Source organism: Capricornis sumatraensis, chromosome X (assembly GCF_032405125.1).
Source record: "Capricornis sumatraensis isolate serow.1 chromosome X, serow.2, whole genome shotgun sequence".
In the NCBI taxonomy this organism is placed as follows: Eukaryota; Metazoa; Chordata; class Mammalia; order Artiodactyla; family Bovidae; genus Capricornis; species Capricornis sumatraensis.
In genome coordinates, this window is record NC_091092.1 from 63,772,615 (window position 1) to 63,842,070 (window position 69,456).

Below are 69,456 nucleotides of genomic sequence, written 5' to 3' on the forward strand. Positions count from 1 at the left end.
AGATCCGGATACGAGGAAGTGAAACCGCGCACGCTGGGCTCATCCTACCCCAGGGCCACCAAGGACCAACAGCAGCTACAGGCTTCCCTGAGGTCTCCTCTGATTGGGGTCCAGAGTCCGCTCAGTCCTCCCTCAGGGTCCTCAACTTGAAACTCTGGAGGAGCTGGGCTTCTTCCCTCTGCTCACCCGAGGCCACGCCCCCTTTCCCAGGTCCCCAGTTTCTCTGAGACCTGGATGTCAGGAAATGCAGCATGTGCTCATCCACCCTCTGTGTTCCCTGAGCCTTGATGTGAGGGTCCCGCCTCGGGTCAACACTAGGGGCATCCCTGGATCTGCCAGGGCTCAAGATGAGGTCCCTGAGGGATGATAAAAGGTAACCCCACTGATCTCTGCCCCTGCTGTCAGCCCTGGGCCACCCTGGTGGTGGGATGAGCACTTGGCAGCCTGTTCGGACTTCCGCATCTGCATCTCAGAGACATTAGGCAACTGTTAGAAGGGGCAGGGCCTCAGATGGCAAGAGGGGGAGATCTTAGTTCTTTTGAGGGTCAAGGTGAAGACACTAAGGGAAGACTGAAGAGGACGCTGGACCCCAGAGCAGAGTGGGGTCTGGGAGGACATAGGGCAGATGAACCATGCTGCATTTCCTGACATCCGGGTGTCAGAGAGACTGGGGACCTGACATAACGGATGGGGCACGAGTGGGGAGAGGAGAGAATCGAAAGCCCTTACACAGAGACAAGTTGAGGTCCCTGAGGGATGACTGAAGGGACCCCAAGTGAAGACTCTAGGGACCCCAAGGTAAGACTGATGGAACCCCACAGATCTCAGCCCCTGTTATCGGCCCTGGGAGCCCTTGGGGCGAGAAGAGCACACTAGGTCTGTCCTCTCTTCCTGAGTTCCGGGTCTGTGAGTGTGGGGACCAGGTGCGAGGAGCAGGGACCTCTTCCCACCTTTCCTAGTGGGGAGACGACAGAGCCTAGGTCCTACCGGAAGTCAAGGTGAACACCCTGAGTGAGGACTGAGGGTAGTCAGATCTCAGACCAGAGGGAACCTTGGTAGTCCCCAGGCAGGACAACTTCATGCCGCATTGCCTGACATCCCTGTCAGAGAGACGGGCGAAAGCAGCAGAGCCTCCCGATTGCAGACAGGACACTTGCAGCTCTTGCCTGGAGTAGAGGCTCCATGCGAGGAGGGACCGAGACAGTTAAGACCCCAACAGGGAGGGACTTGGCCCTTGCAGGAGGGTCTTGGAGGGCCCAGAGCAGGGTGGTGAGCAGGGTGAGCAGCTTCTTGACACCTGGCCTAGGGACTTCGTGAGGTGAGGTTTTTCGGGTGGAGTGCGGATGTCTTCGGGTTAGCAGAGGCTGGACACACCAATCCCGATGGAGGACTAAGCAGACCCCTGCCTCTGTGGTCAGTGCTGGGAGGCCAGGCAGGACGTGAGGAGGAGTTGAGGACCGAGCATCTCCCCAGCCTAGGACCCGTGGGATTCCCTGGGCAGGTGCGGCCTCTTGTGGGGCCCCTCAGCACTTTTTGTTCAGGCTAGGGTCTTGTTCTGAGTTTCCTTGCAGGTCCCCAGAGGGTAGGGATCAGGTTGTACCAGGGGAAAGGTGAGCACTGCAAGGGAGCCCTGAGGGGACCTCCCGCCACACAAAACTGAGGGGACCTCACAGAGTCCACCCCTCATACTGTCACAGAAGGCTGAAGGCTGTGCCACAGGATACCCCCGAGCTGCGTCCTCCCATTCTCTCACAGGAGCTGCAGGAACCAGGAGGCGAAAGCAGAGGTCTGAGGCCCATGTCCTGAGGTCAGAGAGCAGAGGTGGTCCAGGCAGTACCCGGAGTCAAGGTGAGGAGGGTGCCCTGAGTGTACACCAGGGGCTCCCCATCCCAGAACAGAGGGGACCCCACATGGGCCTAGTCCCACCACCTTGTCAGCCGCGGAAGTCTTGGACTGTGCTGACTGCACCCTGGGGAGACACCTCACTTCCTTCTTCAGGTAGCCAGGGGACTGGATGCCCCGGAGGCTTGCGCCTGTGAAGTCTGAGAACACCTTTCAAGAGGAGATGCATAAGTGGCCTGTGGCCGCCCAGGGTGTGGTTTTCAGCTGAGGCTGTTCACATCCCCTCTCTCCACCATCCAGGCCTGTGGTCCCCATATGTCCCCATCTGCCCCCCGCCCCCCTCCGCCGCCTCCCTCCTGCCTCAGGCTGTGGTTTGATCCCAGGCATCGCGCTCATGGTCGACATGAGTGAGCTGAGCAAGCTCGAGGAAGAACTTAGGACCCAGGCCCAGGGCCCATTGCAGGTGCAGCTCTTGGGGCCTGAGGCAGGGGAGACTGCAATTGCCCCCCACCCCAGTCTCTGGCCTTGCCCCCGGTAGCTCTGAATGAGATGCTGGCTAACCTGATTAAGTTCCTGCTGCTCATGCATCCGGCCAAGGAGCTGACCTCCCAGGTGGAAATGCTAAAGAAGGTCCTCAGGGATAACCAGGAGCACTTTCCGGTGGTCTTCAGCCAAGCCTCACAGTGCCTGCAGCTGGTCTGTGGTGTGGAGGTGAAGGAGGCGGAACCCAGGGAGCACATCTACATCATGGTCCCCACCGTGGGCCTCACTTATGATATGATGCGGAACAGTGGGCAGGGCCTGCCCAAGGCCGGCCTCCCGGTACTGGTCCTCAGCCTAATCATGTGGAATGGAGACCGTGCCCCCGAGGAGAAGGTCAGGGGAGCACTCAGCAGGATGGGGGGGCTGTCGAGAGTGAGCACTGCAACTTTGGGGAGCCCAGGGAGCTGCTTACCCACATGTGGGTACAGGAGGGGTACCTGGCATACCGGCAAGTGCCTGAAAGCCACCCTGCCCGCTCTGAGTTCCTGTGGGGTCCCCAGGCCTATGCGGAGACCAGCAAGTGGGACGTCGTGGCATTTCTGCTCAGGGTCAAACAAAGGGCTTTGAGGGCCTTGCCACCCCTGTCTACGTAGCCTGCAAGGGAGGAGGATGAGGCGGGCTGAGCCAGAGCAGCATCCAGGTGATCCTTCCCTCTGTGATTGAAGAGGGAGAGGTCAGCCTTCTCAGACGTGCTGGCCCAGGCCAGTTGGGGAAACTGGTGTATAGCATCTTTGGATTCCTGTTCTCTGTGATGACATGGAGATTCATCTGTTTTCCATACAGAACTTTCAAAATTTGATTTTTTCTTTTTTCTTTTTTTTGTTCCATGATTGTTTTCATAGAAGGCTAAATAAACTTCAGTGTCTTAACTTAGTGAATGATGTTGATCACAGTGTGTTTGAACTTACCCAGTTGGAGAACAAGAGCTTCGCTGTTTTGTAAAAGAGATTGGAGACTCTTCCATTGTGTTTTGTGGTCCCGAACAGGATGCAATGGAATTGGAATTAGAACTGTTTTGGAAAAGTGAGCTTACTTGGCAGTAATATTGATGGGGGAAGAATTAGATGATAAAAGTAATTGTAGTGAATTCATGGTTCTGTCCTTCTTGTGTGTCATTTTCAAAAACTAAATAATCTCTGTTTATTTGGATTTGCCTGGGTCATTTTAGGAAGTAGCAGAATGAATTGAGCCCCCTGCTCACTGGCTCGTGTATTCCGAAGACCTTTTAGGAGCCTCTGCTCTGTGAAATGCTGTGTTAGCAGTGGGGACACTAGGAGAAGCAGGACACCCCCACACCTAGAGCGACGGTCTAGGAGCTGCAGTCACATGAGGAAGGTGGAAAGACATCCCGTAGTCGCAATGAACAGTGCAACACAGGGCGGGGTGGTGGGGTTACAGGAGGAGTGTTGGAGTGTCAGTGCCTGAGCCAGGGTGGTTTGGGGCTTGGGAAAGCTGGGTTCTTTCTGTGGGAGGTGACTGTGTTGAGGCTGGGTGGTGGCAGCCCTCAGACTTGCAGACAGTGTGTCTTGGGGGTGACGGGAAATTCTGAAGTGGATCGTTGCTGTGAGGTGTCCTTTTGCATCTTGGATAAAGCCCAGAGAGATGTCTTTCTTGGGCAGGAAGGGAGGGGCCCTGGCTCTCGTCACATTGCTCTTGATCACAGGGGCAAAGGAGGTGTTTTCACACCCCACGCTGCTGCTACTGCTGCTACTGCTGCTAAGTCGCTTCAGTCGTGTCTGACTCTGTGCGACCCCATAGACAGCAGCCCACCAGGCTCCCCCGTCCCTGGGATTCTCCAGGCAAGAACACTGGAGTGGGTTGCCATTTCCTTCTCCAGTGCATGAAAGTGAAAAGTGAAAGTGAAGTCGCTCAGTCATGTCCGACTCCTAGAGACCCCACGGACTGCAGCCTACCAGGCCCCTCCGTCCATGGGATTTTCCAGGCAAGAGTACTGGAGTGGGGTGCCATTGCCTTCTCTGACTGAACACCTGACATCTCTCCAATCCCACACTGCCTACCGGATGCTCAACAAAGAGCAGCAGGTAGAACTCATAATGACAAAATCTCCTGTTTTGGGGAAGACTGTCTGAGCAGGTCACATGGGTCTTGAAATTCTCAACCATTTCCAAGTGTCCACTGACTATGTGGCAGGTGCCATGTATGTAGCCAGAATCACATCTTCTGTTCCTGTTGTTCTCTGGCACTCAGCAGGGAGAGCTGCCCCTTCAGACCCCTGCACCCGCCCGCACACCAGACTGCAGTGACCTCACCACCTCCTGTGGCCCGGAACCCGCTCCTGTCATTTGATGCCAGGCACAGCCTTAACCTGTTGAGTCTCTGCTGCCTCCACACTTCTGAACCTGCCTGAAGCCAGGGACGCTGGTGGATGTTGCATCTTTTTCTTTTTTTTTTTAATATAACAGCAAAAGAGACACAGATGTATGGATGTTGCATCTCTTCTGGCTAGTACTTATTTCTTTTGTCATTTGGATCTCAGACTCTGAGTCTCAGATAAATAAAAAAAGCAGTCAAAATCGCTGCTCTGTGCGTTTTCCTCTTAGAGGTTATGTTATTCAACCGGGGTGTATGTGTGTGTTTGAGGGGTGCGGAGCAGTGTCTTTCCCAGCTGGGAATCAAAGGTCCCAGGATCCAGTCACCCAGCAGGATTTCTCCACTTAGCAGCTTCTCTTCACTCATTTCATCCCTCTGATATCTAGAGCATGGGCACAAGTGGCCAAAATAAAGTCCAGATGACCAAATAAATGGTCATTTCAATATACTTGGTAATCTGCTTTCCCAGGACAGAGAGTAGAGGGCCAGCCCAGGGAATACTGGGCCATACTTCAAAGCAACATTTGCTCTTCTCCAGGATTCTGAGCAGATGGTGGGGCAGTGGTAGAAAACACCTCCTTTGCCCCTGTGGTCAACAGCAATGCAACAACAGTCAGGACCCCTTCCTTCCTGCCCGAGAAAGAGATCTCTCTGTGTTTTATCCAAGATGCAAAAGGATACCTCACAGCAATGATCTGTTTCAGACTTTCCCGTCACCCCCAAGACACACTGTCTGCACGTCTGAAGGATGCCACCACGCAGCCTCATCACAATCACCTCCCACAGAAGGAACCCAGCTTCCCAAAGCCCCAGAACGCCCTGGCTCAGACACTGACATTGCAGCGTTCCTCTAGGAGCCCGAGCGCCCCGCCGTGGGTTGCCTGGTTTAGTGTGACTAGGGGACTTACCTCCACCTTCTTCGTGTGACTATGGCTCCTAGATCATGGCTCAAGGTGTGGGGGTGTCTGGCTTCTCCTAGTGTCCCCACTGCTAACCCAGCCTTTCATGGAGCAGCGGCTCCATAAAGGTCTTTGGAATACACGAGCCAGTGAGCAGGGGGCTCAATTCATCATCTGCTGACTCCTTAAATAACCCAGGCAAATCCAAATGAACAAGACATTATTTAGTTTTTGAAAATGACACACAAGAAGGACAGAACCATGAATTCACTACCATTACTTTTATCATCTCTTCCATCATCAATATTACTGCCAAGTAAGCTCACTTTTCCAAAACAGTTCTCTAATTCCAATTCCATCGCATCCTGTTCAGGACCACAAAATACAATGGAAGAGTCTCCAATCTCTTTTACAAAACAGCAAAACTCTTGCTCACCATCTGGGTAAGCGCAAATGCACTGTCATCAGCATCATTCACGAAGCTGAGACACTGAAGTTTATTTAGCATTCTATGAAAACAATCAGAGTTTGAACATTTTCTAAGGAGAACTGGTGAATCTCCATGTCATCATACAGAAAACAAATGCAATGAAGCTATACACTGGTTCCCCAAACTGCCTCAGGCCCTCACTTCTGAGAAGGCTGACCGCTCCCTCTTCAATCTCAGAGCGAAGGCTCACCTGGATGCTGCTCTGGCTCAGTCCGCCTCATCGTCCTCCCTTGCAGCCTCTGCAGACTGCAGTGCGAAGGCCCTCAAAGCCCTTTGTTTGACCCTGAGCAGAAATGCCATGATTTCCCACTTGCTGGTCTCCGCATAAGCCCGGGGACCCCACAGGAACTCATAGCGAGCAGGGTGGCTGTAAGGCACCTGCCGGTACTCCAGGTACCCCTCCTGCACCCACACGTGGGTCAGAAGCGTCCTGGGCTCCCCAAAGATGCAGTGCACACTCCCAGCATACACACCCAATCTGCTGAGCGCTCCCCAGACCTTCTGCTCAGGGGCACGGTCTCCATTCCGCCTGATCAGGTTGAGGACCAGCACCAGGAGGCCGGCCTTGGGGAGGCTCTGCCCACTGCTCAGCACTGCGTTGCAGCTGAGGCCCAGGATGGAGACCATGATGTAGATGTGCTCCCTGGGGTCCACCTCCTTCACTTCCACGCCAAAGACCAGCTGCAGGCACTGCGAGGCTTGGCTGAAGACCACCGGGAAGTACTCCTGGTTATCCCTGAGGACCTTATTCAGCATTTCCGCCTGGGAGGTCGGCTCCTTGGCTCGATACTTGAGGAGCAGGAACTTCATTAGGCTAGCTATCATCTCATTCAGCGCTTCCTGGGGCAAGGACTCCCCAGTGCCTAAGGAGGACACTGTGGGGGAGGAGGCCGAGGCAGATGCAGCCACCCCTGCCTCAGCCCCCAAGAGCTGCGCATTCACCGGGCCCTGGGCCTCGCCAGGGTCCTGAAAACCTTCCTCGGGCTTGCTCAGCTCACTCATCTCGACCACGAGCGTGATGCCTGGGATCAAACCACAGACAGGAGTCAGCCAGGGTGACAGATGGGGACCACGGGCCAGGCTGGGGGAGAGAGGGGCTGTGAATGGCCTCAGCTGAGCACCACACCCTGGGCGGACTGACACAGGCAACTTACAGGTCTCCGCTTGAGGGGTGCTCTCAGACCTCACAGGGGCAAGCCTCCGGGGCAGCCAGTCCCCTGGCTACCGGAAGGAGGAAGTGAGGTGGCTCCGCAGGGTACAGTCAGCACAGTCCAAGACTTCCGAGGCTGACAAGGTGGGGGATTAGGCCCTTGGGTGGTCCCTTCTGTTCTGGGGTGGGGAGCCCCCGGTGCACACTCAGGGTACCCTCCTCACCTTGACTCCGGGTACTGCCTGCACCTTCTCTGCCCTCTGACCTCAGGGCACGAGCCTCAGTCCTCTGCCTTCCCCTCCTGGTTCCTGCAGCTCCTGTGAGAAAAAGGGAGGGGGCAGCTCGGGGGTATCCTGTGGCACAGCCCTCAGCCTTCTGTGACAGTACGCGGGGTGGACTCTGTGAGGTCCCCCCAGTTGTGTGGTGGGAGGTCCCCTCAGGGCTCCCCTGTAGTGCTCACCTTGCCCCTGGCACCACCTGGTCCCTCCCCTCTGGGGGCCTGCATGGAAATTCAGAACAAGATCCCAGCCTCAACAGAAAGCGCTGAGGGGCTCCACATGCTGCCGAACCTGCCCAGGGCTTCCTGTGGGTCCTAGGCTGGGGACATGCTCGGTCCTCAGCTCCTCCTCACGTCCTGCCTGGCCTCCCAGCACTGACCACAGGGGCGGGGGTCTGCTTAGTCCTCCCTTGGGTCTGGGGAGTTCAGCCTCTGCCCACCTGAAGCCTCTGCCCTCCGCCCAAATAAACCTCACCTCCCGGGGTCCCTAAGCCAGAAGTCAAGAAACTGCTCACCCCACTCCAGGGCCTCCAAGAGTCCCCACAAGGGCTAGGAGCCCTGCCTCCCTGTTGGGGTCTTTCCGCTTCAGTCCATCCTCGCATGCAGCCTGGCCCCTCAGGCAGGACCGGAGATTGTCCCGTCCGCCATTTTGAGACCCCCGCCGCTTTCACAAGATCCCCAGTCTCTCTCAGACCAGCATGTAAGAAAGGCAGACACACAGAATGTGCTCCCAGGGCCGACTACAGGGGCGGGGATCTGTGGGGTTCCGTCGCTCCTCATGCAGGGTCCCCTCAGTCCTCCCTCAGGCACCTCACCTGCCTCCGGCCGGGACCTGGGATTCTCGCCTCTCCCCAGCTGAAGCCCCGCCCCTTATACCACCCCCAGGCTCTCCAAGACCCGGATGTCAGGAAGTCAGACCATGCCTGCTGCGCTCCTCCGACCCCCACAGTTGCCCTGGACTGACGGCAGAGATGAGCTTCTCTGAGGTACCCTCTGATTGGGGTTCAGGGTCCTCTAGTTCCTCCTCAGGGTCCTCAACCTGACACCCCACCGGACCTGGGAATCGGACCACCTAAGGCCCCGCCCCATATGCAAGGTCCCCAGTCTGAGATCCCGACCGACCGACCTCAGGAAGTCAGCCCCCCTACCAGGTCTCCAGTCTGAGATCCGGATACGAGGAAGTGAAACCGCGCACGCTGGGCTCATCCTACCCCAGGGCCACCAAGGACCAACAGCAGCTACAGGCTTCCCTGAGGTCTCCTCTGATTGGGGTCCAGAGTCCGCTCAGTCCTCCCTCAGGGTCCTCAACTTGAAACTCTGGAGGAGCTGGGCTTCTTCCCTCTGCTCACCCGAGGCCACGCCCCCTTTCCCAGGTCCCCAGTTTCTCTGAGACCTGGATGTCAGGAAATGCAGCATGTGCTCATCCACCCTCTGTGTTCCCTGAGCCTTGATGTGAGGGTCCCGCCTCGGGTCAACACTAGGGGCATCCCTGGATCTGCCAGGGCTCAAGATGAGGTCCCTGAGGGATGATAAAAGGTAACCCCACTGATCCCTGCCCCTGCTGCCAGCCCTGGGCCACCCTGGTGGTGGGATGAGCACTTGGCAGCCTGTTCGGACTTCCGCATCTGCATCTCAGAGACATTAGGCAACTGTTAGAAGGGGCAGGGCCTCAGACGGGAAGAGGGGGAGATCTTAGTTCTTTTGAGGGTCAAGGTGAAGACACTAAGGGAAGACTGAAGAGGACGCTGGACCCCAGAGCAGAGTGGGGTCTGGGAGGACATAGGGCAGATGAACCATGCTGCATTTCCTGACATCCGGGTGTCAGAGAGACTGGGGACCTGACATAACGGATGGGGCACGAGTGGGGAGAGGAGAGAATCGAAAGCCCTTACACAGAGACAAGTTGAGGTCCCTGAGGGATGACTGAAGGGACCCCAAGTGAAGACTCTAGGGACCCCAAGGTAAGACTGATGGAACCCCACAGATCTCAGCCCCTGTTATCGGCCCTGGGAGCCCTTGGGGCGAGAAGAGCACACTAGGTCTGTCCTCTCTTCCTGAGTTCCGGGTCTGTGAGTGTGGGGACCAGGTGCGAGGAGCAGGGACCTCTTCCCACCTTTCCTAGTGGGGAGACGACAGAGCCTAGGTCCTACCGGAAGTCAAGGTGAACACCCTGAGTGAGGACTGAGGGTAGTCAGATCTCAGACCAGAGGGAACCTTGGTAGTCCCCAGGCAGGACAACTTCATGCCGCATTGCCTGACATCCCTGTCAGAGAGACGGGCGAAAGCAGCAGAGCCTCCCGATTGCAGACAGGACACTTGCAGCTCTTGCCTGGAGTAGAGGCTCCATGCGAGGAGGGACCGAGACAGTTAAGACCCCAACAGGGAGGGACTTGGCCCTTGCAGGAGGGTCTTGGAGGGCCCAGAGCAGGGTGCTGAGCAGGGTGAGCAGCTTCTTGACATCTGGCCTAGGGACCTCGTGAGGTGAGGTTTTTCGGGTGGAGTGCGGATGTCTTCGGGTTAGCAGAGGCTGGACACACCAATCCCGATGGAGGACTAAGCAGACCCCTGCCTCTGTGGTCAGTGCTGGGAGGCCGGGCAGGACGTGAGGAGGAGTTGAGGACCGAGCATCTCCCCAGCCTAGGACCCGTGGGATTCCCTGGGCAGGTGCGGCCTCTTGTGGGGCCCCTCAGCACTTTTTGTTCAGGCTAGGGTCTTGTTCTGAGTTTCCTTGCAGGTCCCCAGAGGGTAGGGATCAGGTTGTACCAGGGGAAAGGTGAGCACTGCAAGGGAGCCCTGAGGGGACCTCCCGCCACACAAAACTGAGGGGACCTCACAGAGTCCACCCCTCGTACTGTCACAGAAGGCTGAGGGCTGTGCCACAGGATACCCCCGAGCTGCGTCCTCCCTTTCTCTCACAGGATCTGCAGGAACCAGGAGGCGAAAGCAGAGGTCTGAGGCCCATGTCCTGAGGTCAGAGAGCAGAGGTGGTCCAGGCAGTACCCGGAGTCAAGGTGAGGAGGGTGCCCTGAGTGTACACCAGGGGCTCCCCATCCCAGAACAGAGGGGACCCCACATGGGCCTAGTCCCACCACCTTGTCAGCCTCGGAAGTCTTGGACTGTGCTGACTGCACCCTGGGGAGACACCTCACTTCCTTCTTCAGGTAGCCAGGGGACTGGATGCCCCGGAGGCTTGCGCCTGTGAAGTCTGAGAACACCTTTCAAGAGGAGATGCATAAGTGGCCTGTGGCCGCCCAGGGTGTGGTTTTCAGCTGAGGCTGTTCACATCCCCTCTCTCCACCATCCAGGCCTGTGGTCCCCATATGTCCCCATCTGCCCCCCGCCCCCCTCCGCCGCCTCCCTCCTGCCTCAGGCTGTGGTTTGATCCCAGGCATCGCGCTCATGGTCGACATGAGTGAGCTGAGCAAGCTCGAGGAAGAACTTAGGACCCAGGCCCAGGGCCCATTGGAGGCGCAGCTCTCGGGGCCTGAGGCAGGGGAGACTGCAATTGCCCCCCACCCCAGTCTCTGGCCTTGCCCCCGGTAGCTCTGAATGAGATGCTGGCTAACCTGATTAAGTTCCTGCTGCTCATGCATCCGGCCAAGGAGCTGACCTCCCAGGTGGAAATGCTAAAGAAGGTCCTCAGGGATAACCAGGAGCACTTTCCGGTGGTCTTCAGCCAAGCCTCACAGTGCCTGCAGCTGGTCTGTGGTGTGGAGGTGAAGGAGGCGGAACCCAGGGAGCACATCTACATCATGGTCCCCACCGTGGGCCTCACCTATGATATGATGCTGAACAGTGGGCAGGGCCTGCCCAAGGCCGGCCTCCCGGTACTGGTCCTCAGCCTAATCATGTGGAATGGAGACCGTGCCCCCGAGGAGAAGGTCAGGGGAGCACTCAGCAGGATGGGGGGGCTGTCGAGAGTGAGCACTGCAACTTTGGGGAGCCCAGGGAGCTGCTTACCCACATGTGGGTACAGGAGGGGTACCTGGCATACCGGCAAATGCCTGAAAGCCACCCTGCCCGCTCTGAGTTCCTGTGGGGTCCCCAGGCCTATGCGGAGACCAGCAAGTGGGACGTCGTGGCATTTCTGCTCAGGGTCAAACAAAGGGCTTTGAGGGCCTTGCCACCCCTGTCTACGTAGCCTGCAAGGGAGGAGGATGAGGCGGGCTGAGCCAGAGCAGCATCCAGGTGATCCTTCCCTCTGTGATTGAAGAGGGAGAGGTCAGCCTTCTCAGACGTGCTGGCCCAGGCCAGTTGGGGAAACTGGTGTATAGCATCTTTGGATTCCTGTTCTCTGTGATGACATGGAGATTCATCTGTTTTCCATACAGAACTTTCAAAATTTGATTTTTTCTTTTTTCTTTTTTTTGTTCCATGATTGTTTTCATAGAAGGCTAAATAAACTTCAGTGTCTTAACTTAGTGAATGATGTTGATCACAGTGTGTTTGAACTTACCCAGTTGGAGAACAAGAGCTTCGCTGTTTTGTAAAAGAGATTGGAGACTCTTCCATTGTGTTTTGTGGTCCCGAACAGGATGCAATGGAATTGGAATTAGAACTGTTTTGGAAAAGTGAGCTTACTTGGCAGTAATATTGATGGGGGAAGAATTAGATGATAAAAGTAATTGTAGTGAATTCATGGTTCTGTCCTTCTTGTGTGTCATTTTCAAAAACTAAATAATCTCTGTTTATTTGGATTTGCCTGGGTCATTTTAGGAAGTAGCAGAATGAATTGAGCCCCCTGCTCACTGGCTCGTGTATTCCGAAGACCTTTTAGGAGCCTCTGCTCTGTGAAATGCTGTGTTAGCAGTGGGGACACTAGGAGAAGCAGGACACCCCCACACCTAGAGCGATGGTCTAGGAGCTGCAGTCACATGAGGAAGGTGGAAAGACATCCCGTAGTCGCAATGAACAGTGCAACACAGGGCGGGGTGGTGGGGTTACAGGAGGAGTGTTGGAGTGTCAGTGCCTGAGCCAGGGTGGTTTGGGGCTTGGGAAAGCTGGGTTCTTTCTGTGGGAGGTGACTGTGTTGAGGCTGGGTGGTGGCAGCCCTCAGACTTGCAGACAGTGTGTCTTGGGGGTGACGGGAAATTCTGAAGTGGATCGTTGCTGTGAGGTGTCCTTTTGCATCTTGGATAAAGCCCAGAGAGATGTCTTTCTTGGGCAGGAAGGGAGGGGCCCTGGCTCTCGTCACATTGCTCTTGATCACAGGGGCAAAGGAGGTGTTTTCACACCCCACGCTGCTGCTACTGCTGCTACTGCTGCTAAGTCGCTTCAGTCGTGTCTGACTCTGTGCGACCCCATAGACAGCAGCCCACCAGGCTCCCCCGTCCCTGGGATTCTCCAGGCAAGAACACTGGAGTGGGTTGCCATTTCCTTCTCCAGTGCATGAAAGTGAAAAGTGAAAGTGAAGTCGCTCAGTCATGTCCGACTCCTAGAGACCCCACGGACTGCAGCCTACCAGGCCCCTCCGTCCATGGGATTTTCCAGGCAAGAGTACTGGAGTGGGGTGCCATTGCCTTCTCTGACTGAACACCTGACATCTCTCCAATCCCACACTGCCTACCGGATGCTCAACAAAGAGCAGCAGTTAGAACTCATAATGACAAAATCTCCTGTTTTGGGGAAGACTGTCTGAGCAGGTCACATGGGTCTTGAAATTCTCAACCATTTCCAAGTGTCCACTGACTATGTGGCAGGTGCCATGTATGTAGCCAGAATCACATCTTCTGTTCCTGTTGTTCTCTGGCACTCAGCAGGGAGAGCTGCCCCTTCAGCCCCCTGCACCCGCCCGCACACCAGACTGCAGTGACCTCACCACCTCCTGAGGCCCGGAACTCGCTCCTGTCATTTGATGCCAGGCACAGCCTTAACCTGTTGAGTCTCTGCTGCCTCCACACTTCTGAACCTGCCTGAAGCCAGGGACGCTGGTGGATGTTGCATCTTTTTTTTTTTTTTTTTTTTATATAACAGCAAAAGAGACACAGATGTATGGATGTTGCATCTCTTCTGGCTAGTACTTATTTCTTTTGTCATCTGGATCTCAGACTCTGAGTCTCAGATAAATAAAAAAAGCAGTCAAAATCGCTGCTCTGTGCGTTTTCCTCTTAGAGGTTATGTTATTCAACCGGGGTGTATGTGTGTGTTTGAGGGGTGCGGAGCAGTGTCTTTCCCAGCTGGGAATGAAAGTTCCCAGGATCCAGTCACCCAGCAGGATTTCTCCACTTAGCAGCTTCTCTTCACTCATTTCATCCCTCTGATATCTAGAGCATGGGCACAAGTGGCCAAAATAAAGTCCAGATGACCAAATAAATGGTCATTTCAATATACTTGGTAATCTGCTTTCCCAGGACAGAGAGTAGAGGACCAGCCCAGGGAATACTGGGCCATACTTCAAAGCAACATTTGCTCTTCTCCAGGATTCTGAGCAGATGGTGGGGCAGTGGTAGAAAACACCTCCTTTGCCCCTGTGGTCAACAGCAATGCAACAACAGTCAGGACCCCTTCCTTCCTGCCCGAGAAAGAGATCTCTCTGTGTTTTATCCAAGATGCAAAAGGATACCTCACAGCAATGATCTGTTTCAGACTTTCCCGTCACCCCCAAGACACACTGTCTGCACGTCTGAAGGATGCCACCACGCAGCCTCATCACAATCACCTCCCACAGAAGGAACCCAGCTTCCCAAAGCCCCAGAACGCCCTGGCTCAGACACTGACGTTGCAGCGTTCCTCTAGGAGCCCGAGCGCCCCGCCCTGGGTTGCCTGGTTTAGTGTGACTAGGGGACTTATCTCCACCTTCCTCGTGTGACTACGGCTCCTAGATCATCGCTCAAGGTGTGGGGGGTGTCCGGCTTCTCCTAGTGTCCCCACTGCTAACCCAGCCTTTCATGGAGCAGCGGCTCCATAAAGGTCTTTGGAATACACGAGCCAGTGAGCAGGGGGCTCAATTCATGATCCGCTGACTCCTTAAATAACCCAGGCAAATCCAAATGAACAAGACATTATTTAGTTTTTGAAAATGACACACAAGAACCATGAATTCACTACCATTACTTTTATCATCTCTTCCATCATCAATATTACTGCCAAGTAAGCTCACTTTTCCAAAACAGTTCTAATTCCAATTCCATCGCATCCTGTTCAGGACCACAAAATACAATGGAAGAGTCTCCAATCTCTTTTACAAAACAGCAAAACTCTTGCTCACAATCTGGGTAAGCGCAAATGCACTGTCATCAGCATCATTCACGAAGCTGAGACACTGAAGTTTATTTAGCATTCTATGAAAACAATCAGAGTTTGAACATTTTCTAAGGAGAACTGGTGAATCTCCATGTCATCATACAGAAAACAAATGCAATGAAGCTATACACTGGTTCCCCAAACTGCCCCAGGCCCTCACTTCTGAGAAGGCTGACCGCTCCCTCTTCAATCTCAGAGCGAAGGCTCACCTGGATGCTGCTCTGGCTCAGTTCGCCTCATCCTACTCCCCTGCAGCCTCTGCAGACCGCAGTGGGAAGGCCCTCAAAGCCCTTTGTTTGACCCTGAGCAGAAATGCCATGATTTCCCTCTTGCTGGTCTCCGCATAAGCCCGGGGACCCCACAGGAACTCATAGCGAGCAGGGTGGCTGTAAGGCACCTGCCGGTACTCCAGGTACCCCTCCTGCACCCACACGTGGGTCAGAAGCGTCCTGGGCTCCCCAAAGATGCAGTGCACACTCCCAGCATACACACCCAATCTGCTGAGCGCTCCCCAGACCTTCTGCTCAGGGGCACGGTCTCCATTCCGCATGATCAGGTTGAGGACCAGCACCAGGAGGCCGGCCTTGGGGAGGCTCTGCCCACTGCTCAGCATTGCGTTGCAGCTGAGGCCCAGGATGGAGACCATGATGTAGATGTGCTCCCTGGGGTCCACCTCCTTCACTTCCACGCCAAAGACCAGCTGCAGGCACTGCGAGGCTTGGCTGAAGACCACCGGGAAGTACTCCTGGTTATCCCTGAGGACCTTATTCAGCATTTCCGCCTGGGAGGTCGGCTCCTTGGCTCGATACTTGAGGAGCAGGAACTTCATTAGGCTAGCTATCATCTCATTCAGCGCTTCCTGGGGCAAGGACTCCCCAGTGCCTAAGGAGGACACTGTGGGGGAGGAGGCCGAGGCAGATGCAGCCACCCCTGCCTCAGCCCCCAAGAGCTGCGCATTCACCGGGCCCTGGGCCTCGCCAGGGTCCTGAAAACCTTCCTCGGGCTTGCTCAGCTCACTCATCTCGACCACGAGCGTGATGCCTGGGATCAAACCACAGACAGGAGTCAGCCAGGGTGACAGATGGGGACCACGGGCCAGGCTGGGGGAGAGAGGGGCTGTGAATGGCCTCAGCTGAGCACCACACCCTGGGCGGACTGACACAGGCAACTTACAGGTCTCCGCTTGAGGGGTGCTCTCAGACCTCACAGGGGCAAGCCTCCGGGGCAGCCAGTCCCCTGGCTACCGGAAGGAGGAAGTGAGGTGGCTCCGCAGGGTACAGTCAGCACAGTCCAAGACTTCCGAGGCTGACAAGGTGGGGGATTAGGCCCTTGGGTGGTCCCTTCTGTTCTGGGGTGGGGAGCCCCCGGTGCACACTCAGGGTACCCTCCTCACCTTGACTCCGGGTACTGCCTGCACCTTCTCTGCCCTCTGACCTCAGGGCACGAGCCTCAGTCCTCTGCCTTCCCCTCCTGGTTCCTGCAGCTCCTGTGAGAAAAAGGGAGGGGGCAGCTCGGGGGTATCCTGTGGCACAGCCCTCAGCCTTCTGTGACAGTACGCGGGGTGGACTCTGTGAGGTCCCCCCAGTTGTGTGGTGGGAGGTCCCCTCAGGGCTCCCTTGTAGTGCTCACCTTGCCCCTGGCACCACCTGGTCCCTCCCCTCTGGGGGCCTGCATGGAAATTCGGAACAAGATCCCAGCCTCAACAGAAAGCGCTGAGGGGCTCCACATGCTGCCGAACCTGCCCAGGGCTTCCTGTGGGTCCTAGGCTGGGGACATGCTCGGTCCTCAGCTCCTCCTCACGTCCTGCCTGGCCTCCCAGCACTGACCACAGGGGCGGGGGTCTGCTTAGTCCTCCCTCGGGTTTGCGGAGTTCAGCCTCTGCCGACCTGAAGCCTCTGCCCTCCGCCCAAACAAACCTCACCTCCCGGGGTCCCTAAGCCAGAAGTCAAGAAACTGCTCACCCCACTCCAGGGCCTCCAAGAGTCCCCACAAGGGCTAGGATCCCTGCCTCCCTGTTGGGGTCTTTCCGCTTCAGTCCATCCTCGCATGCAGCCTGGCCCTCAGGCAGGACCGGAGATTGTCCCGTCCGCCATTTTGAGACCCCCGCCGCTTTCACAAGATCCCCAGTCTCTCTCAGACCAGCATGTAAGAAAGGCAGACACACAGAATGTGCTCCCAGGGCCGACTACAGGGGCGGGGATCTGTGGGGTTCCGTCGCTCCTCATGCAGGGTCCCCTCAGTCCTCCCTCAGGCACCTCACCTGCCTCCGGCCGGGACCTGGGATTCTCGCCTCTCCCCAGCTGAAGCCCCGCCCCTTATACCACCCCCAGGCTCTCCAAGACCCGGATGTCAGGAAGTCAGACCATGCCTGCTGCGCTCCTCCGACCCCCACAGTTGCCCTGGACTGACGGCAGAGATGAGCTTCTCTGAGGTACCCTCTGATTGGGGTTCAGGGTCCTCTAGTTCCTCCTCAGGGTCCTCAACCTGACACCCCACCGGACCTGGGAATCCGACCACCTAAGGCCCCGCCCCATATGCAAGGTCCCCAGTCTGAGATCCCGACCGACCGACCTCAGGAAGTCAGCCCCCCTACCAGGTCTCCAGTCTGAGATCCGGATATGAGGAAGTGAAACCGCGCACGCTGGGCTCATCCTACCCCAGGGCCACCAAGGGCCAACAGCAGCTACAGGCTTCCCTGAGGTCTCCTCTGATTGGGGTCCAGAGTCCGCTCAGTCCTCCCTCAGGGTCCTCAACTTGAAACTCTGGAGGAGCTGGGCTTCTTCCCTCTGCTCACCCGAGGCCACGCCCCCTTTCCCAGGTCCCCAGTTTCTCTGAGACCTGGATGTCAGGAAATGCAGCATGTGCTCATCCACCCTCTGTGTTCCCTGAGCCTTGATGTGAGGGTCCCGCCTCGGGTCAACACTAGGGGCATCCCTGGATCTGCCAGGGCTCAAGACGAGGTCCCTGAGGGATGATAAAAGGTAACCCCACTGATCCCTGCCCCTGCTGCCAGCCCTGGGCCACCCTGGTGGTGGGATGAGCACTTGGCAGCCTGTTCGGACTTCCGCATCTGCATCTCAGAGACATTAGGCAACTGTTAGAAGGGGCAGGGCCTCAGACGGGAAGAGGGGGAGATCTTAGTTCTTTTGAGGGTCAAGGTGAAGACACTAAGGGAAGACTGAAGAGGACGCTGGACCCCAGAGCAGAGTGGGGTCTGGGAGGACATAGGGCAGATGAACCATGCTGCATTTCCTGACATCCGGGTGTCAGAGAGACTGGGGACCTGACATAACGGATGGGGCACGAGTGGGGAGAGGAGAGAATCGAAAGCCCTTACACAGAGACAAGTTGAGGTCCCTGAGGGATGACTGAAGGGACCCCAAGTGAAGACTCTAGGGACCCCAAGGTAAGACTGATGGAACCCCACAGATCTCAGCCCCTGTTATCGGCCCTGGGAGCCCTTGGGGCGAGAAGAGCACACGAGGTCTGTCCTCTCTTCCTGAGTTCCGGGTCTGTGAGTGTGGGGACCAGGTGCGAGGAGCAGGGACCTCTTCCCACCTTTCCTAGTGGGGAGACGACAGAGCCTAGGTCCTACCGGAAGTCAAGGTGAACACCCTGAGTGAGGACTGAGGGTAGTCAGATCTCAGACCAGAGGGAACCTTGGTAGTCCCCAGGCAGGACAACTTCATGCCGCAGTGCCTGACATCCCTGTCAGAGAGACGGGCGAAAGCAGCAGAGCCTCCCGATTGCAGACAGGACACTTGCAGATCTTGCCTGGAGTACAGGCTCCATGCGAGGAGGGACCGAGACAGTTAAGACCCCAACAGGGAGGGACTTGGCCCTTGCAGGAGGGTCTTGGAGGGCCCAGAGCAGGGTGGTGAGCAGGGTGAGCAGCTTCTTGACACCTGGCCTAGGGACCTCGTGAGGTGAGGTTTTTCGGGTGGAGTGCGGATGTCTTCGGGTTAGCAGAGGCTGGACACACCAGTCCCGATGGAGGACTAAGCAGACCCCTCCCTCTGTGGTCAGTGCTGGGAGGCCGGGCAGGACGTGAGGAGGAGTTGAGGACCGAGCATCTCCCCAGCCTAGGACCCGTGGGATTCCCTGGGCAGGTGCGGCCTCTCGTGGGGCCCCTCAGCACTTTTTGTTCAGGCTAGGGTCTTGTTCTGAGTTTCCTTGCAGGTCCCCAGAGGGTAGGGATCAGGTTGTACCAGGGGAAAGGTGAGCACTGCAAGGGAGCCCTGAGGGGACCTCCCGCCACACAAAACTGAGGGGACCTCACAGAGTCCACCCCTCGTACTGTCACAGAAGGCTGAGGGCTGTGCCACAGGATACCCCCGAGCTGCGTCCTCCCATTCTCTCACAGGAGCTGCAGGAACCAGGAGGCGAAAGCAGAGGTCTGAGGCCCATGTCCTGAGGTCAGAGAGCAGAGGTGGTCCAGGCAGTACCCGGAGTCAAGGTGAGGAGGGTGCCCTGAGTGTACACCAGGGGCTCCCCATCCCAGAACAGAGGGGACCCCACATGGGCCTAGTCCCACCACCTTGTCAGCCTCGGAAGTCTTGGACTGTGCTGACTGCACCCTGGGGAGACACCTCACTTCCTTCTTCAGGTAGCCAGGGGACTGGATGCCCCGGAGGCTTGCGCCTGTGAAGTCTGAGAACACCTTTCAAGAGGAGATGCATAAGTGGCCTGTGGCCGCCCAGGGTGTGGTTTTCAGCTGAGGCTGTTCACATCCCCTCTCTCCACCATCCAGGCCTGTGGTCCCCATATGTCCCCATCTGCCCCCCGCCCCCCTCCGCCGCCTCCCTCCTGCCTCAGGCTGTGGTTTGATCCCAGGCATCGCGCTCATGGTCGACATGAGTGAGCTGAGCAAGCTCGAGGAAGAACTTAGGACCCAGGCCCAGGGCCCATTGGAGGCGCAGCTCTCGGGGCCTGAGGCAGGGGAGACTGCAATTGCCCCCCACCCCAGTCTCTGGCCTTGCCCCCGGTAGCTCTGAATGAGATGCTGGCTAACCTGATTAAGTTCCTGCTGCTCATGCATCCGGCCAAGGAGCTGACCTCCCAGGTGGAAATGCTAAAGAAGGTCCTCAGGGATGACCAGGAGCACTTTCCGGTGGTCTTCGGCCAAGCCTCATAGTGCCTGCAGCTGGTCTGTGGTGTGGAGGTGAAGGAGGTGGAACCCAGGGAGCACATCTACATCATGGTCCCCACCGTGGGCCTCACCTATGATATGATGCTGAACAGTGGGCAGGGCCTGCCCAAGGCCGGCCTCCCGGTACTGGTCCTCAGCCTAATCATGTGGAATGGAGACCGTGCCCCCGAGGAGAAGGTCAGGGGAGCACTCAGCAGGATGGGGGGGCTGTCGAGAGTGAGCACTGCAACTTTGGGGAGCCCAGGGAGCTGCTTACCCACATGTGGGTACAGGAGGGGTACCTGGCATACCGGCAAGTGCCTGAAAGCCACCCTGCCCGCTCTGAGCTCCTGTGGGGTCCCCAGGCCTATGCGGAGACCAGCAAGTGGGACGTCGTGGCATTTCTGCTCAGGGTCAAACAAAGGGCTTTGAGGGCCTTCCCACCCCTGTCTACGTAGCCTGCAAGGGAGGAGGATGAGGCGGGCTGAGCCAGAGCAGCATCCAGGTGATCCTTCCCTCTGTGATTGAAGAGGGAGAGGTCAGCCTTCTCAGACGTGCTGGCCCAGGCCAGTTGGGGAAACGGGTGTATAGCATCTTTGGATTCCTGTTCTCTATGATGACATGGAGATTCATCTGCTTTCCTTAGAGAACTTTCAAAATTTGATTTTTTCTTTTTTTTTTTTTTTTGTTCCATGATTGTTTTCATAGAAGGCTAAATAAACTTCAGTGTCTTAACTTAGTGAATGATGTTGATCACAGTGTGTTTGAACTTACCCAGTTGGAGAACAAGAGCTTCGCTGTTTTGTAAAAGAGATTGGAGACTCTTCCATTGTGTTTTGTGGTCCCGAACAGGATGCAATGGAATTGGAATTAGAACTGTTTTGGAAAAGTGAGCTTACTTGGCAGTAATATTGATGGGGGAAGAATTAGATGATAAAAGTAATTGTAGTGAATTCATGGTTCTGTCCTTCTTGTGTGTCATTTTCAAAAACTAAATAATCTCTGTTTATTTGGATTTGCCTGGGTCATTTTAGGAAGTAGCAGAATGAATTGAGCCCCCTGCTCACTGGCTCGTGTATTCCGAAGACCTTTTAGGAGCCTCTGCTCTGTGAAATGCTGTGTTAGCAGTGGGGACACTAGGAGAAGCAGGACACCCCCACACCTAGAGCGACGGTCTAGGAGCTGCAGTCACATGAGGAAGGTGGAAAGACATCCCATAGTCGCAATGAACAGTGCAACACAGGGCGGGGTGGTGGGGTTACAGGAGGAGTGTTGGAGTGTCAGTGCCTGAGCCAGGGTGGTTTGGGGCTTGGGAAAGCTGGGTTCTTTCTGTGGGAGGTGACTGTGTTGAGGCTGGGTGGTGGCAGCCCTCAGACTTGCAGACAGTGTGTCTTGGGGGTGACGGGAAATTCTGAAGTGGATCGTTGCTGTGAGGTGTCCTTTTGCATCTTGGATAAAGCCCAGAGAGATCTCTTTCTTGGGCAGGAAGGGAGGGGCCCTGGCTCTCGTCACATTGCTCTTGATCACAGGGGCAAATGAGGTGTTTTCACACCCCACGCTGCTGCTACTGTTGCTAAGTCGCTTCAGTCGTGTCTGACTCTGTGCGACCCCATAGACAGCAGCCCACCAGGCTCCCCCGTCCCTGGGATTCTCCAGGCAAGAACACTGGAGTGGGTTGCCATTTCCTTCTCCAGTGCGTGAAAGTGAAAAGTGAAAGTGAAGTCGCTCAGTCATGTCCGACTCCTAGAGACCCCACGGACTGCAGCCTACCAGGCTCCTCCGTCCATGGGATTTTCCAGGCAAGAGTACTGGAGTGGGGTGCCATTGCCTTCTCTGACTGAACACCTGACATCTCTCCAATCCCACACTGCCTACCGGATGCTCAACAAAGAGCAGCAGGTAGAACTCATAATGACAAAATCTCCTGTTTTGGGGAAGACAGTCTGAGCAGGTCACATGGGTCTTGAAATTCTCAACCATTTCCAAGTGTCCACTGACTATGTGGCAGGTGCCATGTATGTAGCCAGAATCACATCTTCTGTTCCTGTTGTTCTCTGGCACTCAGCAGGGAGAGCTGCCCCTTCAGCCCCCTGCACCCGCCCGCACACCAGACTGCAGTGACCTCACCACCTCCTGAGGCCCGGAACTCGCTCCTGTCATTTGATGCCAGGCACAGCCTTAACCTGTTGAGTCTCTGCTGCCTCCACACTTCTGAACCTGCCTGAAGCCAGGGACGCTGGTGGATGTTGCATCTTTTTTTTTTTTTTTTTTAATATAACAGCAAAAGAGACACAGATGTATGGATGTTGCATCTCTTCTGGCTAGTACTTATTTCTTTTGTCATCTGGATCTCAGACTCTGAGTCTCAGATAAATAAAAAAAGCAGTCAAAATCGCTGCTCTGTGCGTTTTCCTCTTAGAGGTTATGTTATTCAACCGGGGTGTATGTGTGTGTTTGAGGGGTGCGGAGCAGTGTCTTTCCCAGCTGGGAATCAAAGTTCCCAGGATCCAGTCACCCAGCAGGATTTCTCCACTTAGCAGCTTCTCTTCACTCATTTCATCCCTCTGATATCTAGAGCATGGGCACAAGTGGCCAAAATAAAGTCCAGATGACCAAATAAATGGTCATTTCAATATACTTGGTAATCTGCTTTCCCAGGACAGAGAGTAGAGGACCAGCCCAGGGAATACTGGGCCATACTTCAAAGCAACATTTGCTCTTCTCCAGGATTCTGAGCAGATGGTGGGGCAGTGGTAGAAAACACCTCCTTTGCCCCTGTGGTCAACAGCAATGCAACAACAGTCAGGACCCCTTCCTTCCTGCCCGAGAAAGAGATCTCTCTGTGTTTTATCCAAGATGCAAAAGGATACCTCACAGCAATGATCTGTTTCAGACTTTCCCGTCACCCCCAAGACACACTGTCTGCACGTCTGAAGGATGCCACCACGCAGCCTCATCACAATCACCTCCCACAGAAGGAACCCAGCTTCCCAAAGCCCCAGAACGCCCTGGCTCAGACACTGACGTTGCAGCGTTCCTCTAGGAGCCCGAGCGCCCCGCCCTGGGTTGCCTGGTTTAGTGTGACTAGGGGACTTATCTCCACCTTCCTCGTGTGACTACGGCTCCTAGATCATCGCTCAAGGTGTGGGGGGTGTCCGGCTTCTCCTAGTGTCCCCACTGCTAACCCAGCCTTTCATGGAGCAGCGGCTCCATAAAGGTCTTTGGAATACACGAGCCAGTGAGCAGGGGGCTCAATTCATGATCCGCTGACTCCTTAAATAACCCAGGCAAATCCAAATGAACAAGACATTATTTAGTTTTTGAAAATGACACACAAGAACCATGAATTCACTACCATTACTTTTATCATCTCTTCCATCATCAATATTACTGCCAAGTAAGCTCACTTTTCCAAAACAGTTCTAATTCCAATTCCATCGCATCCTGTTCAGGACCACAAAATACAATGGAAGAGTCTCCAATCTCTTTTACAAAACAGCAAAACTCTTGCTCACAATCTGGGTAAGCGCAAATGCACTGTCATCAGCATCATTCACGAAGCTGAGACACTGAAGTTTATTTAGCATTCTATGAAAACAATCAGAGTTTGAACATTTTCTAAGGAGAACTGGTGAATCTCCATGTCATCATACAGAAAACAAATGCAATGAAGCTATACACTGGTTCCCCAAACTGCCCCAGGCCCTCACTTCTGAGAAGGCTGACCGCTCCCTCTTCAATCTCAGAGCGAAGGCTCACCTGGATGCTGCTCTGGCTCAGTCCGCCTCATCCTACTCCCCTGCAGCCTCTGCAGACCGCAGTGGGAAGGCCCTCAAAGCCCTTTGTTTGACCCTGAGCAGAAATGCCATGATTTCCCTCTTGCTGGTCTCCGCATAAGCCCGGGGACCCCACAGGAACTCATAGCGAGCAGGGTGGCTGTAAGGCACCTGCCGGTACTCCAGGTACCCCTCCTGCACCCACACGTGGGTCAGAAGCGTCCTGGGCTCCCCAAAGATGCAGTGCACACTCCCAGCATACACACCCAATCTGCTGAGCGCTCCCCAGACCTTCTGCTCAGGGGCACGGTCTCCATTCCGCATGATCAGGTTGAGGACCAGCACCAGGAGGCCGGCCTTGGGGAGGCTCTGCCCACTGCTCAGCATTGCGTTGCAGCTGAGGCCCAGGATGGAGACCATGATGTAGATGTGCTCCCTGGGGTCCACCTCCTTCACTTCCACGCCAAAGACCAGCTGCAGGCACTGCGAGGCTTGGCTGAAGACCACCGGGAAGTACTCCTGGTTATCCCTGAGGACCTTATTCAGCATTTCCGCCTGGGAGGTCGGCTCCTTGGCTCGATACTTGAGGAGCAGGAACTTCATTAGGCTAGCTATCATCTCATTCAGCGCTTCCTGGGGCAAGGACTCCCCAGTGCCTAAGGAGGACACTGTGGGGGAGGAGGCCGAGGCAGATGCAGCCACCCCTGCCTCAGCCCCCAAGAGCTGCGCATTCACCGGGCCCTGGGCCTCGCCAGGGTCCTGAAAACCTTCCTCGGGCTTGCTCAGCTCACTCATCTCGACCACGAGCGTGATGCCTGGGATCAAACCACAGACAGGAGTCAGCCAGGGTGACAGATGGGGACCACGGGCCAGGCTGGGGGAGAGAGGGGCTGTGAATGGCCTCAGCTGAGCACCACACCCTGGGCGGACTGACACAGGCAACTTACAGGTCTCCGCTTGAGGGGTGCTCTCAGACCTCACAGGGGCAAGCCTCCGGGGCAGCCAGTCCCCTGGCTACCGGAAGGAGGAAGTGAGGTGGCTCCGCAGGGTACAGTCAGCACAGTCCAAGACTTCCGAGGCTGACAAGGTGGGGGATTAGGCCCTTGGGTGGTCCCTTCTGTTCTGGGGTGGGGAGCCCCCGGTGCACACTCAGGGTACCCTCCTCACCTTGACTCCGGGTACTGCCTGCACCTTCTCTGCCCTCTGACCTCAGGGCACGAGCCTCAGTCCTCTGCCTTCCCCTCCTGGTTCCTGCAGCTCCTGTGAGAAAAAGGGAGGGGGCAGCTCGGGGGTATCCTGTGGCACAGCCCTCAGCCTTCTGTGACAGTACGCGGGGTGGACTCTGTGAGGTCCCCCCAGTTGTGTGGTGGGAGGTCCCCTCAGGGCTCCCTTGTAGTGCTCACCTTGCCCCTGGCACCACCTGGTCCCTCCCCTCTGGGGGCCTGCATGGAAATTCGGAACAAGATCCCAGCCTCAACAGAAAGCGCTGAGGGGCTCCACATGCTGCCGAACCTGCCCAGGGCTTCCTGTGGGTCCTAGGCTGGGGACATGCTCGGTCCTCAGCTCCTCCTCACGTCCTGCCTGGCCTCCCAGCACTGACCACAGGGGCGGGGGTCTGCTTAGTCCTCCCTCGGGTTTGCGGAGTTCAGCCTCTGCCGACCTGAAGCCTCTGCCCTCCGCCCAAACAAACCTCACCTCCCGGGGTCCCTAAGCCAGAAGTCAAGAAACTGCTCACCCCACTCCAGGGCCTCCAAGAGTCCCCACAAGGGCTAGGATCCCTGCCTCCCTGTTGGGGTCTTTCCGCTTCAGTCCATCCTCGCATGCAGCCTGGCCCTCAGGCAGGACCGGAGATTGTCCCGTCCGCCATTTTGAGACCCCCGCCGCTTTCACAAGATCCCCAGTCTCTCTCAGACCAGCATGTAAGAAAGGCAGACACACAGAATGTGCTCCCAGGGCCGACTACAGGGGCGGGGATCTGTGGGGTTCCGTCGCTCCTCATGCAGGGTCCCCTCAGTCCTCCCTCAGGCACCTCACCTGCCTCCGGCCGGGACCTGGGATTCTCGCCTCTCCCCAGCTGAAGCCCCGCCCCTTATACCACCCCCAGGCTCTCCAAGACCCGGATGTCAGGAAGTCAGACCATGCCTGCTGCGCTCCTCCGACCCCCACAGTTGCCCTGGACTGACGGCAGAGATGAGCTTCTCTGAGGTACCCTCTGATTGGGGTTCAGGGTCCTCTAGTTCCTCCTCAGGGTCCTCAACCTGACACCCCACCGGACCTGGGAATCCGACCACCTAAGGCCCCGCCCCATATGCAAGGTCCCCAGTCTGAGATCCCGACCGACCGACCTCAGGAAGTCAGCCCCCCTACCAGGTCTCCAGTCTGAGATCCGGATATGAGGAAGTGAAACCGCGCACGCTGGGCTCATCCTACCCCAGGGCCACCAAGGGCCAACAGCAGCTACAGGCTTCCCTGAGGTCTCCTCTGATTGGGGTCCAGAGTCCGCTCAGTCCTCCCTCAGGGTCCTCAACTTGAAACTCTGGAGGAGCTGGGCTTCTTCCCTCTGCTCACCCGAGGCCACGCCCCCTTTCCCAGGTCCCCAGTTTCTCTGAGACCTGGATGTCAGGAAATGCAGCATGTGCTCATCCACCCTCTGTGTTCCCTGAGCCTTGATGTGAGGGTCCCGCCTCGGGTCAACACTAGGGGCATCCCTGGATCTGCCAGGGCTCAAGACGAGGTCCCTGAGGGATGATAAAAGGTAACCCCACTGATCCCTGCCCCTGCTGCCAGCCCTGGGCCACCCTGGTGGTGGGATGAGCACTTGGCAGCCGGTTCGGACTTCCGCATCTGCATCTCAGAGACATTGGGAAACTGTTAGAAGGGGCAGGGCCTCAGACGGGAAGAGGGGGAGATCTTAGTTCTTTTGAGGGTCAAGGTGAAGACACTAAGGGAAGACTGAAGAGGACGCTGGACCCCAGAGCAGAGTGGGGTCTGGGAGGACATAGGGCAGATGAACCATGCTGCATTTCCTGACATCCGGGTGTCAGAGAGACTGGGGACCTGACATAACGGATGGGGCACGAGTGGGGAGAGGAGAGAATCGAAAGCCCTTACACAGAGACAAGTTGAGGTCCCTGAGGGATGACTGAAGGGACCCCAAGTGAAGACTCTAGGGACCCCAAGGTAAGACTGATGGAACCCCACAGATCTCAGCCCCTGTTATCGGCCCTGGGAGCCCTTGGGGCGAGAAGAGCACACTAGGTCTGTCCTCTCTTCCTGAGTTCCGGGTCTGTGAGTGTGGGGACCAGGTGCGAGGAGCAGGGACCTCTTCCCACCTTTCCTAGTGGGGAGACGACAGAGCCTAGGTCCTACCGGAAGTCAAGGTGAACACCCTGAGTGAGGACTGAGGGTAGTCAGATCTCAGACCAGAGGGAACCTTGGTAGTCCCCAGGCAGGACAACTTCATGCCGCAGTGCCTGACATCCCTGTCAGAGAGACGGGCGAAAGCAGCAGAGCCTCCCGATTGCAGACAGGACACTTGCAGATCTTGCCTGGAGTACAGGCTCCATGCGAGGAGGGACCGAGACAGTTAAGACCCCAACAGGGAGGGACTTGGCCCTTGCAGGAGGGTCTTGGAGGGCCCAGAGCAGGGTGGTGAGCAGGGTGAGCAGCTTCTTGACATCTGGCCTAGGGACCTCGTGAGGTGAGGTTTTTCGGGTGGAGTGCGGATGTCTTCGGGTTAGCAGAGGCTGGACACACCAGTCCCGATGGAGGACTAAGCAGACCCCTGCCTCTGTGGTCAGTGCTGGGAGGCCGGGCAGGACGTGAGGAGGAGTTGAGGACCGAGCATCTCCCCAGCCTAGGACCCGTGGGATTCCCTGGGCAGGTGCGGCCTCTCGTGGGGCCCCTCAGCACTTTTTGTTCAGGCTAGGGTCTTGTTCTGAGTTTCCTTGCAGGTCCCCAGAGGGTAGGGATCAGGTTGTACCAGGGGAAAGGTGAGCACTGCAAGGGAGCCCTGAGGGGACCTCCCGCCACACAAAACTGAGGGGACCTCACAGAGTCCACCCCTCGTACTGTCACAGAAGGCTGAGGGCTGTGCCACAGGATACCACCCGAGCTGCGTCCTCCCTTTCTCTCACAGGAGCTGCAGGAACCAGGAGGCGAAAGCAGAGGTCTGAGGCCCATGTCCTGAGGTCAGAGAGCAGAGGTGGTCCAGGCAGTACCCGGAGTCAAGGTGAGGAGGGTGCCCTGAGTGTACACCAGGGGCTCCCCATCCCAGAACAGAGGGGACCCCACATGGGCCTAGTCCCACCACCTTGTCAGCCTCGGAAGTCTTGGACTGTGCTGACTGCACCCTGGGGAGACACCTCACTTCCTTCTTCAGGTAGCCAGGGGACTGGATGCCCCGGAGGCTTGCGCCTGTGAAGTCTGAGAACACCTTTCAAGAGGAGATGCATAAGTGGCCTGTGGCCGCCCAGGGTGTGGTTTTCAGCTGAGGCTGTTCACATCCCCTCTCTCCACCATCCAGGCCTGTGGTCCCCATATGTCCCCATCTGCCCCCCGCCCCCCTCCGCCGCCTCCCTCCTGCCTCAGGCTGTGGTTTGATCCCAGGCATCGCGCTCATGGTCGACATGAGTGAGCTGAGCAAGCTCGAGGAAGAACTTAGGACCCAGGCCCAGGGCCCATTGGAGGCGCAGCTCTCGGGGCCTGAGGCAGGGGAGACTGCAATTGCCCCCCACCCCAGTCTCTGGCCTTGCCCCCGGTAGCTCTGAATGAGATGCTGGCTAACCTGATTAAGTTCCTGCTGCTCATGCATCCGGCCAAGGAGCTGACCTCCCAGGTGGAAATGCTAAAGAAGGTCCTCAGGGATGACCAGGAGCACTTTCCGGTGGTCTTCGGCCAAGCCTCATAGTGCCTGCAGCTGGTCTGTGGTGTGGAGGTGAAGGAGGTGGAACCCAGGGAGCACATCTACATCATGGTCCCCACCGTGGGCCTCACCTATGATATGATGCTGAACAGTGGGCAGGGCCTGCCCAAGGCCGGCCTCCCGGTACTGGTCCTCAGCCTAATCATGTGGAATGGAGACCGTGCCCCCGAGGAGAAGGTCAGGGGAGCACTCAGCAGGATGGGGGGGCTGTCGAGAGTGAGCACTGCAACTTTGGGGAGCCCAGGGAGCTGCTTACCCACATGTGGGTACAGGAGGGGTACCTGGCATACCGGCAAGTGCCTGAAAGCCACCCTGCCCGCTCTGAGCTCCTGTGGGGTCCCCAGGCCTATGCGGAGACCAGCAAGTGGGACGTCGTGGCATTTCTGCTCAGGGTCAAACAAAGGGCTTTGAGGGCCTTCCCACCCCTGTCTACGTAGCCTGCAAGGGAGGAGGATGAGGCGGGCTGAGCCAGAGCAGCATCCAGGTGATCCTTCCCTCTGTGATTGAAGAGGGAGAGGTCAGCCTTCTCAGACGTGCTGGCCCAGGCCAGTTGGGGAAACGGGTGTATAGCATCTTTGGATTCCTGTTCTCTATGATGACATGGAGATTCATCTGCTTTCCTTAGAGAACTTTCAAAATTTGATTTTTTCTTTTTTTTTTTTTTTTGTTCCATGATTGTTTTCATAGAAGGCTAAATAAACTTCAGTGTCTTAACTTAGTGAATGATGTTGATCACAGTGTGTTTGAACTTACCCAGTTGGAGAACAAGAGCTTCGCTGTTTTGTAAAAGAGATTGGAGACTCTTCCATTGTGTTTTGTGGTCCCGAACAGGATGCAATGGAATTGGAATTAGAACTGTTTTGGAAAAGTGAGCTTACTTGGCAGTAATATTGATGGGGGAAGAATTAGATGATAAAAGTAATTGTAGTGAATTCATGGTTCTGTCCTTCTTGTGTGTCATTTTCAAAAACTAAATAATCTCTGTTTATTTGGATTTGCCTGGGTCATTTTAGGAAGTAGCAGAATGAATTGAGCCCCCTGCTCACTGGCTCGTGTATTCCGAAGACCTTTTAGGAGCCTCTGCTCTGTGAAATGCTGTGTTAGCAGTGGGGACACTAGGAGAAGCAGGACACCCCCACACCTAGAGCGACGGTCTAGGAGCTGCAGTCACATGAGGAAGGTGGAAAGACATCCCGTAGTCGCAATGAACAGTGCAACACAGGGCGGGGTGGTGGGGTTACAGGAGGAGTGTTGGAGTGTCAGTGCCTGAGCCAGGGTGGTTTGGGGCTTGGGAAAGCTGGGTTCTTTCTGTGGGAGGTGACTGTGTTGAGGCTGGGTGGTGGCAGCCCTCAGACTTGCAGACAGTGTGTCTTGGGGGTGACGGGAAATTCTGAAGTGGATCGTTGCTGTGAGGTGTCCTTTTGCATCTTGGATAAAGCCCAGAGAGATGTCTTTCTTGGGCAGGAAGGGAGGGGCCCTGGCTCTCGTCACATTGCTCTTGATCACAGGGGCAAAGGAGGTGTTTTCACACCCCACGCTGCTGCTACTGCTGCTACTGCTGCTAAGTCGCTTCAGTCGTGTCTGACTCTGTGCGACCCCATAGACAGCAGCCCACCAGGCTCCCCCGTCCCTGGGATTCTCCAGGCAAGAACACTGGAGTGGGTTGCCATTTCCTTCTCCAGTGCATGAAAGTGAAAAGTGAAAGTGAAGTCGCTCAGTCATGTCCGACTCCTAGAGACCCCACGGACTGCAGCCTACCAGGCCCCTCCGTCCATGGGATTTTCCAGGCAAGAGTACTGGAGTGGGGTGCCATTGCCTTCTCTGACTGAACACCTGACATCTCTCCAATCCCACACTGCCTACCGGATGCTCAACAAAGAGCAGCAGTTAGAACTCATAATGACAAAATCTCCTGTTTTGGGGAAGACAGTCTGAGCAGGTCACATGGGTCTTGAAATTCTCAACCATTTCCAAGTGTCCACTGACTATGTGGCAGGTGCCATGTATGTAGCCAGAATCACATCTTCTGTTCCTGTTGTTCTCTGGCACTCAGCAGGGAGAGCTGCCCCTTCAGCCCCCTGCACCCGCCCGCACACCAGACTGCAGTGACCTCACCACCTCCTGTGGCCCGGAACCCGCTCCTGTCATTTGATGCCAGGCACAGCCTTAACCTGTTGAGTCTCTGCTGCCTCCACACTTCTGAACCTGCCTGAAGCCAGGGACGCTGGTGGATGTTGCATCTTTTTCTTTTTTTTTTTAATATAACAGCAAAAGAGACACAGATGTATGGATGTTGCATCTCTTCTGGCTAGTACTTATTTCTTTTGTCATTTGGATCTCAGACTCTGAGTCTCAGATAAATAAAAAAAGCAGTCAAAATCGCTGCTCTGTGCGTTTTCCTCTTAGAGGTTATGTTATTCAACCGGGGTGTATGTGTGTGTTTGAGGGGTGCGGAGCAGTGTCTTTCCCAGCTGGGAATCAAAGGTCCCAGGATCCAGTCACCCAGCAGGATTTCTCCACTTAGCAGCTTCTCTTCACTCATTTCATCCCTCTGATATCTAGAGCATGGGCACAAGTGGCCAAAATAAAGTCCAGATGACCAAATAAATGGTCATTTCAATATACTTGGTAATCTGCTTTCCCAGGACAGAGAGTAGAGGGCCAGCCCAGGGAATACTGGGCCATACTTCAAAGCAACATTTGCTCTTCTCCAGGATTCTGAGCAGATGGTGGGGCAGTGGTAGAAAACACCTCCTTTGCCCCTGTGGTCAACAGCAATGCAACAACAGTCAGGACCCCTTCCTTCCTGCCCGAGAAAGAGATCTCTCTGTGTTTTATCCAAGATGCAAAAGGATACCTCACAGCAATGATCTGTTTCAGACTTTCCCGTCACCCCCAAGACACACTGTCTGCACGTCTGAAGGATGCCACCACGCAGCCTCATCACAATCACCTCCCACAGAAGGAACCCAGCTTCCCAAAGCCCCAGAACGCCCTGGCTCAGACACTGACATTGCAGCGTTCCTCTAGGAGCCCGAGCGCCCCGCCGTGGGTTGCCTGGTTTAGTGTGACTAGGGGACTTACCTCCACCTTCTTCGTGTGACTATGGCTCCTAGATCATGGCTCAAGGTGTGGGGGTGTCCGGCTTCTCCTAGTGTCCCCACTGCTAACCCAGCCTTTCATGGAGCAGCGGCTCCATAAAGGTCTTTGGAATACACGAGCCAGTGAGCAGGGGGCTCAATTCATCATCCGCTGACTCCTTAAATAACCCAGGCAAATCCAAATGAACAAGACATTATTTAGTTTTTGAAAATGACACACAAGAAGGACAGAACCATGAATTCACTACCATTACTTTTATCATCTCTTCCATCATCAATATTACTGCCAAGTAAGCTCACTTTTCCAAAACAGTTCTCTAATTCCAATTCCATCGCATCCTGTTCAGGACCACAAAATACAATGGAAGAGTCTCCAATCTCTTTTACAAAACAGCAAAACTCTTGCTCACAATCTGGGTAAGCGCAAATGCACTGTCATCAGCATCATTCACGAAGCTGAGACACTGAAGTTTATTTAGCATTCTATGAAAACAATCAGAGTTTGAACATTTTCTAAGGAGAACTGGTGAATCTCCATGTCATCATACAGAAAACAAATGCAATGAAGCTATACACTGGTTCCCCAAACTGCCTCAGGCCCTCACTTCTGAGAAGGCTGACCGCTCCCTCTTCAATCTCAGAGCGAAGGCTCACCTGGATGCTGCTCTGGCTCAGTCCGCCTCATCGTCCTCCCTTGCAGCCTCTGCAGACTGCAGTGCGAAGGCCCTCAAAGCCCTTTGTTTGACCCTGAGCAGAAATGCCATGATTTCCCACTTGCTGGTCTCCGCATAAGCCCGGGGACCCCACAGGAACTCATAGCGAGCAGGGTGGCTGTAAGGCACCTGCCGGTACTCCAGGTACCCCTCCTGCACCCACACGTGGGTCAGAAGCGTCCTGGGCTCCCCAAAGATGCAGTGCACACTCCCAGCATACACACCCAATCTGCTGAGCGCTCCCCAGACCTTCTGCTCAGGGGCACGGTCTCCATTCCGCCTGATCAGGTTGAGGACCAGCACCAGGAGGCCGGCCTTGGGGAGGCTCTGCCCACTGCTCAGCACTGCGTTGCAGCTGAGGCCCAGGATGGAGACCATGATGTAGATGTGCTCCCTGGGGTCCACCTCCTTCACTTCCACGCCAAAGACCAGCTGCAGGCACTGCGAGGCTTGGCTGAAGACCACCGGGAAGTACTCCTGGTTATCCCTGAGGACCTTATTCAGCATTTCCGCCTGGGAGGTCGGCTCCTTGGCTCGATACTTGAGGAGCAGGAACTTCATTAGGCTAGCTATCATCTCATTCAGCGCTTCCTGGGGCAAGGACTCCCCAGTGCCTAAGGAGGACACTGTGGGGGAGGAGGCCGAGGCAGATGCAGCCACCCCTGCCTCAGCCCCCAAGAGCTGCGCATTCACCGGGCCCTGGGCCTCGCCAGGGTCCTGAAAACCTTCCTCGGGCTTGCTCAGCTCACTCATCTCGACCACGAGCGTGATGCCTGGGATCAAACCACAGACAGGAGTCAGCCAGGGTGACAGATGGGGACCACGGGCCAGGCTGGGGGAGAGAGGGGCTGTGAATGGCCTCAGCTGAGCACCACACCCTGGGCGGACTGACACAGGCAACTTACAGGTCTCCGCTTGAGGGGTGCTCTCAGACCTCACAGGGGCAAGCCTCCGGGGCAGCCAGTCCCCTGGCTACCGGAAGGAGGAAGTGAGGTGGCTCCGCAGGGTACAGTCAGCACAGTCCAAGACTTCCGAGGCTGACAAGGTGGGGGATTAGGCCCTTGGGTGGTCCCTTCTGTTCTGGGGTGGGGAGCCCCCGGTGCACACTCAGGGTACCCTCCTCACCTTGACTCCGGGTACTGCCTGCACCTTCTCTGCCCTCTGACCTCAGGGCACGAGCCTCAGTCCTCTGCCTTCCCCTCCTGGTTCCTGCAGCTCCTGTGAGAAAAAGGGAGGGGGCAGCTCGGGGGTATCCTGTGGCACAGCCCTCAGCCTTCTGTGACAGTACGCGGGGTGGACTCTGTGAGGTCCCCCCAGTTGTGTGGTGGGAGGTCCCCTCAGGGCTCCCCTGTAGTGCTCACCTTGCCCCTGGCACCACCTGGTCCCTCCCCTCTGGGGGCCTGCATGGAAATTCAGAACAAGATCCCAGCCTCAACAGAAAGCGCTGAGGGGCTCCACATGCTGCCGAACCTGCCCAGGGCTTCCTGTGGGTCCTAGGCTGGGGACATGCTCGGTCCTCAGCTCCTCCTCACGTCCTGCCTGGCCTCCCAGCACTGACCACAGGGGCGGGGGTCTGCTTAGTCCTCCCTTGGGTCTGGGGAGTTCAGCCTCTGCCCACCTGAAGCCTCTGCCCTCCGCCCAAATAAACCTCACCTCCCGGGGTCCCTAAGCCAGAAGTCAAGAAACTGCTCACCCCACTCCAGGGCCTCCAAGAGTCCCCACAAGGGCTAGGAGCCCTGCCTCCCTGTTGGGGTCTTTCCGCTTCAGTCCATCCTCGCATGCAGCCTGGCCCCTCAGGCAGGACCGGAGATTGTCCCGTCCGCCATTTTGAGACCCCCGCCGCTTTCACAAGATCCCCAGTCTCTCTCAGACCAGCATGTAAGAAAGGCAGACACACAGAATGTGCTCCCAGGGCCGACTACAGGGGCGGGGATCTGTGGGGTTCCGTCGCTCCTCATGCAGGGTCCCCTCAGTCCTCCCTCAGGCACCTCACCTGCCTCCGGCCGGGACCTGGGATTCTCGCCTCTCCCCAGCTGAAGCCCCGCCCCTTATACCACCCCCAGGCTCTCCAAGACCCGGATGTCAGGAAGTCAGACCATGCCTGCTGCGCTCCTCCGACCCCCACAGTTGCCCTGGACTGACGGCAGAGATGAGCTTCTCTGAGGTACCCTCTGATTGGGGTTCAGGGTCCTCTAGTTCCTCCTCAGGGTCCTCAACCTGACACCCCACCGGACCTGGGAATCGGACCACCTAAGGCCCCGCCCCATATGCAAGGTCCCCAGTCTGAGATCCCGACCGACCGACCTCAGGAAGTCAGCCCCCCTACCAGGTCTCCAGTCTGAGATCCGGATACGAGGAAGTGAAACCGCGCACGCTGGGCTCATCCTACCCCAGGGCCACCAAGGACCAACAGCAGCTACAGGCTTCCCTGAGGTCTCCTCTGATTGGGGTCCAGAGTCCGCTCAGTCCTCCCTCAGGGTCCTCAACTTGAAACTCTGGAGGAGCTGGGCTTCTTCCCTCTGCTCCCCCGAGGCCACGCCCCCTTTCCCAGGTCCCCAGTTTCTCTGAGACCTGGATGTCAGGAAATGCAGCATGTGCTCATCCACCCTCTGTGTTCCCTGAGCCTTGATGTGAGGGTCCCGCCTCGGGTCAACACTAGGGGCATCCCTGGATCTGCCAGGGCTCAAGATGAGGTCCCTGAGGGATGATAAAAGGTAACCCCACTGATCCCTGCCCCTGCTGCCAGCCCTGGGCCACCCTGGTGGTGGGATGAGCACTTGGCAGCCTGTTCGGACTTCCGCATCTGCATCTCAGAGACATTAGGCAACTGTTAGAAGGGGCAGGGCCTCAGACGGGAAGAGGGGGAGATCTTAGTTCTTTTGAGGGTCAAGGTGAAGACACTAAGGGAAGACTGAAGAGGACGCTGGACCCCAGAGCAGAGTGGGGTCTGGGAGGACATAGGGCAGATGAACCATGCTGCATTTCCTGACATCCGGGTGTCAGAGAGACTGGGGACCTGACATAACGGATGGGGCACGAGTGGGGAGAGGAGAGAATCGAAAGCCCTTACACAGAGACAAGTTGAGGTCCCTGAGGGATGACTGAAGGGACCCCAAGTGAAGACTCTAGGGACCCCAAGGTAAGACTGATGGAACCCCACAGATCTCAGCCCCTGTTATCGGCCCTGGGAGCCCTTGGGGCGAGAAGAGCACACTAGGTCTGTCCTCTCTTCCTGAGTTCCGGGTCTGTGAGTGTGGGGACCAGGTGCGAGGAGCAGGGACCTCTTCCCACCTTTCCTAGTGGGGAGACGACAGAGCCTAGGTCCTACCGGAAGTCAAGGTGAACACCCTGAGTGAGGACTGAGGGTAGTCAGATCTCAGACCAGAGGGAACCTTGGTAGTCCCCAGGCAGGACAACTTCATGCCGCATTGCCTGACATCCCTGTCAGAGAGACGGGCGAAAGCAGCAGAGCCTCCCGATTGCAGACAGGACACTTGCAGCTCTTGCCTGGAGTAGAGGCTCCATGCGAGGAGGGACCGAGACAGTTAAGACCCCAACAGGGAGGGACTTGGCCCTTGCAGGAGGGTCTTGGAGGGCCCAGAGCAGGGTGGTGAGCAGGGTGAGCAGCTTCTTGACATCTGGCCTAGGGACCTCGTGAGGTGAGGTTTTTCGGGTGGAGTGCGGATGTCTTCGGGTTAGCAGAGGCTGGACACACCAATCCCGATGGAGGACTAAGCAGACCCCTGCCTCTGTGGTCAGTGCTGGGAGGCCGGGCAGGACGTGAGGAGGAGTTGAGGACCGAGCATCTCCCCAGCCTAGGACCCGTGGGATTCCCTGGGCAGGTGCGGCCTCTTGTGGGGCCCCTCAGCACTTTTTGTTCAGGCTAGGGTCTTGTTCTGAGTTTCCTTGCAGGTCCCCAGAGGGTAGGGATCAGGTTGTACCAGGGGAAAGGTGAGCACTGCAAGGGAGCCCTGAGGGGACCTCCCGCCACACAAAACTGAGGGGACCTCACAGAGTCCACCCCTCGTACTGTCACAGAAGGCTGAGGGCTGTGCCACAGGATACCCCCGAGCTGCGTCCTCCCTTTCTCTCACAGGATCTGCAGGAACCAGGAGGCGAAAGCAGAGGTCTGAGGCCCATGTCCTGAGGTCAGAGAGCAGAGGTGGTCCAGGCAGTACCCGGAGTCAAGGTGAGGAGGGTGCCCTGAGTGTACACCAGGGGCTCCCCATCCCAGAACAGAGGGGACCCCACATGGGCCTAGTCCCACCACCTTGTCAGCCTCGGAAGTCTTGGACTGTGCTGACTGCACCCTGGGGAGACACCTCACTTCCTTCTTCAGGTAGCCAGGGGACTGGATGCCCCGGAGGCTTGCGCCTGTGAAGTCTGAGAACACCTTTCAAGAGGAGATGCATAAGTGGCCTGTGGCCGCCCAGGGTGTGGTTTTCAGCTGAGGCTGTTCACATCCCCTCTCTCCACCATCCAGGCCTGTGGTCCCCATATGTCCCCATCTGCCCCCCGCCCCCCTCCGCCGCCTCCCTCCTGCCTCAGGCTGTGGTTTGATCCCAGGCATCGCGCTCATGGTCGACATGAGTGAGCTGAGCAAGCTCGAGGAAGAACTTAGGACCCAGGCCCAGGGCCCATTGGAGGCGCAGCTCTCGGGGCCTGAGGCAGGGGAGACTGCAATTGCCCCCCACCCCAGTCTCTGGCCTTGCCCCCGGTAGCTCTGAATGAGATGCTGGCTAACCTGATTAAGTTCCTGCTGCTCATGCATCCGGCCAAGGAGCTGACCTCCCAGGTGGAAATGCTAAAGAAGGTCCTCAGGGATAACCAGGAGCACTTTCCGGTGGTCTTCAGCCAAGCCTCACAGTGCCTGCAGCTGGTCTGTGGTGTGGAGGTGAAGGAGGCGGAACCCAGGGAGCACATCTACATCATGGTCCCCACCGTGGGCCTCACCTATGATATGATGCTGAACAGTGGGCAGGGCCTGCCCAAGGCCGGCCTCCCGGTACTGGTCCTCAGCCTAATCATGTGGAATGGAGACCGTGCCCCCGAGGAGAAGGTCAGGGGAGCACTCAGCAGGATGGGGGGCTGTCGAGAGTGAGCACTGCAACTTTGGGGAGCCCAGGGAGCTGCTTACCCACATGTGGGTACAGGAGGGGTACCTGGCATACCGGCAAATGCCTGAAAGCCACCCTGCCCGCTCTGAGTTCCTGTGGGGTCCCCAGGCCTATGCGGAGACCAGCAAGTGGGACGTCGTGGCATTTCTGCTCAGGGTCAAACAAAGGGCTTTGAGGGCCTTGCCACCCCTGTCTACGTAGCCTGCAAGGGAGGAGGATGAGGCGGGCTGAGCCAGAGCAGCATCCAGGTGATCCTTCCCTCTGTGATTGAAGAGGGAGAGGTCAGCCTTCTCAGACGTGCTGGCCCAGGCCAGTTGGGGAAACTGGTGTATAGCATCTTTGGATTCCTGTTCTCTGTGATGACATGGAGATTCATCTGTTTTCCATACAGAACTTTCAAAATTTGATTTTTTCTTTTTTCTTTTTTTTGTTCCATGATTGTTTTCATAGAAGGCTAAATAAACTTCAGTGTCTTAACTTAGTGAATGATGTTGATCACAGTGTGTTTGAACTTACCCAGTTGGAGAACAAGAGCTTCGCTGTTTTGTAAAAGAGATTGGAGACTCTTCCATTGTGTTTTGTGGTCCCGAACAGGATGCAATGGAATTGGAATTAGAACTGTTTTGGAAAAGTGAGCTTACTTGGCAGTAATATTGATGGGGGAAGAATTAGATGATAAAAGTAATTGTAGTGAATTCATGGTTCTGTCCTTCTTGTGTGTCATTTTCAAAAACTAAATAATCTCTGTTTATTTGGATTTGCCTGGGTCATTTTAGGAAGTAGCAGAATGAATTGAGCCCCCTGCTCACTGGCTCGTGTATTCCGAAGACCTTTTAGGAGCCTCTGCTCTGTGAAATGCTGTGTTAGCAGTGGGGACACTAGGAGAAGCAGGACACCCCCACACCTAGAGCGACGGTCTAGGAGCTGCAGTCACATGAGGAAGGTGGAAAGACATCCCGTAGTCGCAATGAACAGTGCAACACAGGGCGGGGTGGTGGGGTTACAGGAGGAGTGTTGGAGTGTCAGTGCCTGAGCCAGGGTGGTTTGGGGCTTGGGAAAGCTGGGTTCTTTCTGTGGGAGGTGACTGTGTTGAGGCTGGGTGGTGGCAGCCCTCAGACTTGCAGACAGTGTGTCTTGGGGGTGACGGGAAATTCTGAAGTGGATCGTTGCTGTGAGGTGTCCTTTTGCATCTTGGATAAAGCCCAGAGAGATGTCTTTCTTGGGCAGGAAGGGAGGGGCCCTGGCTCTCGTCACATTGCTCTTGATCACAGGGGCAAAGGAGGTGTTTTCACACCCCACGCTGCTGCTACTGCTGCTACTGCTGCTAAGTCGCTTCAGTCGTGTCTGACTCTGTGCGACCCCATAGACAGCAGCCCACCAGGCTCCCCCGTCCCTGGGATTCTCCAGGCAAGAACACTGGAGTGGGTTGCCATTTCCTTCTCCAGTGCATGAAAGTGAAAAGTGAAAGTGAAGTCGCTCAGTCATGTCCGACTCCTAGAGACCCCACGGACTGCAGCCTACCAGGCCCCTCCGTCCATGGGATTTTCCAGGCAAGAGTACTGGAGTGGGGTGCCATTGCCTTCTCTGACTGAACACCTGACATCTCTCCAATCCCACACTGCCTACCGGATGCTCAACAAAGAGCAGCAGTTAGAACTCATAATGACAAAATCTCCTGTTTTGGGGAAGACAGTCTGAGCAGGTCACATGGGTCTTGAAATTCTCAACCATTTCCAAGTGTCCACTGACTATGTGGCAGGTGCCATGTATGTAGCCAGAATCACATCTTCTGTTCCTGTTGTTCTCTGGCACTCAGCAGGGAGAGCTGCCCCTTCAGCCCCCTGCACCCGCCCGCACACCAGACTGCAGTGACCTCACCACCTCCTGTGGCCCGGAACCCGCTCCTGTCATTTGATGCCAGGCACAGCCTTAACCTGTTGAGTCTCTGCTGCCTCCACACTTCTGAACCTGCCTGAAGCCAGGGACGCTGGTGGATGTTGCATCTTTTTCTTTTTTTTTTTAATATAACAGCAAAAGAGACACAGATGTATGGATGTTGCATCTCTTCTGGCTAGTACTTATTTCTTTTGTCATTTGGATCTCAGACTCTGAGTCTCAGATAAATAAAAAAAGCAGTCAAAATCGCTGCTCTGTGCGTTTTCCTCTTAGAGGTTATGTTATTCAACCGGGGTGTATGTGTGTGTTTGAGGGGTGCGGAGCAGTGTCTTTCCCAGCTGGGAATCAAAGGTCCCAGGATCCAGTCACCCAGCAGGATTTCTCCACTTAGCAGCTTCTCTTCACTCATTTCATCCCTCTGATATCTAGAGCATGGGCACAAGTGGCCAAAATAAAGTCCAGATGACCAAATAAATGGTCATTTCAATATACTTGGTAATCTGCTTTCCCAGGACAGAGAGTAGAGGGCCAGCCCAGGGAATACTGGGCCATACTTCAAAGCAACATTTGCTCTTCTCCAGGATTCTGAGCAGATGGTGGGGCAGTGGTAGAAAACACCTCCTTTGCCCCTGTGGTCAACAGCAATGCAACAACAGTCAGGACCCCTTCCTTCCTGCCCGAGAAAGAGATCTCTCTGTGTTTTATCCAAGATGCAAAAGGATACCTCACAGCAATGATCTGTTTCAGACTTTCCCGTCACCCCCAAGACACACTGTCTGCACGTCTGAAGGATGCCACCACGCAGCCTCATCACAATCACCTCCCACAGAAGGAACCCAGCTTCCCAAAGCCCCAGAACGCCCTGGCTCAGACACTGACATTGCAGCGTTCCTCTAGGAGCCCGAGCGCCCCGCCGTGGGTTGCCTGGTTTAGTGTGACTAGGGGACTTACCTCCACCTTCTTCGTGTGACTATGGCTCCTAGATCATGGCTCAAGGTGTGGGGGTGTCCGGCTTCTCCTAGTGTCCCCACTGCTAACCCAGCCTTTCATGGAGCAGCGGCTCCATAAAGGTCTTTGGAATACACGAGCCAGTGAGCAGGGGGCTCAATTCATCATCCGCTGACTCCTTAAATAACCCAGGCAAATCCAAATGAACAAGACATTATTTAGTTTTTGAAAATGACACACAAGAAGGACAGAACCATGAATTCACTACCATTACTTTTATCATCTCTTCCATCATCAATATTACTGCCAAGTAAGCTCACTTTTCCAAAACAGTTCTCTAATTCCAATTCCATCGCATCCTGTTCAGGACCACAAAATACAATGGAAGAGTCTCCAATCTCTTTTACAAAACAGCAAAACTCTTGCTCACAATCTGGGTAAGCGCAAATGCACTGTCATCAGCATCATTCACGAAGCTGAGACACTGAAGTTTATTTAGCATTCTATGAAAACAATCAGAGTTTGAACATTTTCTAAGGAGAACTGGTGAATCTCCATGTCATCATACAGAAAACAAATGCAATGAAGCTATACACTGGTTCCCCAAACTGCCTCAGGCCCTCACTTCTGAGAAGGCTGACCGCTCCCTCTTCAATCTCAGAGCGAAGGCTCACCTGGATGCTGCTCTGGCTCAGTCCGCCTCATCGTCCTCCCTTGCAGCCTCTGCAGACTGCAGTGCGAAGGCCCTCAAAGCCCTTTGTTTGACCCTGAGCAGAAATGCCATGATTTCCCACTTGCTGGTCTCCGCATAAGCCCGGGGACCCCACAGGAACTCATAGCGAGCAGGGTGGCTGTAAGGCACCTGCCGGTACTCCAGGTACCCCTCCTGCACCCACACGTGGGTCAGAAGCGTCCTGGGCTCCCCAAAGATGCAGTGCACACTCCCAGCATACACACCCAATCTGCTGAGCGCTCCCCAGACCTTCTGCTCAGGGGCACGGTCTCCATTCCGCCTGATCAGGTTGAGGACCAGCACCAGGAGGCCGGCCTTGGGGAGGCTCTGCCCACTGCTCAGCACTGCGTTGCAGCTGAGGCCCAGGATGGAGACCATGATGTAGATGTGCTCCCTGGGGTCCACCTCCTTCACTTCCACGCCAAAGACCAGCTGCAGGCACTGCGAGGCTTGGCTGAAGACCACCGGGAAGTACTCCTGGTTATCCCTGAGGACCTTATTCAGCATTTCCGCCTGGGAGGTCGGCTCCTTGGCTCGATACTTGAGGAGCAGGAACTTCATTAGGCTAGCTATCATCTCATTCAGCGCTTCCTGGGGCAAGGACTCCCCAGTGCCTAAGGAGGACACGGTGGGGGAGGAGGCCGAGGCAGATGCAGCCACCCCTGCCTCAGCCCCCAAGAGCTGCGCATTCACCGGGCCCTGGGCCTCGCCAGGGTCCTGAAAACCTTCCTCGGGCTTGCTCAGCTCACTCATCTCGACCACGAGCGTGATGCCTGGGATCAAACCACAGACAGGAGTCAGCCAGGGTGACAGATGGGGACCACGGGCCAGGCTGGGGGAGAGAGGGGCTGTGAATGGCCTCAGCTGAGCACCACACCCTGGGCGGACTGACACAGGCAACTTACAGGTCTCCGCTTGAGGGGTGCTCTCAGACCTCACAGGGGCAAGCCTCCGGGGCAGCCAGTCCCCTGGCTACCGGAAGGAGGAAGTGAGGTGGCTCCGCAGGGTACAGTCAGCACAGTCCAAGACTTCCGAGGCTGACAAGGTGGGGGATTAGGCCCTTGGGTGGTCCCTTCTGTTCTGGGGTGGGGAGCCCCCGGTGCACACTCAGGGTACCCTCCTCACCTTGACTCCGGGTACTGCCTGCACCTTCTCTGCCCTCTGACCTCAGGGCACGAGCCTCAGTCCTCTGCCTTCCCCTCCTGGTTCCTGCAGCTCCTGTGAGAAAAAGGGAGGGGGCAGCTCGGGGGTATCCTGTGGCACAGCCCTCAGCCTTCTGTGACAGTACGCGGGGTGGACTCTGTGAGGTCCCCCCAGTTGTGTGGTGGGAGGTCCCCTCAGGGCTCCCCTGTAGTGCTCACCTTGCCCCTGGCACCACCTGGTCCCTCCCCTCTGGGGGCCTGCATGGAAATTCAGAACAAGATCCCAGCCTCAACAGAAAGCGCTGAGGGGCTCCACATGCTGCCGAACCTGCCCAGGGCTTCCTGTGGGTCCTAGGCTGGGGACATGCTCGGTCCTCAGCTCCTCCTCACGTCCTGCCTGGCCTCCCAGCACTGACCACAGGGGCGGGGGTCTGCTTAGTCCTCCCTTGGGTCTGGGGAGTTCAGCCTCTGCCCACCTGAAGCCTCTGCCCTCCGCCCAAATAAACCTCACCTCCCGGGGTCCCTAAGCCAGAAGTCAAGAAACTGCTCACCCCACTCCAGGGCCTCCAAGAGTCCCCACAAGGGCTAGGAGCCCTGCCTCCCTGTTGGGGTCTTTCCGCTTCAGTCCATCCTCGCATGCAGCCTGGCCCCTCAGGCAGGACCGGAGATTGTCCCGTCCGCCATTTTGAGACCCCCGCCGCTTTCACAAGATCCCCAGTCTCTCTCAGACCAGCATGTAAGAAAGGCAGACACACAGAATGTGCTCCCAGGGCCGACTACAGGGGCGGGGATCTGTGGGGTTCCGTCGCTCCTCATGCAGGGTCCCCTCAGTCCTCCCTCAGGCACCTCACCTGCCTCCGGCCGGGACCTGGGATTCTCGCCTCTCCCCAGCTGAAGCCCCGCCCCTTATACCACCCCCAGGCTCTCCAAGACCCGGATGTCAGGAAGTCAGACCATGCCTGCTGCGCTCCTCCGACCCCCACAGTTGCCCTGGACTGACGGCAGAGATGAGCTTCTCTGAGGTACCCTCTGATTGGGGTTCAGGGTCCTCTAGTTCCTCCTCAGGGTCCTCAACCTGACACCCCACCGGACCTGGGAATCGGACCACCTAAGGCCCCGCCCCATATGCAAGGTCCCCAGTCTGAGATCCCGACCGACCGACCTCAGGAAGTCAGCCCCCCTACCAGGTCTCCAGTCTGAGATCCGGATACGAGGAAGTGAAACCGCGCACGCTGGGCTCATCCTACCCCAGGGCCACCAAGGACCAACAGCAGCTACAGGCTTCCCTGAGGTCTCCTCTGATTGGGGTCCAGAGTCCGCTCAGTCCTCCCTCAGGGTCCTCAACTTGAAACTCTGGAGGAGCTGGGCTTCTTCCCTCTGCTCCCCCGAGGCCACGCCCCCTTTCCCAGGTCCCCAGTTTCTCTGAGACCTGGATGTCAGGAAATGCAGCATGTGCTCATCCACCCTCTGTGTTCCCTGAGCCTTGATGTGAGGGTCCCGCCTCGGGTCAACACTAGGGGCATCCCTGGATCTGCCAGGGCTCAAGATGAGGTCCCTGAGGGATGATAAAAGGTAACCCCACTGATCCCTGCCCCTGCTGCCAGCCCTGGGCCACCCTGGTGGTGGGATGAGCACTTGGCAGCCTGTTCGGACTTCCGCATCTGCATCTCAGAGACATTAGGCAACTGTTAGAAGGGGCAGGGCCTCAGACGGGAAGAGGGGGAGATCTTAGTTCTTTTGAGGGTCAAGGTGAAGACACTAAGGGAAGACTGAAGAGGACGCTGGACCCCAGAGCAGAGTGGGGTCTGGGAGGACATAGGGCAGATGAACCATGCTGCATTTCCTGACATCCGGGTGTCAGAGAGACTGGGGACCTGACATAACGGATGGGGCACGAGTGGGGAGAGGAGAGAATCGAAAGCCCTTACACAGAGACAAGTTGAGGTCCCTGAGGGATGACTGAAGGGACCCCAAGTGAAGACTCTAGGGACCCCAAGGTAAGACTGATGGAACCCCACAGATCTCAGCCCCTGTTATCGGCCCTGGGAGCCCTTGGGGCGAGAAGAGCACACTAGGTCTGTCCTCTCTTCCTGAGTTCCGGGTCTGTGAGTGTGGGGACCAGGTGCGAGGAGCAGGGACCTCTTCCCACCTTTCCTAGTGGGGAGACGACAGAGCCTAGGTCCTACCGGAAGTCAAGGTGAACACCCTGAGTGAGGACTGAGGGTAGTCAGATCTCAGACCAGAGGGAACCTTGGTAGTCCCCAGGCAGGACAACTTCATGCCGCATTGCCTGACATCCCTGTCAGAGAGACGGGCGAAAGCAGCAGAGCCTCCCGATTGCAGACAGGACACTTGCAGCTCTTGCCTGGAGTAGAGGCTCCATGCGAGGAGGGACCGAGACAGTTAAGACCCCAACAGGGAGGGACTTGGCCCTTGCAGGAGGGTCTTGGAGGGCCCAGAGCAGGGTGGTGAGCAGGGTGAGCAGCTTCTTGACATCTGGCCTAGGGACCTCGTGAGGTGAGGTTTTTCGGGTGGAGTGCGGATGTCTTCGGGTTAGCAGAGGCTGGACACACCAATCCCGATGGAGGACTAAGCAGACCCCTGCCTCTGTGGTCAGTGCTGGGAGGCCGGGCAGGACGTGAGGAGGAGTTGAGGACCGAGCATCTCCCCAGCCTAGGACCCGTGGGATTCCCTGGGCAGGTGCGGCCTCTTGTGGGGCCCCTCAGCACTTTTTGTTCAGGCTAGGGTCTTGTTCTGAGTTTCCTTGCAGGTCCCCAGAGGGTAGGGATCAGGTTGTACCAGGGGAAAGGTGAGCACTGCAAGGGAGCCCTGAGGGGACCTCCCGCCACACAAAACTGAGGGGACCTCACAGAGTCCACCCCTCGTACTGTCACAGAAGGCTGAGGGCTGTGCCACAGGATACCCCCGAGCTGCGTCCTCCCTTTCTCTCACAGGATCTGCAGGAACCAGGAGGCGAAAGCAGAGGTCTGAGGCCCATGTCCTGAGGTCAGAGAGCAGAGGTGGTCCAGGCAGTACCCGGAGTCAAGGTGAGGAGGGTGCCCTGAGTGTACACCAGGGGCTCCCCATCCCAGAACAGAGGGGACCCCACATGGGCCTAGTCCCACCACCTTGTCAGCCTCGGAAGTCTTGGACTGTGCTGACTGCACCCTGGGGAGACACCTCACTTCCTTCTTCAGGTAGCCAGGGGACTGGATGCCCCGGAGGCTTGCGCCTGTGAAGTCTGAGAACACCTTTCAAGAGGAGATGCATAAGTGGCCTGTGGCCGCCCAGGGTGTGGTTTTCAGCTGAGGCTGTTCACATCCCCTCTCTCCACCATCCAGGCCTGTGGTCCCCATATGTCCCCATCTGCCCCCCGCCCCCCTCCGCCGCCTCCCTCCTGCCTCAGGCTGTGGTTTGATCCCAGGCATCGCGCTCATGGTCGACATGAGTGAGCTGAGCAAGCTCGAGGAAGAACTTAGGACCCAGGCCCAGGGCCCATTGGAGGCGCAGCTCTCGGGGCCTGAGGCAGGGGAGACTGCAATTGCCCCCCACCCCAGTCTCTGGCCTTGCCCCCGGTAGCTCTGAATGAGATGCTGGCTAACCTGATTAAGTTCCTGCTGCTCATGCATCCGGCCAAGGAGCTGACCTCCCAGGTGGAAATGCTAAAGAAGGTCCTCAGGGATAACCAGGAGCACTTTCCGGTGGTCTTCAGCCAAGCCTCACAGTGCCTGCAGCTGGTCTGTGGTGTGGAGGTGAAGGAGGCGGAACCCAGGGAGCACATCTACATCATGGTCCCCACCGTGGGCCTCACCTATGATATGATGCTGAACAGTGGGCAGGGCCTGCCCAAGGCCGGCCTCCCGGTACTGGTCCTCAGCCTAATCATGTGGAATGGAGACCGTGCCCCCGAGGAGAAGGTCAGGGGAGCACTCAGCAGGATGGGGGGGCTGTCGAGAGTGAGCACTGCAACTTTGGGGAGCCCAGGGAGCTGCTTACCCACATGTGGGTACAGGAGGGGTACCTGGCATACCGGCAAATGCCTGAAAGCCACCCTGCCCGCTCTGAGTTCCTGTGGGGTCCCCAGGCCTATGCGGAGACCAGCAAGTGGGACGTCGTGGCATTTCTGCTCAGGGTCAAACAAAGGGCTTTGAGGGCCTTGCCACCCCTGTCTACGTAGCCTGCAAGGGAGGAGGATGAGGCGGGCTGAGCCAGAGCAGCATCCAGGTGATCCTTCCCTCTGTGATTGAAGAGGGAGAGGTCAGCCTTCTCAGACGTGCTGGCCCAGGCCAGTTGGGGAAACTGGTGTATAGCATCTTTGGATTCCTGTTCTCTGTGATGACATGGAGATTCATCTGTTTTCCATACAGAACTTTCAAAATTTGATTTTTTCTTTTTTCTTTTTTTTGTTCCATGATTGTTTTCATAGAAGGCTAAATAAACTTCAGTGTCTTAACTTAGTGAATGATGTTGATCACAGTGTGTTTGAACTTACCCAGTTGGAGAACAAGAGCTTCGCTGTTTTGTAAAAGAGATTGGAGACTCTTCCATTGTGTTTTGTGGTCCCGAACAGGATGCAATGGAATTGGAATTAGAACTGTTTTGGAAAAGTGAGCTTACTTGGCAGTAATATTGATGGGGGAAGAATTAGATGATAAAAGTAATTGTAGTGAATTCATGGTTCTGTCCTTCTTGTGTGTCATTTTCAAAAACTAAATAATCTCTGTTTATTTGGATTTGCCTGGGTCATTTTAGGAAGTAGCAGAATGAATTGAGCCCCCTGCTCACTGGCTCGTGTATTCCGAAGACCTTTTAGGAGCCTCTGCTCTGTGAAATGCTGTGTTAGCAGTGGGGACACTAGGAGAAGCAGGACACCCCCACACCTAGAGCGACGGTCTAGGAGCTGCAGTCACATGAGGAAGGTGGAAAGACATCCCGTAGTCGCAATGAACAGTGCAACACAGGGCGGGGTGGTGGGGTTACAGGAGGAGTGTTGGAGTGTCAGTGCCTGAGCCAGGGTGGTTTGGGGCTTGGGAAAGCTGGGTTCTTTCTGTGGGAGGTGACTGTGTTGAGGCTGGGTGGTGGCAGCCCTCAGACTTGCAGACAGTGTGTCTTGGGGGTGACGGGAAATTCTGAAGTGGATCGTTGCTGTGAGGTGTCCTTTTGCATCTTGGATAAAGCCCAGAGAGATGTCTTTCTTGGGCAGGAAGGGAGGGGCCCTGGCTCTCGTCACATTGCTCTTGATCACAGGGGCAAAGGAGGTGTTTTCACACCCCACGCTGCTGCTACTGCTGCTACTGCTGCTAAGTCGCTTCAGTCGTGTCTGACTCTGTGCGACCCCATAGACAGCAGCCCACCAGGCTCCCCCGTCCCTGGGATTCTCCAGGCAAGAACACTGGAGTGGGTTGCCATTTCCTTCTCCAGTGCATGAAAGTGAAAAGTGAAAGTGAAGTCGCTCAGTCATGTCCGACTCCTAGAGACCCCACGGACTGCAGCCTACCAGGCCCCTCCGTCCATGGGATTTTCCAGGCAAGAGTACTGGAGTGGGGTGCCATTGCCTTCTCTGACTGAACACCTGACATCTCTCCAATCCCACACTGCCTACCGGATGCTCAACAAAGAGCAGCAGTTAGAACTCATAATGACAAAATCTCCTGTTTTGGGGAAGACAGTCTGAGCAGGTCACATGGGTCTTGAAATTCTCAACCATTTCCAAGTGTCCACTGACTATGTGGCAGGTGCCATGTATGTAGCCAGAATCACATCTTCTGTTCCTGTTGTTCTCTGGCACTCAGCAGGGAGAGCTGCCCCTTCAGCCCCCTGCACCCGCCCGCACACCAGACTGCAGTGACCTCACCACCTCCTGTGGCCCGGAACCCGCTCCTGTCATTTGATGCCAGGCACAGCCTTAACCTGTTGAGTCTCTGCTGCCTCCACACTTCTGAACCTGCCTGAAGCCAGGGACGCTGGTGGATGTTGCATCTTTTTCTTTTTTTTTTTAATATAACAGCAAAAGAGACACAGATGTATGGATGTTGCATCTCTTCTGGCTAGTACTTATTTCTTTTGTCATTTGGATCTCAGACTCTGAGTCTCAGATAAATAAAAAAAGCAGTCAAAATCGCTGCTCTGTGCGTTTTCCTCTTAGAGGTTATGTTATTCAACCGGGGTGTATGTGTGTGTTTGAGGGGTGCGGAGCAGTGTCTTTCCCAGCTGGGAATCAAAGGTCCCAGGATCCAGTCACCCAGCAGGATTTCTCCACTTAGCAGCTTCTCTTCACTCATTTCATCCCTCTGATATCTAGAGCATGGGCACAAGTGGCCAAAATAAAGTCCAGATGACCAAATAAATGGTCATTTCAATATACTTGGTAATCTGCTTTCCCAGGACAGAGAGTAGAGGGCCAGCCCAGGGAATACTGGGCCATACTTCAAAGCAACATTTGCTCTTCTCCAGGATTCTGAGCAGATGGTGGGGCAGTGGTAGAAAACACCTCCTTTGCCCCTGTGGTCAACAGCAATGCAACAACAGTCAGGACCCCTTCCTTCCTGCCCGAGAAAGAGATCTCTCTGTGTTTTATCCAAGATGCAAAAGGATACCTCACAGCAATGATCTTTTTCAGACTTTCCCGTCACCCCCAAGACACACTGTCTGCACGTCTGAAGGATGCCACCACGCAGCCTCATCACAATCACCTCCCACAGAAGGAACCCAGCTTCCCAAAGCCCCAGAACGCCCTGGCTCAGACACTGACATTGCAGCGTTCCTCTAGGAGCCCGAGCGCCCCGCCGTGGGTTGCCTGGTTTAGTGTGACTAGGGGACTTACCTCCACCTTCTTCGTGTGACTATGGCTCCTAGATCATGGCTCAAGGTGTGGGGGTGTCCGGCTTCTCCTAGTGTCCCCACTGCTAACCCAGCCTTTCATGGAGCAGCGGCTCCATAAAGGTCTTTGGAATACACGAGCCAGTGAGCAGGGGGCTCAATTCATCATCCGCTGACTCCTTAAATAACCCAGGCAAATCCAAATGAACAAGACATTATTTAGTTTTTGAAAATGACACACAAGAAGGACAGAACCATGAATTCACTACCATTACTTTTATCATCTCTTCCATCATCAATATTACTGCCAAGTAAGCTCACTTTTCCAAAACAGTTCTCTAATTCCAATTCCATCGCATCCTGTTCAGGACCACAAAATACAATGGAAGAGTCTCCAATCTCTTTTACAAAACAGCAAAACTCTTGCTCACAATCTGGGTAAGCGCAAATGCACTGTCATCAGCATCATTCACGAAGCTGAGACACTGAAGTTTATTTAGCATTCTATGAAAACAATCAGAGTTTGAACATTTTCTAAGGAGAACTGGTGAATCTCCATGTCATCATACAGAAAACAAATGCAATGAAGCTATACACTGGTTCCCCAAACTGCCTCAGGCCCTCACTTCTGAGAAGGCTGACCGCTCCCTCTTCAATCTCAGAGCGAAGGCTCACCTGGATGCTGCTCTGGCTCAGTCCGCCTCATCGTCCTCCCTTGCAGCCTCTGCAGACTGCAGTGCGAAGGCCCTCAAAGCCCTTTGTTTGACCCTGAGCAGAAATGCCATGATTTCCCACTTGCTGGTCTCCGCATAAGCCCGGGGACCCCACAGGAACTCATAGCGAGCAGGGTGGCTGTAAGGCACCTGCCGGTACTCCAGGTACCCCTCCTGCACCCACACGTGGGTCAGAAGCGTCCTGGGCTCCCCAAAGATGCAGTGCACACTCCCAGCATACACACCCAATCTGCTGAGCGCTCCCCAGACCTTCTGCTCAGGGGCACGGTCTCCATTCCGCCTGATCAGGTTGAGGACCAGCACCAGGAGGCCGGCCTTGGGGAGGCTCTGCCCACTGCTCAGCACTGCGTTGCAGCTGAGGCCCAGGATGGAGACCATGATGTAGATGTGCTCCCTGGGGTCCACCTCCTTCACTTCCACGCCAAAGACCAGCTGCAGGCACTGCGAGGCTTGGCTGAAGACCACCGGGAAGTACTCCTGGTTATCCCTGAGGACCTTATTCAGCATTTCCGCCTGGGAGGTCGGCTCCTTGGCTCGATACTTGAGGAGCAGGAACTTCATTAGGCTAGCTATCATCTCATTCAGCGCTTCCTGGGGCAAGGACTCCCCAGTGCCTAAGGAGGACACTGTGGGGGAGGAGGCCGAGGCAGATGCAGCCACCCCTGCCTCAGCCCCCAAGAGCTGCGCATTCACCGGGCCCTGGGCCTCGCCAGGGTCCTGAAAACCTTCCTCGGGCTTGCTCAGCTCACTCATCTCGACCACGAGCGTGATGCCTGGGATCAAACCACAGACAGGAGTCAGCCAGGGTGACAGATGGGGACCACGGGCCAGGCTGGGGGAGAGAGGGGCTGTGAATGGCCTCAGCTGAGCACCACACCCTGGGCGGACTGACACAGGCAACTTACAGGTCTCCGCTTGAGGGGTGCTCTCAGACCTCACAGGGGCAAGCCTCCGGGGCAGCCAGTCCCCTGGCTACCGGAAGGAGGAAGTGAGGTGGCTCCGCAGGGTACAGTCAGCACAGTCCAAGACTTCCGAGGCTGACAAGGTGGGGGATTAGGCCCTTGGGTGGTCCCTTCTGTTCTGGGGTGGGGAGCCCCCGGTGCACACTCAGGGTACCCTCCTCACCTTGACTCCGGGTACTGCCTGCACCTTCTCTGCCCTCTGACCTCAGGGCACGAGCCTCAGTCCTCTGCCTTCCCCTCCTGGTTCCTGCAGCTCCTGTGAGAAAAAGGGAGGGGGCAGCTCGGGGGTATCCTGTGGCACAGCCCTCAGCCTTCTGTGACAGTACGCGGGGTGGACTCTGTGAGGTCCCCCCAGTTGTGTGGTGGGAGGTCCCCTCAGGGCTCCCCTGTAGTGCTCACCTTGCCCCTGGCACCACCTGGTCCCTCCCCTCTGGGGGCCTGCATGGAAATTCAGAACAAGATCCCAGCCTCAACAGAAAGCGCTGAGGGGCTCCACATGCTGCCGAACCTGCCCAGGGCTTCCTGTGGGTCCTAGGCTGGGGACATGCTCGGTCCTCAGCTCCTCCTCACGTCCTGCCTGGCCTCCCAGCACTGACCACAGGGGCGGGGGTCTGCTTAGTCCTCCCTTGGGTCTGGGGAGTTCAGCCTCTGCCCACCTGAAGCCTCTGCCCTCCGCCCAAATAAACCTCACCTCCCGGGGTCCCTAAGCCAGAAGTCAAGAAACTGCTCACCCCACTCCAGGGCCTCCAAGAGTCCCCACAAGGGCTAGGAGCCCTGCCTCCCTGTTGGGGTCTTTCCGCTTCAGTCCATCCTCGCATGCAGCCTGGCCCCTCAGGCAGGACCGGAGATTGTCCCGTCCGCCATTTTGAGACCCCCGCCGCTTTCACAAGATCCCCAGTCTCTCTCAGACCAGCATGTAAGAAAGGCAGACACACAGAATGTGCTCCCAGGGCCGACTACAGGGGCGGGGATCTGTGGGGTTCCGTCGCTCCTCATGCAGGGTCCCCTCAGTCCTCCCTCAGGCACCTCACCTGCCTCCGGCCGGGACCTGGGATTCTCGCCTCTCCCCAGCTGAAGCCCCGCCCCTTATACCACCCCCAGGCTCTCCAAGACCCGGATGTCAGGAAGTCAGACCATGCCTGCTGCGCTCCTCCGACCCCCACAGTTGCCCTGGACTGACGGCAGAGATGAGCTTCTCTGAGGTACCCTCTGATTGGGGTTCAGGGTCCTCTAGTTCCTCCTCAGGGTCCTCAACCTGACACCCCACCGGACCTGGGAATCGGACCACCTAAGGCCCCGCCCCATATGCAAGGTCCCCAGTCTGAGATCCCGACCGACCGACGTCAGGAAGTCAGCCCCCCTACCAGGTCTCCAGTCTGAGATCCGGATACGAGGAAGTGAAACCGCGCACGCTGGGCTCATCCTACCCCAGGGCCACCAAGGACCAACAGCAGCTACAGGCTTCCCTGAGGTCTCCTCTGATTGGGGTCCAGAGTCCGCTCAGTCCTCCCTCAGGGTCCTCAACTTGAAACTCTGGAGGAGCTGGGCTTCTTCCCTCTGCTCCCCCGAGGCCACGCCCCCTTTCCCAGGTCCCCAGTTTCTCTGAGACCTGGATGTCAGGAAATGCAGCATGTGCTCATCCACCCTCTGTGTTCCCTGAGCCTTGATGTGAGGGTCCCGCCTCGGGTCAACACTAGGGGCATCCCTGGATCTGCCAGGGCTCAAGATGAGGTCCCTGAGGGATGATAAAAGGTAACCCCACTGATCCCTGCCCCTGCTGCCAGCCCTGGGCCACCCTGGTGGTGGGATGAGCACTTGGCAGCCTGTTCGGACTTCCGCATCTGCATCTCAGAGACATTAGGCAACTGTTAGAAGGGGCAGGGCCTCAGACGGGAAGAGGGGGAGATCTTAGTTCTTTTGAGGGTCAAGGTGAAGACACTAAGGGAAGACTGAAGAGGACGCTGGACCCCAGAGCAGAGTGGGGTCTGGGAGGACATAGGGCAGATGAACCATGCTGCATTTCCTGACATCCGGGTGTCAGAGAGACTGGGGACCTGACATAACGGATGGGGCACGAGTGGGGAGAGGAGAGAATCGAAAGCCCTTACACAGAGACAAGTTGAGGTCCCTGAGGGATGACTGAAGGGACCCCAAGTGAAGACTCTAGGGACCCCAAGGTAAGACTGATGGAACCCCACAGATCTCAGCCCCTGTTATCGGCCCTGGGAGCCCTTGGGGCGAGAAGAGCACACTAGGTCTGTCCTCTCTTCCTGAGTTCCGGGTCTGTGAGTGTGGGGACCAGGTGCGAGGAGCAGGGACCTCTTCCCACCTTTCCTAGTGGGGAGACGACAGAGCCTAGGTCCTACCGGAAGTCAAGGTGAACACCCTGAGTGAGGACTGAGGGTAGTCAGATCTCAGACCAGAGGGAACCTTGGTAGTCCCCAGGCAGGACAACTTCATGCCGCATTGCCTGACATCCCTGTCAGAGAGACGGGCGAAAGCAGCAGAGCCTCCCGATTGCAGACAGGACACTTGCAGCTCTTGCCTGGAGTAGAGGCTCCATGCGAGGAGGGACCGAGACAGTTAAGACCCCAACAGGGAGGGACTTGGCCCTTGCAGGAGGGTCTTGGAGGGCCCAGAGCAGGGTGGTGAGCAGGGTGAGCAGCTTCTTGACATCTGGCCTAGGGACCTCGTGAGGTGAGGTTTTTCGGGTGGAGTGCGGATGTCTTCGGGTTAGCAGAGGCTGGACACACCAATCCCGATGGAGGACTAAGCAGACCCCTGCCTCTGTGGTCAGTGCTGGGAGGCCGGGCAGGACGTGAGGAGGAGTTGAGGACCGAGCATCTCCCCAGCCTAGGACCCGTGGGATTCCCTGGGCAGGTGCGGCCTCTTGTGGGGCCCCTCAGCACTTTTTGTTCAGGCTAGGGTCTTGTTCTGAGTTTCCTTGCAGGTCCCCAGAGGGTAGGGATCAGGTTGTACCAGGGGAAAGGTGAGCACTGCAAGGGAGCCCTGAGGGGACCTCCCGCCACACAAAACTGAGGGGACCTCACAGAGTCCACCCCTCGTACTGTCACAGAAGGCTGAGGGCTGTGCCACAGGATACCCCCGAGCTGCGTCCTCCCTTTCTCTCACAGGATCTGCAGGAACCAGGAGGCGAAAGCAGAGGTCTGAGGCCCATGTCCTGAGGTCAGAGAGCAGAGGTGGTCCAGGCAGTACCCGGAGTCAAGGTGAGGAGGGTGCCCTGAGTGTACACCAGGGGCTCCCCATCCCAGAACAGAGGGGACCCCACATGGGCCTAGTCCCACCACCTTGTCAGCCTCGGAAGTCTTGGACTGTGCTGACTGCACCCTGGGGAGACACCTCACTTCCTTCTTCAGGTAGCCAGGGGACTGGATGCCCCGGAGGCTTGCGCCTGTGAAGTCTGAGAACACCTTTCAAGAGGAGATGCATAAGTGGCCTGTGGCCGCCCAGGGTGTGGTTTTCAGCTGAGGCTGTTCACATCCCCTCTCTCCACCATCCAGGCCTGTGGTCCCCATATGTCCCCATCTGCCCCCCGCCCCCCTCCGCCGCCTCCCTCCTGCCTCAGGCTGTGGTTTGATCCCAGGCATCGCGCTCATGGTCGACATGAGTGAGCTGAGCAAGCTCGAGGAAGAACTTAGGACCCAGGCCCAGGGCCCATTGGAGGCGCAGCTCTCGGGGCCTGAGGCAGGGGAGACTGCAATTGCCCCCCACCCCAGTCTCTGGCCTTGCCCCCGGTAGCTCTGAATGAGATGCTGGCTAACCTGATTAAGTTCCTGCTGCTCATGCATCCGGCCAAGGAGCTGACCTCCCAGGTGGAAATGCTAAAGAAGGTCCTCAGGGATAACCAGGAGCACTTTCCGGTGGTCTTCAGCCAAGCCTCACAGTGCCTGCAGCTGGTCTGTGGTGTGGAGGTGAAGGAGGCGGAACCCAGGGAGCACATCTACATCATGGTCCCCACCGTGGGCCTCACCTATGATATGATGCTGAACAGTGGGCAGGGCCTGCCCAAGGCCGGCCTCCCGGTACTGGTCCTCAGCCTAATCATGTGGAATGGAGACCGTGCCCCCGAGGAGAAGGTCAGGGGAGCACTCAGCAGGATGGGGGGGCTGTCGAGAGTGAGCACTGCAACTTTGGGGAGCCCAGGGAGCTGCTTACCCACATGTGGGTACAGGAGGGGTACCTGGCATACCGGCAAATGCCTGAAAGCCACCCTGCCCGCTCTGAGTTCCTGTGGGGTCCCCAGGCCTATGCGGAGACCAGCAAGTGGGACGTCGTGGCATTTCTGCTCAGGGTCAAACAAAGGGCTTTGAGGGCCTTGCCACCCCTGTCTACGTAGCCTGCAAGGGAGGAGGATGAGGCGGGCTGAGCCAGAGCAGCATCCAGGTGATCCTTCCCTCTGTGATTGAAGAGGGAGAGGTCAGCCTTCTCAGACGTGCTGGCCCAGGCCAGTTGGGGAAACTGGTGTATAGCATCTTTGGATTCCTGTTCTCTGTGATGACATGGAGATTCATCTGTTTTCCATACAGAACTTTCAAAATTTGATTTTTTCTTTTTTCTTTTTTTTGTTCCATGATTGTTTTCATAGAAGGCTAAATAAACTTCAGTGTCTTAACTTAGTGAATGATGTTGATCACAGTGTGTTTGAACTTACCCAGTTGGAGAACAAGAGCTTCGCTGTTTTGTAAAAGAGATTGGAGACTCTTCCATTGTGTTTTGTGGTCCCGAACAGGATGCAATGGAATTGGAATTAGAACTGTTTTGGAAAAGTGAGCTTACTTGGCAGTAATATTGATGGGGGAAGAATTAGATGATAAAAGTAATTGTAGTGAATTCATGGTTCTGTCCTTCTTGTGTGTCATTTTCAAAAACTAAATAATCTCTGTTTATTTGGATTTGCCTGGGTCATTTTAGGAAGTAGCAGAATGAATTGAGCCCCCTGCTCACTGGCTCGTGTATTCCGAAGACCTTTTAGGAGCCTCTGCTCTGTGAAATGCTGTGTTAGCAGTGGGGACACTAGGAGAAGCAGGACACCCCCACACCTAGAGCGACGGTCTAGGAGCTGCAGTCACATGAGGAAGGTGGAAAGACATCCCGTAGTCGCAATGAACAGTGCAACACAGGGCGGGGTGGTGGGGTTACAGGAGGAGTGTTGGAGTGTCAGTGCCTGAGCCAGGGTGGTTTGGGGCTTGGGAAAGCTGGGTTCTTTCTGTGGGAGGTGACTGTGTTGAGGCTGGGTGGTGGCAGCCCTCAGACTTGCAGACAGTGTGTCTTGGGGGTGACGGGAAATTCTGAAGTGGATCGTTGCTGTGAGGTGTCCTTTTGCATCTTGGATAAAGCCCAGAGAGATGTCTTTCTTGGGCAGGAAGGGAGGGGCCCTGGCTCTCGTCACATTGCTCTTGATCACAGGGGCAAAGGAGGTGTTTTCACACCCCACGCTGCTGCTACTGCTGCTACTGCTGCTAAGTCGCTTCAGTCGTGTCTGACTCTGTGCGACCCCATAGACAGCAGCCCACCAGGCTCCCCCGTCCCTGGGATTCTCCAGGCAAGAACACTGGAGTGGGTTGCCATTTCCTTCTCCAGTGCATGAAAGTGAAAAGTGAAAGTGAAGTCGCTCAGTCATGTCCGACTCCTAGAGACCCCACGGACTGCAGCCTACCAGGCCCCTCCGTCCATGGGATTTTCCAGGCAAGAGTACTGGAGTGGGGTGCCATTGCCTTCTCTGACTGAACACCTGACATCTCTCCAATCCCACACTGCCTACCGGATGCTCAACAAAGAGCAGCAGTTAGAACTCATAATGACAAAATCTCCTGTTTTGGGGAAGACTGTCTGAGCAGGTCACATGGGTCTTGAAATTCTCAACCATTTCCAAGTGTCCACTGACTATGTGGCAGGTGCCATGTATGTAGCCAGAATCACATCTTCTGTTCCTGTTGTTCTCTGGCACTCAGCAGGGAGAGCTGCCCCTTCAGACCCCTGCACCCGCCCGCACACCAGACTGCAGTGACCTCACCACCTCCTGTGGCCCGGAACCCGCTCCTGTCATTTGATGCCAGGCACAGCCTTAACCTGTTGAGTCTCTGCTGCCTCCACACTTCTGAACCTGCCTGAAGCCAGGGACGCTGGTGGATGTTGCATCTTTTTCTTTTTTTTTTTAATATAACAGCAAAAGAGACACAGATGTATGGATGTTGCATCTCTTCTGGCTAGTACTTATTTCTTTTGTCATTTGGATCTCAGACTCTGAGTCTCAGATAAATAAAAAAAGCAGTCAAAATCGCTGCTCTGTGCGTTTTCCTCTTAGAGGTTATGTTATTCAACCGGGGTGTATGTGTGTGTTTGAGGGGTGCGGAGCAGTGTCTTTCCCAGCTGGGAATGAAAGTTCCCAGGATCCAGTCACCCAGCAGGATTTCTCCACTTAGCAGCTTCTCTGCACTCATTTCATCCCTCTGATATCTAGAGCATGGGCACAAGTGGCCAAAATAAAGTCCAGATGACCAAATAAATGGTCATTTCAATATACTTGGTAATCTGCTTTCCCAGGACAGAGAGTAGACGGCCAGCCCAGGGAATACTGGGCCATACTTCAAAGCAACATTTGCTCTTCTCCAGGATTCTGAGCAGATGGTGGGGCAGTGGTAGAAAACACCTCCTTTGCCCCTGTGGTCAACAGCAATGCAACAACAGTCAGGACCCCTTCCTTCCTGCCCGAGAAAGAGATCTCTCTGTGTTTTATCCAAGATGCAAAAGGATACCTCACAGCAATGATCTGTTTCAGACTTTCCCGTCACCCCCAAGACACACTGTCTGCACGTCTGAAGGATGCCACCACGCAGCCTCATCACAATCACCTCCCACAGAAGGAACCCAGCTTCCCAAAGCCCCAGAACGCCCTGGCTCAGACACTGACGTTGCAGCGTTCCTCTAGGAGCCCGAGCGCCCCGCCGTGGGTTGCCTGGTTTAGTGTGACTAGGGGACTTACCTCCACCTTCTTCGTGTGACTACGGCTCCTAGATCATCGCTCAAGGTGTGGGGGGTGTCCGGCTTCTCCTAGTGTCCCCACTGCTAACCCAGCCTTTCATGGAGCAGCGGCTCCATAAAGGTCTTTGGAATACACGAGCCAGTGAGCAGGGGGCTCAATTCATGATCCGCTGACTCCTTAAATAACCCAGGCAAATCCAAATGAACAAGACATTATTTAGTTGTTGAAAATGACACACAAGAAGGACAGAACCATGAATTCACTACAATTACTTTTATCATCTCTTCCATCATCAATATTACTGCCAAGTAAGCTCACTTTTCCAAAACAGTTCTAATTCCAATTCCATCGCATCTTGTTCAGGACCACAAAATACAATGGAAGAGTCTCCAATCTCTTTTACAAAACAGCAAAACTCTTGCTCACAATCTGGGTAAGCGCAAATGCACTGTCATCAGCATCATTCACGAAGCTGAGACACTGAAGTTTATTTAGCATTCTATGAAAACAATCAGAGTTTGAACATTTTCTAAGGAGAACTGGTGAATCTCCATGTCATCATACAGAAAACAAATGCAATGAAGCTATACACTGGTTCCCCAAACTGCCCCAGGCCCTCACTTCTGAGAAGGCTGACCGCTCCCTCTTCAATCTCAGAGCGAAGGCTCACCTGGATGCTGCTCTGGCTCAGTCCGCCTCATCCTACTCCCCTGCAGCCTCTGCAGACCGCAGTGGGAAGGCCCTCAAAGCCCTTTGTTTGACCCTGAGCAGAAATGCCATGATTTCCCACTTGCTGGTCTCCGCATAAGCCCGGGGACCCCACAGGAACTCATAGCGAGCAGGGTGGCTGTAAGGCACCTGCCGGTACTCCAGGTACCCCTCCTGCACCCACACGTGGGTCAGAAGCGTCCTGGGCTCCCCAAAGATGCAGTGCACACTCCCAGCATACACACCCAATCTGCTGAGCGCTCCCCAGACCTTCTGCTCAGGGGCACGGTCTCCATTCCGCCTGATCAGGTTGAGGACCAGCACCAGGAGGCCGGCCTTGGGGAGGCTCTGCCCACTGCTCAGCACTGCGTTGCAGCTGAGGCCCAGGATGGAGACCATGATGTAGATGTGCTCCCTGGGGTCCACCTCCTTCACTTCCACGCCAAAGACCAGCTGCAGGCACTGCGAGGCTTGGCTGAAGACCACCGGGAAGTACTCCTGGTTATCCCTGAGGACCTTATTCAGCATTTCCGCCTGGGAGGTCGGCTCCTTGGCTCGATACTTGAGGAGCAGGAACTTCATTAGGCTAGCTATCATCTCATTCAGCGCTTCCTGGGGCAAGGACTCCCCAGTGCCTAAGGAGGACACTGTGGGGGAGGAGGCCGAGGCAGATGCAGCCACCCCTGCCTCAGCCCCCAAGAGCTGCGCATTCACTGGGCCCTGGGCCTCGCCAGGGTCCTGAAAACCTTCCTCGGGCTTGCTCAGCTCACTCATCTCGACCACGAGCGTGATGCCTGGGATCAAACCACAGACAGGAGTCAGCCAGGGTGACAGATGGGGACCACGGGCCAGGCTGGGGGAGAGAGGGGCTGTGAATGGCCTCAGCTGAGCACCACACCCTGGGCGGACTGACACAGGCAACTTACAGGTCTCCGCTTGAGGGGTGCTCTCAGACCTCACAGGGGCAAGCCTCCGGGGCAGCCAGTCCCCTGGCTACCGGAAGGAGGAAGTGAGGTGGCTCCGCAGGGTACAGTCAGCACAGTCCAAGACTTCCGAGGCTGACAAGGTGGGGGATTAGGCCCTTGGGTGGTCCCTTCTGTTCTGGGGTGGGGAGCCCCCGGTGCACACTCAGGGTACCCTCCTCACCTTGACTCCGGGTACTGCCTGCACCTTCTCTGCCCTCTGACCTCAGGACACGAGCCTCAGTCCTCTGCCTTCCCCTCCTGGTTCCTGCAGCTCCTGTGAGAAAAAGGGAGGGGGCAGCTCGGGGGTATCCTGTGGCACAGCCCTGAGCCTTCTGTGACAGTACGCAGGGTGGACTCTGTGAGGTCCCCCCAGTTGTGTGGTGGGAGGTCCCCTCAGGGCTCCCCTGCAGTGCTCACCTTGCCCCTAGCACCACCTGGTCCCTCCCCTCTGGGGGCCTGCATGGAAATTCAGAACAAGATCCCAGCCTCAACAGAAAGCGCTGAGGGGCTCCACATGCTGCCGAACCTGCCCAGGGCTTCCTGTGGGTCCTAGGCTGGGGACATGCTCGGTCCTCAGCTCCTCCTCACGTCCTGCCTGGCCTCCCAGCACTGACCACAGGGGCGGGGGTCTGCTTAGTCCTCCCTCGGGTCTGGGGAGTTCAGCCTCTGCCCACCTGAAGCCTCTGCCCTCCGCCCAAATAAACCTCACCTCCCGGGGTCCCTAAGCCAGAAGTCAAGAAACTGCTCACCCCACTCCAGGGCCTCCAAGAGTCCCCACAAGGGCTAGGATCCCTGCCTCCCTGTTGGGGTCTTTCCGCTTCAGTCCATCCTCGCATGCAGCCTGGCCCCTCAGGCAGGACCGGAGATTGTCCCGTCCGCCATTTTGAGACCCCCGCCGCTTTCACAAGATCCCCAGTCTCTCTCAGACCAGCATGTAAGAAAGGCAGACACACAGAATGTGCTCCCAGGGCCGACTACAGGGGCGGGGATCTGTGGGGTTCCGTCGCTCCTCATGCAGGGTCCCCTCAGTCCTCCCTCAGGCACCTCACCTGCCTCCGGCCGGGACCTGGGATTCTCGCCTCTCCCCAGCTGAAGCCCCGCCCCTTATACCACCCCCAGGCTCTCCAAGACCCGGATGTCAGGAAGTCAGACCATGCCTGCTGCGCTCCTCCGACCCCCACAGTTGCCCTGGACTGACGGCAGAGATGAGCTTCTCTGAGGTACCCTCTGATTGGGGTTCAGGGTCCTCTAGTTCCTCCTCAGGGTCCTCAACCTGACACCCCACCGGACCTGGGAATCGGACCACCTAAGGCCCCGCCCCATATGCAAGGTCCCCAGTCTGAGATCCCGACCGACCGACCTCAGGAAGTCAGCCCCCCTACCAGGTCTCCAGTCTGAGATCCGGATACGAGGAAGTGAAACCGCGCACGCTGGGCTCATCCTACCCCAGGGCCACCAAGGACCAACAGCAGCTACAGGCTTCCCTGAGGTCTCCTCTGATTGGGGTCCAGAGTCCGCTCAGTCCTCCCTCAGGGTCCTCAACTTGAAACTCTGGAGGAGCTGGGCTTCTTCCCTCTGCTCACCCGAGGCCACGCCCCCTTTCCCAGGTCCCCAGTTTCTCTGAGACCTGGATGTCAGGAAATGCAGCATGTGCTCATCCACCCTCTGTGTTCCCTGAGCCTTGATGTGAGGGTCCCGCCTCGGGTCAACACTAGGGGCATCCCTGGATCTGCCAGGGCTCAAGATGAGGTCCCTGAGGGATGATAAAAGGTAACCCCACTGATCTCTGCCCCTGCTGTCAGCCCTGGGCCACCCTGGTGGTGGGATGAGCACTTGGCAGCCTGTTCGGACTTCCGCATCTGCATCTCAGAGACATTAGGCAACTGTTAGAAGGGGCAGGGCCTCAGATGGCAAGAGGGGGAGATCTTAGTTCTTTTGAGGGTCAAGGTGAAGACACTAAGGGAAGACTGAAGAGGACGCTGGACCCCAGAGCAGAGTGGGGTCTGGGAGGACATAGGGCAGATGAACCATGCTGCATTTCCTGACATCCGGGTGTCAGAGAGACTGGGGACCTGACATAACGGATGGGGCACGAGTGGGGAGAGGAGAGAATCGAAAGCCCTTACACAGAGACAAGTTGAGGTCCCTGAGGGATGACTGAAGGGACCCCAAGTGAAGACTCTAGGGACCCCAAGGTAAGACTGATGGAACCCCACAGATCTCAGCCCCTGTTATCGGCCCTGGGAGCCCTTGGGGCGAGAAGAGCACACTAGGTCTGTCCTCTCTTCCTGAGTTCCGGGTCTGTGAGTGTGGGGACCAGGTGCAAGGAGCAGGGACCTCTTCCCACCTTTCCTAGTGGGGAGACGACAGAGCCTAGGTCCTACCGGAAGTCAAGGTGAACACCCTGAGTGAGGACTGAGGGTAGTCAGATCTCAGACCAGAGGGAACCTTGGTAGTCCCCAGGCAGGACAACTTCATGCCGCAGTGCCTGACATCCCTGTCAGAGAGACGGGCGAAAGCAGCAGAGCCTCCCGATTGCAGACAGGACACTTGCAGATCTTGCCTGGAGTAGAGGCTCCATGCGAGGAGGGACCGAGACAGTTAAGACCCCAACAGGGAGGGACTTGGCCCTTGCAGGAGGGTCTTGGAGGGCCCAGAGCAGGGTGGTGAGCAGGGTGAGCAGCTTCTTGACATCTGGCCTAGGGACCTCGTGAGGTGAGGTTTTTCGGGTGGAGTGCGGATGTCTTCGGGTTAGCAGAGGCTGGACACACCAGTCCCGATGGAGGACTAAGCAGACCCCTGCCTCTGTGGTCAGTGCTGGGAGGCCGGGCAGGACGTGAGGAGGAGTTGAGGACCGAGCATCTCCCCAGCCTAGGACCCGTGGGATTCCCTGGGCAGGTGCGGCCTCTCGTGGGGCCCCTCAGCACTTTTTGTTCAGGCTAGGGTCTTGTTCTGAGTTTCCTTGCAGGTCCCCAGAGGGTAGGGATCAGGTTGTACCAGGGGAAAGGTGAGCACTGCAAGGAAGCCCTGAGGGGACCTCCCGCCACACAAAACTGAGGGGACCTCACAGAGTCCACCCCTCGTACTGTCACAGAAGGCTGAGGGCTGTGCCACAGGATACCACCCGAGCTGCGTCCTCCCTTTCTCTCACAGGAGCTGCAGGAACCAGGAGGCGAAAGCAGAGGTCTGAGGCCCATGTCCTGAGGTCAGAGAGCAGAGGTGGTCCAGGCAGTACCCGGAGTCAAGGTGAGGAGGGTGCCCTGAGTGTACACCAGGGGCTCCCCATCCCAGAACAGAGGGGACCCCACATGGGCCTAGTCCCACCACCTTGTCAGCCTCGGAAGTCTTGGACTGTGCTGACTGCACCCTGGGGAGACACCTCACTTCCTTCTTCAGGTAGCCAGGGGACTGGATGCCCCGGAGGCTTGCGCCTGTGAAGTCTGAGAACACCTTTCAAGAGGAGATGCATAAGTGGCCTGTGGCCGCCCAGGGTGTGGTTTTCAGCTGAGGCTGTTCACATCCCCTCTCTCCACCATCCAGGCCTGTGGTCCCCATATGTCCCCATCTGCCCCCCGCCCCCCTCCGCCGCCTCCCTCCTGCCTCAGGCTGTGGTTTGATCCCAGGCATCGCGCTCATGGTCGACATGAGTGAGCTGAGCAAGCTCGAGGAAGAACTTAGGACCCAGGCCCAGGGCCCATTGGAGGCGCAGCTCTCGGGGCCTGAGGCAGGGGAGACTGCAATTGCCCCCCACCCCAGTCTCTGGCCTTGCCCCCGGTAGCTCTGAATGAGATGCTGGCTAACCTGATTAAGTTCCTGCTGCTCATGCATCCGGCCAAGGAGCTGACCTCCCAGGTGGAAATGCTAAAGAAGGTCCTCAGGGATGACCAGGAGCACTTTCCGGTGGTCTTCGGCCAAGCCTCATAGTGCCTGCAGCTGGTCTGTGGTGTGGAGGTGAAGGAGGTGGAACCCAGGGAGCACATCTACATCATGGTCCCCACCGTGGGCCTCACCTATGATATGATGCTGAACAGTGGGCAGGGCCTGCCCAAGGCCGGCCTCCCGGTACTGGTCCTCAGCCTAATCATGTGGAATGGAGACCGTGCCCCCGAGGAGAAGGTCAGGGGAGCACTCAGCAGGATGGGGGGGCTGTCGAGAGTGAGCACTGCAACTTTGGGGAGCCCAGGGAGCTGCTTACCCACATGTGGGTACAGGAGGGGTACCTGGCATACCGGCAAGTGCCTGAAAGCCACCCTGCCCGCTCTGAGCTCCTGTGGGGTCCCCAGGCCTATGCGGAGACCAGCAAGTGGGACGTCGTGGCATTTCTGCTCAGGGTCAAACAAAGGGCTTTGAGGGCCTTCCCACCCCTGTCTACGTAGCCTGCAAGGGAGGAGGATGAGGCGGGCTGAGCCAGAGCAGCATCCAGGTGATCCTTCCCTCTGTGATTGAAGAGGGAGAGGTCAGCCTTCTCAGACGTGCTGGCCCAGGCCAGTTGGGGAAACGGGTGTATAGCATCTTTGGATTCCTGTTCTCTATGATGACATGGAGATTCATCTGCTTTCCTTAGAGAACTTTCAAAATTTGATTTTTTCTTTTTTTTTTTTTTTTGTTCCATGATTGTTTTCATAGAAGGCTAAATAAACTTCAGTGTCTTAACTTAGTGAATGATGTTGATCACAGTGTGTTTGAACTTACCCAGTTCGAGAACAAGAGCTTCGCTGTTTTGTAAAAGAGATTGGAGACTCTTCCATTGTGTTTTGTGGTCCCGAACAGGATGCAATGGAATTGGAATTAGAACTGTTTTGGAAAAGTGAGCTTACTTGGCAGTAATATTGATGGGGGAAGAATTAGATGATAAAAGTAATTGTAGTGAATTCATGGTTCTGTCCTTCTTGTGTGTCATTTTCAAAAACTAAATAATCTCTGTTTATTTGGATTTGCCTGGGTCATTTTAGGAAGTAGCAGAATGAATTGAGCCCCCTGCTCACTGGCTCGTGTATTCCGAAGACCTTTTAGGAGCCTCTGCTCTGTGAAATGCTGTGTTAGCAGTGGGGACACTAGGAGAAGCAGGACACCCCCACACCTAGAGCGACGGTCTAGGAGCTGCAGTCACATGAGGAAGGTGGAAAGACATCCCGTAGTCGCAATGAACAGTGCAACACAGGGCGGGGTGGTGGGGTTACAGGAGGAGTGTTGGAGTGTCAGTGCCTGAGCCAGGGTGGTTTGGGGCTTGGGAAAGCTGGGTTCTTTCTGTGGGAGGTGACTGTGTTGAGGCTGGGTGGTGGCAGCCCTCAGACTTGCAGACAGTGTGTCTTGGGGGTGACGGGAAATTCTGAAGTGGATCGTTGCTGTGAGGTGTCCTTTTGCATCTTGGATAAAGCCCAGAGAGATCTCTTTCTTGGGCAGGAAGGGAGGGGCCCTGGCTCTCGTCACATTGCTCTTGATCACAGGGGCAAATGAGGTGTTTTCACACCCCACGCTGCTGCTACTGCTGCTAAGTCGCTTCAGTCGTGTCTGACTCTGTGCGACCCCATAGACAGCAGCCCACCAGGCTCCCCCGTCCCTGGGATTCTCCAGGCAAGAACACTGGAGTGGGTTGCCATTTCCTTCTCCAGTGCGTGAAAGTGAAAAGTGAAAGTGAAGTCGCTCAGTCATGTCCGACTCCTAGAGACCCCACGGACTGCAGCCTACCAGGCTCCTCCGTCCATGGGATTTTCCAGGCAAGAGTACTGGAGTGGGGTGCCATTGCCTTCTCTGACTGAACACCTGACATCTCTCCAATCCCACACTGCCTACCGGATGCTCAACAAAGAGCAGCAGGTAGAACTCATAATGACAAAATCTCCTGTTTTGGGGAAGACAGTCTGAGCAGGTCACATGGGTCTTGAAATTCTCAACCATTTCCAAGTGTCCACTGACTATGTGGCAGGTGCCATGTATGTAGCCAGAATCACATCTTCTGTTCCTGTTGTTCTCTGGCACTCAGCAGGGAGAGCTGCCCCTTCAGCCCCCTGCACCCGCCCGCACACCAGACTGCAGTGACCTCACCACCTCCTGAGGCCCGGAACTCGCTCCTGTCATTTGATGCCAGGCACAGCCTTAACCTGTTGAGTCTCTGCTGCCTCCACACTTCTGAACCTGCCTGAAGCCAGGGACGCTGGTGGATGTTGCATCTTTTTTTTTTTTTTTTTTTTATATAACAGCAAAAGAGACACAGATGTATGGATGTTGCATCTCTTCTGGCTAGTACTTATTTCTTTTGTCATCTGGATCTCAGACTCTGAGTCTCAGATAAATAAAAAAAGCAGTCAAAATCGCTGCTCTGTGCGTTTTCCTCTTAGAGGTTATGTTATTCAACCGGGGTGTATGTGTGTGTTTGAGGGGTGCGGAGCAGTGTCTTTCCCAGCTGGGAATGAAAGTTCCCAGGATCCAGTCACCCAGCAGGATTTCTCCACTTAGCAGCTTCTCTTCACTCATTTCATCCCTCTGATATCTAGAGCATGGGCACAAGTGGCCAAAATAAAGTCCAGATGACCAAATAAATGGTCATTTCAATATACTTGGTAATCTGCTTTCCCAGGACAGAGAGTAGAGGACCAGCCCAGGGAATACTGGGCCATACTTCAAAGCAACATTTGCTCTTCTCCAGGATTCTGAGCAGATGGTGGGGCAGTGGTAGAAAACACCTCCTTTGCCCCTGTGGTCAACAGCAATGCAACAACAGTCAGGACCCCTTCCTTCCTGCCCGAGAAAGAGATCTCTCTGTGTTTTATCCAAGATGCAAAAGGATACCTCACAGCAATGATCTGTTTCAGACTTTCCCGTCACCCCCAAGACACACTGTCTGCACGTCTGAAGGATGCCACCACGCAGCCTCATCACAATCACCTCCCACAGAAGGAACCCAGCTTCCCAAAGCCCCAGAACGCCCTGGCTCAGACACTGACGTTGCAGCGTTCCTCTAGGAGCCCGAGCGCCCCGCCCTGGGTTGCCTGGTTTAGTGTGACTAGGGGACTTATCTCCACCTTCCTCGTGTGACTACGGCTCCTAGATCATCGCTCAAGGTGTGGGGGGTGTCCGGCTTCTCCTAGTGTCCCCACTGCTAACCCAGCCTTTCATGGAGCAGCGGCTCCATAAAGGTCTTTGGAATACACGAGCCAGTGAGCAGGGGGCTCAATTCATGATCCGCTGACTCCTTAAATAACCCAGGCAAATCCAAATGAACAAGACATTATTTAGTTTTTGAAAATGACACACAAGAACCATGAATTCACTACCATTACTTTTATCATCTCTTCCATCATCAATATTACTGCCAAGTAAGCTCACTTTTCCAAAACAGTTCTAATTCCAATTCCATCGCATCCTGTTCAGGACCACAAAATACAATGGAAGAGTCTCCAATCTCTTTTACAAAACAGCAAAACTCTTGCTCACAATCTGGGTAAGCGCAAATGCACTGTCATCAGCATCATTCACGAAGCTGAGACACTGAAGTTTATTTAGCATTCTATGAAAACAATCAGAGTTTGAACATTTTCTAAGGAGAACTGGTGAATCTCCATGTCATCATACAGAAAACAAATGCAATGAAGCTATACACTGGTTCCCCAAACTGCCCCAGGCCCTCACTTCTGAGAAGGCTGACCGCTCCCTCTTCAATCTCAGAGCGAAGGCTCACCTGGATGCTGCTCTGGCTCAGTCCGCCTCATCCTACTCCCCTGCAGCCTCTGCAGACCGCAGTGGGAAGGCCCTCAAAGCCCTTTGTTTGACCCTGAGCAGAAATGCCATGATTTCCCTCTTGCTGGTCTCCGCATAAGCCCGGGGACCCCACAGGAACTCATAGCGAGCAGGGTGGCTGTAAGGCACCTGCCGGTACTCCAGGTACCCCTCCTGCACCCACACGTGGGTCAGAAGCGTCCTGGGCTCCCCAAAGATGCAGTGCACACTCCCAGCATACACACCCAATCTGCTGAGCGCTCCCCAGACCTTCTGCTCAGGGGCACGGTCTCCATTCCGCATGATCAGGTTGAGGACCAGCACCAGGAGGCCGGCCTTGGGGAGGCTCTGCCCACTGCTCAGCACTGCGTTGCAGCTGAGGCCCAGGATGGAGACCATGATGTAGATGTGCTCCCTGGGGTCCACCTCCTTCACTTCCACGCCAAAGACCAGCTGCAGGCACTGCGAGGCTTGGCTGAAGACCACCGGGAAGTACTCCTGGTTATCCCTGAGGACCTTATTCAGCATTTCCGCCTGGGAGGTCGGCTCCTTGGCTCGATACTTGAGGAGCAGGAACTTCATTAGGCTAGCTATCATCTCATTCAGCGCTTCCTGGGGCAAGGACTCCCCAGTGCCTAAGGAGGACACTGTGGGGGAGGAGGCCGAGGCAGATGCAGCCACCCCTGCCTCAGCCCCCAAGAGCTGCGCATTCACCGGGCCCTGGGCCTCGCCAGGGTCCTGAAAACCTTCCTCGGGCTTGCTCAGCTCACTCATCTCGACCACGAGCGTGATGCCTGGGATCAAACCACAGACAGGAGTCAGCCAGGGTGACAGATGGGGACCACGGGCCAGGCTGGGGGAGAGAGGGGCTGTGAATGGCCTCAGCTGAGCACCACACCCTGGGCGGACTGACACAGGCAACTTACAGGTCTCCGCTTGAGGGGTGCTCTCAGACCTCACAGGGGCAAGCCTCCGGGGCAGCCAGTCCCCTGGCTACCGGAAGGAGGAAGTGAGGTGGCTCCGCAGGGTACAGTCAGCACAGTCCAAGACTTCCGAGGCTGACAAGGTGGGGGATTAGGCCCTTGGGTGGTCCCTTCTGTTCTGGGGTGGGGAGCCCCCGGTGCACACTCAGGGTACCCTCCTCACCTTGACTCCGGGTACTGCCTGCACCTTCTCTGCCCTCTGACCTCAGGGCACGAGCCTCAGTCCTCTGCCTTCCCCTCCTGGTTCCTGCAGCTCCTGTGAGAAAAAGGGAGGGGGCAGCTCGGGGGTATCCTGTGGCACAGCCCTCAGCCTTCTGTGACAGTACGCGGGGTGGACTCTGTGAGGTCCCCCCAGTTGTGTGGTGGGAGGTCCCCTCAGGGCTCCCTTGTAGTGCTCACCTTGCCCCTGGCACCACCTGGTCCCTCCCCTCTGGGGGCCTGCATGGAAATTCGGAACAAGATCCCAGCCTCAACAGAAAGCGCTGAGGGGCTCCACATGCTGCCGAACCTGCCCAGGGCTTCCTGTGGGTCCTAGGCTGGGGACATGCTCGGTCCTCAGCTCCTCCTCACGTCCTGCCTGGCCTCCCAGCACTGACCACAGGGGCGGGGGTCTGCTTAGTCCTCCCTCGGGTTTGCGGAGTTCAGCCTCTGCCGACCTGAAGCCTCTGCCCTCCGCCCAAACAAACCTCACCTCCCGGGGTCCCTAAGCCAGAAGTCAAGAAACTGCTCACCCCACTCCAGGGCCTCCAAGAGTCCCCACAAGGGCTAGGATCCCTGCCTCCCTGTTGGGGTCTTTCCGCTTCAGTCCATCCTCGCATGCAGCCTGGCCCTCAGGCAGGACCGGAGATTGTCCCGTCCGCCATTTTGAGACCCCCGCCGCTTTCACAAGATCCCCAGTCTCTCTCAGACCAGCATGTAAGAAAGGCAGACACACAGAATGTGCTCCCAGGGCCGACTACAGGGGCGGGGATCTGTGGGGTTCCGTCGCTCCTCATGCAGGGTCCCCTCAGTCCTCCCTCAGGCACCTCACCTGCCTCCGGCCGGGACCTGGGATTCTCGCCTCTCCCCAGCTGAAGCCCCGCCCCTTATACCACCCCCAGGCTCTCCAAGACCCGGATGTCAGGAAGTCAGACCATGCCTGCTGCGCTCCTCCGACCCCCACAGTTGCCCTGGACTGACGGCAGAGATGAGCTTCTCTGAGGTACCCTCTGATTGGGGTTCAGGGTCCTCTAGTTCCTCCTCAGGGTCCTCAACCTGACACCCCACCGGACCTGGGAATCCGACCACCTAAGGCCCCGCCCCATATGCAAGGTC

General features: G+C 56.3%; 4 protein-coding genes across 4 annotated transcripts; all 4 read right to left on the minus strand.

Moving 5' to 3' along the window:
• Window positions 1-6,312: 6,312 nt before the first annotated feature.
• LOC138071722 (melanoma-associated antigen 10-like) lies at window positions 6,313-7,107 on the minus strand. The gene has a single exon (XM_068963174.1). The coding sequence runs from the start codon at window positions 7,105-7,107 to the stop codon at window positions 6,313-6,315; it is 795 nt and encodes a 264-aa protein (XP_068819275.1).
• Window positions 7,108-32,374: 25,267 nt separating this feature from the next.
• Window positions 32,375-33,169, minus strand: LOC138071723 (melanoma-associated antigen 10-like). The gene has a single exon (XM_068963175.1). The coding sequence runs from the start codon at window positions 33,167-33,169 to the stop codon at window positions 32,375-32,377; it is 795 nt and encodes a 264-aa protein (XP_068819276.1).
• A 7,899-nt stretch (window positions 33,170-41,068) lies between these two features.
• Window positions 41,069-41,863, minus strand: LOC138071724 (melanoma-associated antigen 10-like). Its single transcript, XM_068963176.1, has one exon. It carries the CDS (start codon window positions 41,861-41,863, stop codon window positions 41,069-41,071), a length of 795 nt encoding a protein of 264 aa, XP_068819277.1.
• Window positions 41,864-49,763: 7,900 nt separating this feature from the next.
• Window positions 49,764-50,558, minus strand: LOC138071725 (melanoma-associated antigen 10-like). Its single transcript, XM_068963177.1, has one exon. The coding sequence runs from the start codon at window positions 50,556-50,558 to the stop codon at window positions 49,764-49,766; it is 795 nt and encodes a 264-aa protein (XP_068819278.1).
• Window positions 50,559-69,456: the final 18,898 nt, after the last annotated feature.

Bases quoted from the DNA above. Each gene is read 5' to 3' on its own strand.
- LOC138071722 (XM_068963174.1), bottom strand. From the start codon at position 7,107: ATGAGTGAGCTGAGCAAGCCCGAGGAAGGTTTTCAGGACCCTGGCGAG.
- LOC138071723 (XM_068963175.1), bottom strand. From the start codon at position 33,169: ATGAGTGAGCTGAGCAAGCCCGAGGAAGGTTTTCAGGACCCTGGCGAG.
- LOC138071724 (XM_068963176.1), bottom strand. From the start codon at position 41,863: ATGAGTGAGCTGAGCAAGCCCGAGGAAGGTTTTCAGGACCCTGGCGAG.
- LOC138071725 (XM_068963177.1), bottom strand. From the start codon at position 50,558: ATGAGTGAGCTGAGCAAGCCCGAGGAAGGTTTTCAGGACCCTGGCGAG.